Source organism: Myotis yumanensis, unplaced genomic scaffold (genome assembly GCF_028538775.1).
Source record: "Myotis yumanensis isolate MYYU_CA2020_CCGP unplaced genomic scaffold, mMyoYum1.0.hap1 SCAF_4, whole genome shotgun sequence".
NCBI lineage: Eukaryota > Metazoa > Chordata > Mammalia > Chiroptera > Vespertilionidae > Myotis > Myotis yumanensis.
In genome coordinates, this window is record NW_027223755.1 from 74,004,084 (window position 1) to 74,076,172 (window position 72,089).

At 38.8% G+C, this 72,089-nt stretch overlaps 1 protein-coding gene and 1 pseudogene across 1 annotated transcript; both read left to right on the forward strand.

The window, feature by feature from the left end:
- The first annotated feature begins 25,205 nt into the window (after window positions 1–25,205).
- Window positions 25,206–25,520, forward strand: LOC139008163 (thymosin beta-4-like). Its single transcript, XM_070411493.1, has one exon. It carries the CDS (start codon window positions 25,206–25,208, stop codon window positions 25,338–25,340), a length of 135 nt encoding a protein of 44 aa, XP_070267594.1. The 3' UTR covers window positions 25,341–25,520.
- A 12,575-nt stretch (window positions 25,521–38,095) lies between these two features.
- On the forward strand, window positions 38,096–52,028 carry LOC139009451 (spermine synthase pseudogene; annotated as a pseudogene).
- The last annotated feature ends 20,061 nt before the right edge of the window (window positions 52,029–72,089 follow it).

A 72,089-nucleotide genomic window follows, 5' to 3' on the forward strand; every position in this document is an offset into this window, starting at 1 on the left:
AAAATAGGGAAGTATTTATTGGGAAATTTCAGGAAATAAGTAAAATACAAGTGATTTTCAAAGTGCAAAGAAAATATCACAATAATAATTTAGGAGGCAGTGTGCACAATGGTTAGGGTGTAGTTGCTGGATCCAGTGCCCAGGTTTACAATGCAGCTCGGCTACTACAGGCTGGGTAACCTCAAGCAAGTTACTTAACATCTCTGGGCCTTGCCTTCTTATTTGTAAAATGGGCAAATAATAGCGCCCACATCATTGATGGAGGATTAACTAAATTTAGGAAAAGCTCCAAACAATGCATGTTACTATTTATAATTTTTATTACTTAAACCCTCATAAATGTAATTCCAACCACAAAAGTGTTTTAAGAAAACTTAATGTTTTTCAGATGAAAACTTCAATTGTGATTCATAATTCCGTGAGTGGTTGTGTTATTACCTCTTTGCTATAGGTCCTATTTCTTTAGATATGCGTAAGTGCCGTACATAGCAATAAGCAGGCTTACTCTGAGCTGACTTAACTTTAAACCATTTTGAGAACACAAGTCTTACTTTTCCCAGTAAGATCCCTGGAGACTATCAGAGCAGCTCCCTGAAACAGACAAGAGTCTCCGTCTCCCACTCTGGGAGCCCCAATTCCAGCTCCATTTTCAATTCCCTCCTTCAACACAAGCTGGGAGGACTCGGAGAAGACCGGCCTGGCAATCAGGTTAGGACTCAAGGACTCCAAAGAAAAGTTTCATGGAGATATAATATCTCAGTGCGGGATGTATAAATCTTCTTTTTTAAAAAAACCTGGCCTCTTTTTATGACTTGGATAGCCAATGTTTGGGTAAGATGTTTGAAACCAATGAAGTATAAAACCTTGGGCAGAGCTCCTAATCTTTTTAAGGTTCCCAGACAATGATGTCAAGCCCTCTTCTGCTCTTGACAATGATCACTTGGTAGCCTTTGAATCAACAATAAAATGGAAATGGAAGGAGATAGTCTGAACTGGGCCTTAAGAGGAGGCTGCTGAGGGCTTACAATTACCTGAGGAAGATGCAGGCTGACGGGCACTAGAGCAAGGGATTAATAGATTCAACAACTGCTTGATGAATGCCTCTGAAAAAGAGAGGTTTGAAGGACACTGGCAGAAAGAAATGGGAGCAAACATCAATGGCTCGTGAGAAAGAGCCAAACGGCCTTTTCTGTTTCCTAAGAGACCGAATGCCCTGTGTTGTGGAATACCGTTTCTTATAAAAAGCTTCTGGAAATGCACTTTCTTACCAAAATTCAAAGCAGGGCCACAAATCATTTATAGGAGACAAAAAACAATAAGTAGTGTCAGCACAGAGGAATATATTTTACTTTGTTCTGCCATGAGGAATTATGGTGGGTTGTGATGAGTGGAATATAAAGTAACGTAAGTTGCCTGTTGACAACAGAGTTTGAAATTATAAAATGTAAAACCAATATATTTCTTGCACACTATGAAACAGCTGGGGTATTTTTATGGCTTCTGGGGATACCATGCCATCTCTCAAAACCCTATAATTCTGTAAGCATGTTAAGTGCATCCTGTTATTTATTTTGTTTGTTTACTTGGCTTGGAGGATTTCACAGGCAGTATTGCATCAAGTCAAACATAAAGAAAGTGATCGGCACTGACCTGTGCTGTCTTCAAGAATGTCCAGTCCTGGCTCTATGGACGGGTGGCTGGGACATTATGTTCAACGTGCCAGGGTACCTGGGCAGAATGCCATCTTTTTCCTGTAGGAAGGGGGAAAAAAATGACTCAATCCAAAATGCTACAGGAATGTTTCTCTCCATAGTCTACCCAGAATCTGAGCATAAAAGTTAAGTCTGTTATGAGGTTAACAGCCAAGGCGTTGGACTAAGATCATTTCAAATGACAGATGGTGATAAGCAAGCCAACCCTTCTGACTTAATAGACATTAGAGGTGTTGAAACTATTGACCCACATTAACGAAGGGCCCTGACAAAAGGCAGGAAGCAAAACTTTGTGCCCAGACTCCCACCCTAAACAAGGATTAACTTTATCACCTTCATTTTGGTTGCTTAGTCTAAATCCATGTAGGTCAATCAATCAGTACAAAATACTTTGATTGATTGCCTGCTTGGGCGGTTACATTTATTGGGGGTTTTACGTTTGAATCAAATATTACATTTCCAGTGATTATCGATAGGCTGAATGCCTGTGATGTAGAATTGACTGGAAATTTGTTGGGGCTTTGGCAGCGCAAGTGGTTAGTGATTGGAAGTGCAAAGGCGGCTGCAGATGGGCAGACTGGGAGGGGCCTGGGGCGAGTGTCCCATGATGCTGTGCTGGGGGATGGAGAGGCCTCCTTAGCCTGACCCAGACTCCTGCTGCGGGAGAAGAGCAGAGACTCGGGGCAAACGTACCCTCCCTGTTTCAGGCAGAGAGGCCTTTCCTTCCCCTCGCAGGCGGAGGAATTTTGTGAGGGTAAGCACTGCCCTTCACACAGCAGTTTGTCAGCTGTCAGCAGCTCTTGACATTACAAAATCCCAAAGCAGAGGTAGCCCGGATGCGGACGGACTACAGAAGTGCCCAGTTGTTTGAGTTGAAAAGAGAGGAGACATTAGATGTTGCTTTTCAAACAAAAACCCAGTTTTTATGCTTAACACCACAAAGATAACTTGGTTTTCTGTTCTTAGGATTAAAAAAAAAACACCAAAAAAAAAAAAAAAATCCCACCACCCTTTGTTCCTTTGAAGTAAGAGCAAGCTATGTGAAATGAATTTTAACCAGGTTCTGCCGATATCTATCAGCACACAGCATTTCATAGCGCAGATAATAAGAGTCTGGAGGAAATGACAGGCAGGAGAAAGGGAAATCTGGAGGCAGATGCCAGAGTTCGCGGTTTCCAGGTCAGACAAGGGTTTAGGAGGCCTTTTGGGATGGCAGTGTGATTGGAGCGGAGGAGAGGGAGCGCCTATTTTCAGCAGTGTAATTTTTTTTTTTTAAAGAAAAAAATACATCCAACCAAGAATGCAGGGGGTTAATTTTACTTATTAAGATGTCCACCCATAAGGAAAATATATGCTGTGGATGTAGAGAAGCTGTAATCATAAATGAATGGTGTATAGCTCATTGTTGAAGGCAGTATTAAATATCACTTATTAATAAAGTTTATGAAGACCTGTTCCTCTAGAAAAGGCAAAGAAGTTATGATTCCTTTTCACTTAGGTATAGAGGAAGTCGAGACTGTACCAATAGAAAAGATGATATGTCTTCCCAAAGACAGGATGTTAGAAGTGTTAACGTTAAAAAAAAAAAAAAAAATTCCAATCTGTAAAGAATTTTTGTTGAGGGCATGAGTGGGGGGAGGGGGGGGGAGGAAATGGTGGTATAAGGACACATATGTAATACCTTAATCAATAAAGAAAAAAAAGAATTTTTGTTAGTTTATTTAAGCCAAACTGTAAACAATTGCTGGGAAGCAGAATCCCAATGTATTGAGATAGTGCTCTGAAAAAATGGCGGCTTTTCACTTAGTTTTATAAATTTCTATCAAAGGAGGAGACATAAGTGAATTACATGAAATCCATTGGCGATAGATTAGGGAGGTGGGAGAAAGCAAAGTGGGGGAATTTTTGGGATTGGATAAAAAATAAAATGATGGACACATGCTTCTTTTACATAGGTGGGTACAGGATAGTTAACCGTCAACCATTAACATGGTAACAATAAAAATGAGGAAATTCGTGGTTTCCAGCCCTAGTGCCATTAGTTGTGTCCCGAGGGTTCCAGAAAAAGGGAAGTTACAAGTTACCCTGACATTTCACAGATATGTCATCTTAGATTCAAAAAGACAATAGGCTCAGTAAAGATCATTGATTTCTGTGAGGGAAGATACTGGCCTAGAACATGACTACCCACTATGAACTGCTTTTTTTAATTAAAGGTTTTGATTTCAGCCGAAACCGGTTTGGCTCGGTGGATAGAGCGTCGGCCTGTGGACTGAAAGATCCCAGGTTCGATTCCGGTCAAGGGCATGTACCTTGGTTGCGGGCACATCCCCAGTGGGAGATGTGCAGGAGGCAGCTGGTCGATGTTTCTAACTCTCTATCTCTCTCCCTTCCTCTCTGTAAAAAATCAATAAAATATATATATATATAAAAAAAGGTTTTGATTTCAGACCATCCTTTGTGGTCACTTTAGGTCTCTTGAGTTTGCAAGGCTGCCAAGCAGGCCTTCTCTGAGTTATTCAGATCAGCATGTGGCCCCTTTTCGGCCACAGAAGACAGTGTGTATGATATCTGCAGGCAGAAGGATTGACAATGTTTGAAAAGTAAAGAGTACAGGAACCATGAGGGCTTGGGGAAAGGTTTAGGTTTGGGTATCCTTCTTAAGATACTGTTTTTGGCCCCACTGGTGTGGCTCAGTTGGTTGAGCCTCGTCCCATGCAACAGGAGGTCATCAGTTTGATTCCTAGTTAGGGCCTGGGTTTGCGGGTTCAGCAAATAGTTGTTTCTCTCTCATCAATGTTTCTATCACCCTCTCCCTCCCCCAGACCTCTAACATTTATAAAAAAAAAACACCATACTTTTTAAACAAGATACTATTTTTGCATTGCTCTATAACACTAGAGGATTTGAAAAGAACATGCCTTAACCACAGGTGTTGGAAATATAGAAATAAAAGCATGAGATCCAGTTATTAATACTGGTAGCTGTTCTTGGATCCTGAAAAGACAAGTAAAAAAGTCAGGAGCAAGTTCAACAAACATTTCTACTGAGAGGCTTTTCCTGGTAAATTATCCACTAGGTGAAACAAGAGTTATAAAGCATTGCATTGAACTTTATAACTGGTACAGCACCCATTTCTGTATTTGCCTGCGGTTTATTGTTTCTTTTTTATTATTCTGTATCTCCCCCCTCCCCCCCACCCCTTAGAGTTAGTTGTGCAGATTTAAAAACAAGTACATTTGGTTCAAGGTAAAAAAGGTGATGTGGGTAAGAAAGGGCATGAGGGTAAATCAGAAAATCAAAGGACAAACCTGACGAACCTCCCTGGGCCTCACTTTCCTCATCTAGAGAGGAAGGCTTTCCTGAGACCCTTCCTAGGCCCGGCATTCTACAATGGAAATGTGCTCCTCATTATCCCAAGGGCAAAAATCATCAGCGGTGCAAGAACAACGGAGGGTGGCCTTTTATTAGCTCATGCAGAGAGTGATAATAATTTTAATTGCATTTTGTTGTATTTCCTATTAATCTCGGAATAGAACTGCTATGTGTTAAGGCAACTGTGGAGGATGCAGCACCTCAGAAAATGATTGTTATACAAGGAAAACTCAATTTATTCTAAAATTTGGCATTCATCTCCTGCTAGGTAAAAACATACTAAACTGAGGTTTACTAATTCTGGGTCCAGATTTTGCCCTCAGACTCTGGGCAAAGCTTCCATTTTCCATTACTTTAAAGTGAAGGGAGGATTTGAGTTAAATGATAAAGTAGATGACTTCACAATCCCCTTTTCACAATGTTCTGAGAGAAAGTGGAGTGTGATGGAAAATGCTGATCTTTTCAGTCAGCGAGACCTGGACTTGAGTCACAGCCCTACCAGCCATTGCTGTGTGACAACAGATAGGTTGGCTCTCTCTCTTAGCGTTCAGGATGACTCCCAGCATAAGGATGCATATAAAGTATGTGGGGCATGCATGCAACTGGAATTTAGGGAATGTCTGTGATTATTATAGAGCCTGCTCTGATTTCCTTTTGACTCTGGGCTTGTGGATCCAAAGTAATTTTCATGGGTTATGTACAATATCTGTCTGGAAAGAATCATCTTCATGTTCATCTTAAGGCAAAAGCCCTCTGATTTGTATGTTGGCATCTGAGTTTAAGTTGAAACCCCTATTAAATCCTTCCAGGTCTTCGGAGTCCTTGGAGACCACCCCTGCAATCTTGTGCACAGCAAAGAGCAAAGCCTGAAATACTGTCATTCTTACAGAGTGAACCTAAGGGGCATAGCTCCACCTGAGCAGAGAATCCGTTTAAGCCAAGACAGACTCCTGAATAAACCAAGAAAATGAAATAGCTCCCTAGAAAGTGTTCCTAACCTGCCCTCCTAGAGGTAAGTCAGATGGGCACACATCCTCCCATCTGTATGTAACATCCATTTCATCTGAATTATGCAACAGATATACCCTAGAGCCAGAGCCTCTCCCACATAAATTTTGCACTATTAGCTAGAAAAAGAAAATGAGCTTCTAGAGGAAAACAATAATATGGCAAAAAATTGCATTTTTTAATAGCTGAGTGTATTTTCATGCAGGCATTGGATTGGTAGTTTATTTTGAGGGAGAAAACATAAAAAAAACAACAACAACAACCAATATATAAAATGGTTTGATTTTAGTTCCATGTGTTTAAAATGTATCCTGGGGTGGGGGATGAGGGTCAAAATGTCAGTGTAGGTAAATGTGGCACTCACACCCTCCCACAACCACATCAATATTACAACCAAACCACAGAACAACCATCATTCAAAACTGCCTGATATCTGGCTGAATGGAAGGCCTACAATTAAAGAATTAAAGAAGAAGCCACATTGAGACTGGTTGGACTGGTTGGAGGGGTGGAGGCATGAACCGGCTGTTCTGGACACCCACATGTGGCATTTTTTTTTAATCAGGAGGGATATCTTTGGCTGTGGTGGTCCTTTGTGAAGAGCAAGGGGTCCCAGCCACACACCAGACTTTTCAGCCCAGGGTTCTGGTGCCAGGAAGAGAAGTCCCTAACTTCAGGCTATAAAAGCCAGCAGGAATTGTGGCTGAGGGACACAGAAGCTGCTGGAGTCCCAAGCAGTTCCTCTTAAAGGGCCAGTGCACAGACTTAATCGGACTCACAGTGTCTGAGCTCCAGTGCTGGTACAGTAGCTTGAAAGGATCCAGGGAAATATGGAGAGGAACTAAATTGTCTGGCATCAGAGTAAGAACTAGGGAGCATTTGTCTCCCAGACAAAAATGCTGGCCAAGGTCATTGTTCCTTTGCTGAGACCTCTACCACCAGAGTGACAATAGGCAGTTACCATATGAGATTCCCTCAACCTGGCCCACACTGTTCACCCCACCCTGTTGATTCCTGAGACCCCACCCCTCCCAAGTTGTTTGCAGTGGCTTTTCCATATGAATGGCCTGTCCTAGCTCAGCCTTCTGACTTTCCTAAAATCTCTCAAACAAGCAGTAGCTGGCCACAGCATGCCCCATACCTTTTTATAAGGAGCCCCAGGCCCAGCTCTATTAGCAACCTGACTTGATTCACAGTGTGGTCTCTCCTGGGCAATTCCAACCCCAACACAAGTAGCAACCATCTTCAGGTTGCTCTGTAGCTTGTGCCAGGTGGCCCCAGGCAGGGCACAGGCAGTAGGTGTCTTTGCACCTCCTGGGAGGCCCCAGAGTAGTGCACCTTGTGGTCAGATTCAGACCACGCCAGATTACAACCCTACCACATCCATGAGCAACACATGAAAGGAGCAGAGTCAGTGAGCACCAATGCCCCACTGAAGCAAGTCCTGCTCCATAGGAGTGACTCCTGAGCAGCAGTTCCTCTTCCACTGTAGATGCAGCTGGTCTGAACAGCCAGTTGGCCTGGAGGTCAATCCCTCCCAGTAATGCCAATAGCAATCAAGGCTCAACTACAACAGCATAGGGCACACAGCCCACACAGGGGCACACCTAGAGTGCCCAGCTCAAGTGTCTGGAGAGGCTGAGCCACTGGGCCCTAAAGGACACCTACTACACAAGGCCACTCTACCAATTCCAGGAGACATAGCAGCTCTACCTAATACATAGAAATAAACACAGGGAAGCAGACAAAATGTGGAGACAAAGAAACATGTCACAAATGAAAGAATAGAAGAAATCTTCAGAAAAAGAAATGAATGGAATGGAAGCAAGAAAACTATTAGATACAGAGTTCAAAACAATAGTTATAAGGTTGCTCAAGGATCTTAATGACAGCTTCAAGGGACTTAGTGAGACTTTCAAGGATCTTAATGAGAATTTCAAGAATCTTAGTGAGAATATCAAAGACATGAAAAAGGACCAGTCATAAATTAAGCATACACTAACTGAAATGAGGGAATTAATAGTAGAGGGTGCTGAGAACCAAATCAGTGATTTAGAATATGAGGAAGCAAAAGCACCCAATTAGAACAGCAAAAAGAAAAAAGAATTAGCCGGGTCAGCATGGCTCAGTGGTTGGGCATCACCCTATGAAACCAGGAGGTCACAGTTTGATTCCCAGTCAGAGAACATGCCCAGGTTGTGGGCTTGATCCCTAGTGGGGGGTGTGCAGGAGGCAGCTGATCAATGATTCTCTCTCATCATTAATGTTTCTATCTCTCTTTCTCCTTCTCCCTTCCTCTCTGAAATGAATAAAAGTATTTTTTAAAAGAATTTAAAATATCAAGATAGTGTAAGGAGCCTCTGGGACAACTTCAAGCATACCAACATTCACATCATGGGGCTGCTGGGAGGAGAAGAGAGGGAACAAGAAATTGAAACCTTATTTGAAAAAATAATGACAGAAAACTTCCCGTACCTGGTGAAAGAAATAGACATACAAGCCCAGAAAGCTCAGAGATTCCAAACACAATGAACCCAAAGAGCCCCACATCAAGACACATCATTATTAAAATGCCAAAGGTTAAAGACAAAGAGAGAATCAAAAGCAGCAAGAGAAAAGCAGTTAGTTACCTACAAGGGAGCGCCCATACAACTGTCAGCTGACTTCTCAATAGAAACTTTGCAGGCCAGAAGGGAATGGCAAGAAATATTCAAAGTGGTGAAAAGCAAGGACCTACAACCAAGATTACACTACCCATCAAAGCCAGCATTTAAAATTGAAGGTCAGATAAAGAGTTTCACAAACAAACAAACAAAAAAGCTAAAGGAGTTTATCACCACCAAATTAGTGTTACATGAAATGTTATAGGGTCTTCTTTAAGAAGAGGAAAAAAAATAATAGGAACAATAAAATGGCAATAAATACATATTTATCAACAATTATTTTGAACCTAAAAATCAAAATAAACGAACAAGGAATCTAATGAACAAAATAAACTTATGAATAAAGTAGAACCAGTGGCCTGGACACATTGAACAGTCTGATGAATCTCAGAGGGAAGGGAGAAGTGGGGGTGGGATGAGATTAACCAACTAATTTATATGCATACCTGCATTACCCATGGATACAGACAATAAGGTGGTGAAGGCCTGGGGTGGGGTGGGATCTGGGTGGAGGGGGGGTAAATGGGGGGAATAAAGAGGGGCATCTGTAATATTCTCAACAATAAGCATTAAAAAATAAAATAAAATAAAATGTATGCTAACTTATGTATTAATGATTTAGAAAATCAGACATGGAAGACAACAGTGAAATCCTTTAGTCTATCATCAATTTTGAGAGGAGAAAACTGCTTTAAATATAGTTGCCTTCACTTCACCTCCTTAAAGTTTCCCTTGTCCCCTGATTTACTTCAGACTTAATATTTTACATATAACTTGAGACTGAGTCAACATTCCACAAGTATTAAATGACTTATGTGTTCAACATTCAGCTAATGCCATTTCCAAGTCACTGCATGTTGACCACACATTTTAGGTGGCTAGAAACCTTAAAGAAATATCAAAGGATGAAATTTGAAGGATTCTAGATGTAAATTGGGCTTCTATATATGGAATATGCTTGACTATCAAGCGCTTAATTCTCTACCACTTTGAAAGTAATTTCATTAACCAATGTCACCCCAATAAATTCAATTTTAAAAATAGTATAATTAATTTAAATATGTGAATAAATTAGCTCTTCATGAATGAGTATCTTACTAGTCATTTTATATCCTTACAGAATGTACTACATTGGTTTACTGTAGTCAATGTCCAGGGCTACAGATGAAGGCATACCATATATATTAAACATACTCAGTTTACCTTAATTTAAATGTTAGATGTGGCATGTGATTGCTAAAGAAAATAGAAGTTCCTAACGATATAAGATTGATTTATACTAGTGAAGATGCATTCTTTTATTTGGAACAAATGATTAATCTTTCTTTACCAAAGTTTCTGCTGTGCTTTCTCAACTAGGCATTTTAATTTTCACGTTGACAACCAAGTCAGAAAGAATCTATTATAAATGATCAAAGCATATGCTTGATAGGCTAGTTTCTTAAAATGACAAGTAGGACAGTTGTGTGATAGAGAAAAGTTGATGCGTGCTTTAATCTGCACATTTTGGTGCACTGCACACCCACATTGCTTTCATTGAAATGCATTTTGTTCGGGACACTTTCACTAAGTGTTTCCTCTTTAAACGCTTTGTCAGGTAGAGAGATGCTCTAGACGGGATTAGTTACTAATGGTGTAGTAACTGTTTTATTACTTAACATGTAAAGAAGAAAAATTTTTTTTCTAATATCTGACCTTTAACTTTAGTTTAAATATTGAAAGAGAAATGAAAACAGGGAAAAAAAAAAGAAAAATAACATTTTCCTTTTGACTCTATTAATATTCAGGGATTAATTATAACAAATGAAGTTAAAAACAACAACTATTTAACATTAGTATTCAGAGTGTCCAGAATTGGAAGGACCTGGTCTGGTGGCATCAAAGCATAAAACACCAGATGATTTTAGACAACGAGGCAAACCATCCACCTTAAGAGTCTGAAACAGGTAGGATGACACATTTCTTCATATTTCTAAAATGAATCAATGTTCACGAAAAGGTTAACCTTTAATGACCTCCTTGTCCTTCCTAGTGGAACACCAGGACTTCCAGGGCTTATGTGGTTCAGAAAAATGGTGGTGAGGCCTCTGATTGGCAGTTCATGTTGGCTGCTGTTGAGTTGCTCACTTAGACTTAGGTGATTCTCATAAAGGCAGTGACTTTGTTGGTATCATGACAGGCTCAGCTCAAGGACTTTGTCCCATTTTCCAAGGGCATGGCATTTGCGGGTCCGGGAGACCTGAATTCCCACCAGTCACACAGCAGCAAATCCGCACAACTCCTGGGACCAGTCATTTGTCCCTCCTATTCAAGCCACAGGAACACAATTCACTGTCTCTTTGTAGTCAGATCACTCTTTCTTCTGACAATGTAATGTCAAGCCTTTTTATCCTCAGAAAATCCTAGTACCTTCCTGTAAAAAGCCTGCCTGCAGTTATTTTCAAAATATCTAGCAACATGACTTTTTCTAGTCTTGAAACACAAAAGCTTTAATTCATTCCTGGTACAAGGTTGCAGAGAACCCACCAGCCACAGCCCTGTCTCCATCTCTGGGTCAGAACATTATTTTGTAATTCTTTGAAAACATGAAGCAAAAGAGAAAAGGCAGTAAGTGAGTTCTTTGTCATTAACTCCATTCCATGTCCATCTCAAGGCATTTAACAGAATAAAAACTCTAGGGAGAGGAAAACCTAGTGAAAACCAAAGGATACCAAAACAGAGGGAAAAGGTTAAGAATTCAAATGTGAGTTCAGAGCGTGTATCAGAGAGCCCCACTACAACTGGGAAGAGAGATACCAAGAGATTAGCTCGGGCTCAAACACTATTTTTCTCCTTAGATCCCTTCCCCAATCAAAGTGGAGCTGGCTACCGCCCCCGCCTCCCCCACCCCGACCGCACTCTCTACCTCCCCGCCCCCCACTCCCCTTTCAGGTTTCTTTGCTGGGACAACAACAAAAACAACAACAGCTACATTTAATTGAGAACTGGCTACGAACCTAGGCACTATATAAAGCTAGGTGCTTTACATGCACTACGTCCTTTAATCTTTACAAAAGCTCTATGAGGTAGGTCTATTATTTTTACATTATTACAGAGCTTTTGGCTTGAAGTAAAAAAACAAACAACAACAAAAAACTGCTATTCAAACTGACTATGTAATAAAAGAAGTATAGAGGTAGACCAGGCTTCAGGTTTATCAGGTTCCTCAGGAGCATCATCAAGGAAGTTCAGTCTCTCCATCCTCCTTTGACATATTGGCTTCATCAGAAAGCCCATCACCCTCATGGTCACGAGATACCTCCCACCAGTGACGAAGCATAATTCCTTCTCCACATGCAACAGAACTAGCCACTCTTCTGTATCTTATTGACCCTAAGTAGTTCTGGCCTGTTCATCCATGAAACAAACACTGGCAAAGAGCCTGCATGACAACAAATATCTTAGATGAATCATTGAAAGTGGAATGATGTTTGCCATCCAACCACAATGATCACTATGAGCCCCATTTTACACATGAGGGGACCGTAGAGCAAGACAGTTAAGTGATTTGCCCAAGACCACATAGTTATTATAAGAGGGAGATGCAGGTCTAGTAACAAAGTACATGTTAGTAACCTTTGTTCTATAGCGCTTGGATGCATTCTGAAGGTGGGAGAAGGGTTCTCAGAACCTAAATTTAGGTGCTTATTCATGAGACAAATAAGAGAGATCTACCCAAAATCACCTTGTTCTTTCAAATATGAGGAGCTAAATGGATAAGATTACGATGTAAGGGGACTCTAGGATACTGTAATTGTGGCACTTGGAACAATTTTGAATTTTTGTGTGCACTTATTGCAATCAAATGAAAGTGAGACATGAAAGGTAGAGTGAAAATTACAACCTAGGGAAAGTATAACAGTTGGTTACTCAGCTTTCTTTGAAGCAAAGATTGCTTGTTAACAACTCATTTGTTTCTTTTCTGTGACTGTGTTTACTACTCAACTCATTCATTTTTTTTAAAATATATTTTATTGATTTTTTTTACAGAGACGAAGGGAGAGAGATAGAGAGTTAGAAACATCGATGAGAGAGAAACATCGATCAGCTGCCTCCTGCACATCTCCTACTGGGGATGTGCCCACAACCCAGGTACATGCCCTTGACCGGAATCGAACCTGGGACCTTTCAGTCCGCAGGCCGACGCTCTATCCACTGAGCCAAACCGGTTTCGGCAACTCAACTCATTCTTGTCATGTGAATTGCACTGCTTAAAAAATAAATGAACAAAATATTTTAGCAAAATGTTTTCTTTCTTTTCCTTCCCTACTTCAAAAGACTCAAAGTACCCAAATACAATTCATCATTCAAATTCAAATCATTTTTAACAGGTCATATAAATGACTGATTCTATTAACTACTGAATCAATAAAGTAGAATCTCCTTCAGTACACTGGGAATTACATGATGGATCTTTCCTTTTCATCAATAACTCTGAATAGCTCTGTGTTAATAAATCCTTCATATTTCTCATCACCGTGAGTAGGAAGACTAGAGGAACCTCCTAGATCCATGATGTGATTTACTGTCTGTATGAACATAGGGATAAAGATTCAAAGAAGCTTCCCCCTAAATGATGAGAATGGGACTCATTAGAAGAAATATAATTATTCTGAATAAACAAAAATCAGTCTTCCATTTTTTCCTTATCTTTTTTCATTCCTTCTTTATGTGATTCATAAAAACCCTATGTTCTTAATGATTTTCAATTTTTCCTAATTTCCTTCTTTAAAACCCTAAAGGAATTGCATTTTTCTTCTTTTTCTCTGTTTTATTCATCCATCCATCTTCTTTGTATGCTGTGAACAGATTATGAATTAAGGTTCACAGATTTTTTTCCCTATATATAAATGCCATGTCAACAAAATAATTTTAAATAACTCCTAGTGAATTTATTATTCTGTGATATTTTAAAACAATTACCCTATTTGATAAAGTATGTATTTGAAGATTCAGATAGAATGATAGGATTTTAATGTTGGTATGGTTTCTTTTATATGTGTGTGCATAATCTGAACAGTTAAAACTCCTGACAAAATTAGTATCTTCCAGTGATTTTAACTTGGCTTGTTTATTGGTGACAAGAATCACTGAGGTTAATGGAAAAGAAGGAAAGCTTAAAAATCTGGTTGAGCACACAGTTAAATTTATTTGCTAATGAAACTAAAAACAAAAAAGATTGTCTTACTAACATTTAGAAATGTCTTTTTTATTTTGACCATTCTCATGACTATGAATGGTATCCCACTGTGGTTTAATTTACTTTTCCTTGATGACTGATGATGTTAAGCACCCTTTTCATGAACTTTGTGACCATTCACTTATTCTTTTGTGAAATCAGTAAATTCTCGCTTATTTTTGGATTATTTGTCTTTTTATAATTGATTATTAGAGGCTTGTTAGGTATCCTATTTTTTTATATTCAGATTATTTTGCCGCAATTATTATTTTTCCAGTTGATTGCTTGCATATTTATTTTTAATGGTATCTTTTGATAAATAGATATTTTTCATTGTATCTATCGATTGCATCTTTATGATTAATACTTTTTACAATCTGACTAAGACAGTTTTGCTTATCCCAAGGAAATAAAGATATTCTTTAATATTTTCTTTAAGGAGCTTTTTGGTTCTGAGCTTCACATTCACCACTATGACCACCTTAAAATAATGTTTACGTGAGGAATGAGGAATGGATTGCAGTTCATTTCTAATTGTCCAGCAACATCTGCTTTAAAAGACTTTGCTATGCCTTTTAGTTGATTGAGACCTTCAATTTGCCACATGTGTGTCTATTTCTGGAATTCAAGGTTTCCTCCACTAATCTTTTGTCTAACGTTATTTCAAAGTATACAATTTAGATTGTCATAGCTTTATAGGTCATACATTTTATGTTTTTCAAATTATTTTTAGGTTGTTTTGGCTATTCTAGTTTCTTTGCATTTTGTATAAATTTTAGAACCAGTTTGTTTATTTCTCCCCCCCAAATCAGCTGAAATATTGAGAAATATTGCTTTGAAATTGTATATTGATTTATGAAAAATGAACAGTATCAATTCTACCCATCTAATTACATTTTCTTTCTTTCCATTTTAAGTAAATATTCTTTAATGTCATTCACTAATAGTGTCTTATAATTTCAATAAAGAATTTTTTCATATTTTGTTAGATTTATTTCTGTATTTTGATGTTATAAATGCAATTGTTATTTCAATTTCATTCTTCAATTGATCACTGCTATAATATAGGAATATGAATTATTATTGTGTACTGATTTTTATCCTGAAAATTTATGTTTTGACAAATTGATTTGTTTACCAATGTAGAATGTCCTTTTTCTCCCATAATTCTTGTCTTGATATTATATATATATATTTAGCCATTAGCTTTTTAGTTTTTTTTTAAATCCTCACCCAAGGACATGTTCATTGACCTTAGAGAGAGAGGAACAGTGAGAGAGAGAGAGAGAGAGAGAGAGAGAGAGAGAGAGAGAGAAAGAAAAACATCAATCAGTTGCCCCAACAGAGGACTGAACCCATAATCTGGCTATGTGCCCTAACCAGGAATTGAACCCAAAACCTTTTGGTGTACGGGATTACACTCCAATGAAGTGAACCATCTGACCAGGGCACCATTAGCTTTTTATATTTAGTATTTATATGGCATATATTTTTATACTGTTTTACTTCTACCCTATCTGTGTCTCCTGTAGACAGCTCACAACTGAGCAGTTGGGTATTACTTTTTAATGTAGTCTTCTAATTTCTGCCATTTAAGAGAAGCATTTAATCCATTTTTATTTATATAATAATTATTATTGTTTTAATTTCCCAAATTTGTATTTATTTTATGTTTATTCCATTGTTCTTTGTGTCCTTCTGGCCTTTTTAAAAACATTGTTGAAAATTTTATTTTATTTATTGTATTAATTTTTAAGCTAGAGATTTTATGTGTCATTTTGGATCTGAATATAATATGCATCTTTAAATTATCACATTTTTCTTTCAAGTAATAGTATACTAATTAACAAATAATATAAAACTGTGTAGTAATATTCCATGTACACCTCCACTCTTTGTGTTCTTTTTGTTTATTTTACTTCTGTATATGTTAACAACTTTATGATGCATCATTTTTGCTTTAAACACTTAGTTTATTTTAAGAAATAAATACATATAACTAAAATATAAAATAATTAAATGAAAAGCTCTTGAGTTCCATTTGGTATCAATCTTTCAGCCTAACAGATTTTTATCTTCATTTCATATTGTGAAGTCGCCTGGAGATAAATTATTTCAGCTTTTTTCCTATCTTAGAATATCATTATGTTGCCTTCCTTTTGAAGAATATTTTTGCTGGATATAAAATTATAGGTTGGCAGATCTATTTTGTTCTTTCAGCACTTTCAAGATATCTTTCTTTTATCTTCTGGCTTCCATAATTTCTACTGAGAACTAATCCATCCTCTCTATTGCTGTTCGCTTTTACACATCTTTTTTTCTCTGGCTATTTTATCTTGGGTTTTCAGAATTGACTACAATGTGGTTTTCTCTGTATTTATCCTGCTTGAATTTCCTAAGTGGCTTGGATCATTCATTTCCTAACTGGCTGCCCCATTCTCCCTTTCCTCTCCTTAAATTATTTCATATTTTCCCAAATGTTTTCAATGTTCTTTGCTTTACAAAAACATTTTTGTTTCTAATATTTTCTATTGACTATTTCAAGTTTACTTAAAGCTTCCTCTGCAATATGAAATCTGCTTTTAAGTCCATACAATAAAATCTTCCTGATGTTATATTTTAATTCTAGCATTTCTACTTAGTTTGATTTTTAAAAATAGTTTTTGTATTTCTGCTAACATTTCTCATTTTTTGCAAATGTTGTACACCACTTCTACTATCTTTTGTTTTATATATATATATATATATATATATATATATATATGTATGTATATATATTTATTTATAGATTTTAGAGAGGAAGGGAGAGGGAGAGAGAGAGATAGAAACATCAATGATGAGAGAGAATCATGGATTGGTTGCCTCCTGCACATCCACACTGAGAATTGAGCCCGCAATCTGGGCATAAGTTTTGACTGGGAATCAAACCATGACCTCCTGCTATGACGCTCAACCATTGAGCCATGCAGGCTAAACATTTTTATCATTTTTGGTCCATATATTTTAAAGCCACAATCTGATGATTCCAATATGTAGACCATCTGTGGATCTGTTTCTATTGACTATTTCTTCTCTTGACCATTTTCTTGTCTTGTAATCTGTAAGTATATGCCAGGCATTTTAATAAGAGTAGAATCTGAAGCAAATAATATTTACTTCCAAGAAAGGTACAGATTCCTTTTCTGTCAGTCTACTAGAGGTGAGTGAAATGACTGGGTTAGAGAGAAACCAAGATGGCGGCATAGGTAAACACCTGAAATTGCTGCCTCGCACAACCACTTCAAAAATACAACTAAAAGACAAAACAGACATCATCCAGAACCACAGGAAGGCTGGCTGAGTGGAAATTCTACAACTAGAAGGAAAGAGAAAAGCACACTGAGACTCAGAGGAGGTGCGGAAGTAAAGTGCAGAGGTATGGAGGCTCGAGTGCGTGGAAAGGGGCTGGGAACGGAGGACACCGGTGTCTTTTGCAATCGGGAGGGAGGCACAAGCTCCCTATGGCCCTGACTCCAGTTCTGGGCGAGTCTCTGGGGACCCAGACTCATACGGGAAGAAACTGGACTGTCTGGCAGTGGGCGGAACTCGAGGGCAGCTTTCTCTCAGAGGTGCTTGCAGTGATTACCAGGACACTGAGACCCGGGACCTCTTAGAGCAGGACTGAGGATCAGCCATAGCTGTTTGCTCCACCCTGTTGATTCCCTGAGACCCCACCCCACCCAAACTATGCGCAGAGGCTTTTGCATATGAATGGGCTGGCCCTTTGAGATCTAAAATTACCTAACAAACTGCAGCTGGGTCAGAAAGACCCAGAACATCCAAAAGAAGGCCCAAGGCCCCACAGCAGCTTGCATTGCTTCATAGCTGGGCCTCATCTGGACACCTCCAAAACCCAAACAAGGAAGAGGAACCTGCAGATCTCTCCATAGCTCCTGCTGGGTAGCCTCAGGCAGAGGCTAAATTAGCACCTCCTTAGTGATCCAAGAGCCTGTGTATCCAGTGGTCAGAGTGGGACCATCCAGATTACAACTCCTCAGATCCATAAGGGACACACTCAGGGGCAGACTCAGTGAGCACCAAAGCCCCACCGAAGCAAGTCTTGCCCCATAAGGGTGTCTTCAGCACAGAAGTTCTCCCACTGTAGACACAGCTGATTCTCACAGACAATTGGCCTGGAGGTCAATTCCTCCCAGTGATACCTACAACAATCAAGGCTTAACTACAACAAGACTGTGCACACAGCCCACAAAGGGGTGCACCAAGAGTGTCCACCCCAGGTAATTGGGGAGGCTGAGCCACTGGGCCCTATAGGACATCTAGCACAGAAAGCCACTCTATCAACACAGGGAAGCATAAAAAATGCGGAGAAAAAGAAACAAGTCACAAATGACTGAAATGGAGGAAAGCAAACTGTTGGATATAGAGGTCAAAACCACGGTTATAAGGTTTTTCAAGAATTTTCTAGAAATCGCCGATAAATTTAGTGAGACCCTTAAGGATATGAAAAAGGACCAACTAGAAATTAAGCATACACTGCCTGAAATAAAGAATAATATACAGAGATCCAACAGCAGACAAGAGGATCCCAAGAATCAAGTCAAAGATTTGAAATACGAAGAAGTAAAAAACACCCAACCAGAAAAGCAAAAAGAAAAAAGAATCCAAAAATATCAAGATAGTGTAAGGAGCCTCTGGGACAACTTCAAGCATCCCAACATTCAAATTATAGGGGTTCCAGAAGAAGAGAGAGAGCAAGATATTAAAAACCTATTTGAAGAAATAATGACAGAAAACTTCCCCTATCTGGTGAAAGAAATAGACTTACAAGTCCAGGAAGCGCAGAAAACCCCAACAAAAGGATTCCAAAGAGGACCACACCAAGACACATCATAATTAAAATGTCAAGGGCAAAAGACAAAGAGAAAATCTTAAAAGCAGCAAGAGAAAAAAAAGTCAGTTATCTACAAGGGAGTACCCATACAATTGTCAGCTGATTTCTCAACAGAAACTATGCAGGACAGAAGGGAGTGGCAAGAAATATTCAAAGTGATGAATAGTAAGAACCTACAACCAAGATTACTTTATCCAGCAAAGCTATCATTCAGAATTGAAGGTCAGATAAAGAGCTTCACTGATAAGAAAAAGCTAAAGGAGTTCATCACCACCAAACCAGTATTATATGAAATGCTGAAAGGTATTCTTTAAGAAGAGGAAGAAGAAAAAGGTAAAGATACAAATTATGAACAACAAATACATATCTATCAACAAGTGAATCTAAAAATCAAGTGAATAAAAAATCTGATGAACAGAGTAAACTGGTGAATATAATAGAATCAGGGGCATAGAAAGGGAGTGGACTGACAATTCTCGGGGGGTAGGGAAAGGGGTGTGGGGGGTGTGGGAAGAGACTGGACAAAAATCGTACACCTATGGATGAGGACAGTGGGGGGGGCAGTAAGAGCAGAGGGTGGGGTGGGAACTGGGTGGAGGGGAGCTATGGGGGGGAAGAGGAACAACTGTAACAATCTGAACAATAAAGATTTATTTTTTAAAAAAAGAAAAGAAATGACTGGGTTAGTTGGGTTTGGACTTTGCTGCTGCTTTAGTTTGACTGAGTTCACCAGCAGCTTGAAATATTTTGAAGGGGGGATTAAAACTTTCTTATCAACAAGAACTGAGCACTGAGCACTGACAACATTCTAGAAATCTGTTTATGCTTCATAGCCAATCCACTAGCTTTCAGAGTTGTTGAGATTGTCACCATATTTCACTGCTCAGTTATAAGATGTTGGGATTTCTCTCTTGAGTCTCTTTGCTCTCTATTCTTACCACCAAATACTTTCTGTACCTTAGGAGATAGTTACAGCCTATCTCCAACTCCTCTATTCTTTAGATAGCTAATGGCTATACACTAATGAAGAGCCTTAGTGCCATAAAGTGGTGCCTCTTAGCTCTCCTACCCACTCTCAGGATTCAATAATAAAAGCCTGGAGTTCCCGGGCAGAGAGAGTGTTCTCTGAGCTCTCCTTCTGGGCCCACGATCTTTTGTATATCAAAGTCTAGATTTCACAAAGAGGTTTATACTCGCTGCTTAATTAATATTTATCCTAGTAGGATGCATTTCAAGATCTTTATTTCAAAATAGCATAACATTACTATTTTAGAAGAAATCTGTTTTCAAAAATCATGTAATCCATAAAAAGACAGTTTGATAGTACATAGTCCAGTTGATATTAGTTTTCTTAGGTGGAGTAGAATGCATTAAATATCTATACTCTAATTTTATATCTTAGAATCAGGGGTCCTCAAACTTTTTAAACAGGGGGCCAGTTCACTGTCCCTCAGACCGTTGGAGGGCCGGACTATAGTTTAAAAAAAAAAACTATGAACAAATTCCTATGCACACTGCACATATCTTATTTTGAAGTAAAAAAACAAAACGGGAACAAATACAATATTTGTATTTGCATGTGGCCCGCGGGCCATAGTTTGAGGACCCCTGGCTTAGATAGTGTCTTCGTGGAACTCTGTCACAAAGTGATTCTGGGTTATATTCTTTGCTTCTTCATTGCTTACTAAAGAACCTTGGGAGTATCATGTGACTTTGTTGCTTCAATTTTCTCAGTCTGTTCATTGGCCATTCCAGGGAGAAAAGTGAGAATTGATAAGTCTCGAAAGTACTTAGAAAACTTTTCAACAGTACTATATAACTCTAAGCAGTCATTACTATAGACATTTTTTATTTCTAAAATTATTTTTATAATAAAAAATTCATAATAGCCTTTTCAGTTGTATAGTATTCATGACCATACCGATGAGGGCTAACTAATGATTCATGGATCTATCTTCTTAATTTCTAAACAAAACACTAATAAAATGCAAAGCTCATTTCAATTTTGGAATGTAAGGATACCTACACCTGGGGGCCTGCATACAGCTTTTAAAATCTTGGAAAGAAAATGCAGTTTATAGAATTCTTGCTGGATGTAATAGTCCACTTGAATTAATAGCAGTCCATGGAATTGCACTTGCAATTGTGCCCCATTCTGACTGAAGGGAAAGAAGAAATATCTCTGTCATCATGGAAAATGTAGTGTGGCAGGTGGTCATAATGCATGATAAGGGCTCTGTTCCCTTTGATGACAAAATTATTAGAGTGCTTGAATCCCAACACAATAGGACCATTGAGTAGGCTCCTTTCCATAAGCCTTTGTAAGTATTCCAAGGAGAAAAATTAAGCTCCAAATGGACATATCCATTAATGAATCACCTAAAAAAAAAAAAAAGCTACTTTAGAAGTAGGACATTTAAAACTATGGTAGCAGTGAAATTAAACTTGCAAAGAGTATTTATGGTCCCTTCCACCAAGGCCAAGAGTCTATAGTGGCTACTTGAACACACTATGATATATATAGAGAATAGTAACTTTACCTACAAATCAGGGCCTGTGCTGTGTGTCCATTCACCACATTGTTCATCTTCACGCTAGGGGCATTTTACTAATCTTTGTCAGTAGTGAGGCTTCTTTTGAATTCTGCTGTGTAGTGGCTTAATGATAAATAAGCATATTTTTAAAAGTCATGTGAATCTTCTATTTTCAAAGTGACATTTTATAGTTGCAGGAACCTTAACCTTTTGTTAAATCATTAAAAACTATTCATATTCTCCAATAAAAAATGCACTAGATCAGAGGTCTCCAAACTGTTAGGATACACTTCCATTAGTAAAAGGATGTTGAGCAAAATTCCCCAATATCTACATATTTACAAATTATATGCATGTACTATCATTAACTAGTAACTAGCCGAATATACATTTAGGGTTATAGCCATCCTTAATGATGATATGCCTTCACCTGTATTTGAAAAAATCCTCTTAATAACTTCAATTTTGTTGTCTAAATACTTGTCAGGTATTTTTACACTTGACTTACTTGTTTTTTCATGAACACTGGCTTCTGTTGAGCTTATGTGAAAAATAATGGTGACAGCTCTGCCGATGTCTAGTTGTTTGCTTGTGCTTGCATTATGAGTTAGACCTTGACTCTGTGGGTTTTCTGCCAGGATCTTGTAAAGTCACTTGTACTTTTCAATTAAGAATGGTCTTGTATTGAAGTGGATAGCATCATGCACAGACTTCCTAACCCAGGCACACATGCACTATGATATGCTGAATATTTGCATAACATATGTGATATAGGACACTGTGAATACAAACTGAATAAGAGGTCCTAGTTCATTTTACATGCTATATATTAGGGGAAAAAGTCTTGTTTTTAGATAAAAAGAAGGAAATCCTAATACTTTCTGTATTTCTTCTTCCTTACCCAGTGGGTTGTGTACCTCCCCACCACCACCTTTGGAGCCCACTAGCTTAAGTGACTCATATTTGGAAATAGAAAAATAGAACATGATTAATGGAAAAGGGAAGTACTATTATTAATCTGCAAATGCATCATGCTCTGAGTAAAAATCAAATTGAAAATCAAGAAAGGATGATAGCACAGTCAAGAATCAAATGATATTAATTTGTGGTGATCTTAAAGAGATTTTTTTTTCCACAAAAGAAGGAACCAGAGTAACAGGATAGGGAGCGGTGACCCCAGGAGTACCTAAGCAGCATGCAGGACAGTGATGTGGGCTGGCAGGGCGAGTACATAAAGATGAAGAGGAAAAAACAAGTCTGCTGAAGAGAAGACATTTTGGTAAAAATCAGAGTTAGAAACTCAGTGGAAATTAAACTGGGGAAGGAGAGATATATTCTAATTATAGGGGGGCCTAAGAATATGCTTTCGTTGTCATGATAGAGTTAAAATAAGAGAGAACTTATTACGCTCCTCAAATATTGCCTTTAGCATTTATATCACAGGTAAGATCAAGTCATCATCTGTTGGCGCATTTAGTTATAGTGACTCAGTGACACCACTTTCTCACTTCTTATCCTTGTCTCTGTCTCAAGAAACAGGTCCCTCTCCCCATCTAAAGCTCAGAGCTCCTTTTGTATCACCCTGCTCCTCTCCTCCCAGTACCATCAAGACCTTAATTCTCAATGAAGTCTCTCGGCATCTTCAGTGCCTCCTCACAGCCTTCACCCCATGCCTTCAAACAAGAATGCTCTCTGCTCTCATAGAAAATGACCCAGCTGCCCTCTCTAGCTACTGCTATAATTTTTCCCCTTTTACTGTCAAACTTTTCAAATAAGGAGCCTATATCTGCTGCCTCCATTTTCTCTGCCATACCCTCAAATCAGGCTTCTGTTCTTATTACTTTGCAAAAAAAGAATTTCCCATGGTTCTTATCCAGTCATTACCGTGTCCTATTTATGTTTCATAGCTGTCTCCTATCACCTCTCTCCCTCCCCCCCCCCCCCCTTTTTTTTTTTTTTTTTTTGCTGCTATATCCCTAGTCTGGCCTTTTCTGTTTCCTACCTCTAATCCTGATTCCCTCCCTCCTGTCCAGGATCTTCACTAACCCATTATGACACTTCTCTATTCGTAGTAGCAATGTTCTCTACTTTAAGACACCGAACATTTAATTTCTCATCCTGACTTTTAAGTTTCTGCTATTTTCCCATCCCCACTTATCAAATCATTATTTATTACAACAGAAAGGGCTAAATAAATATTTGTCGAGTGACTGAATAAATGAATGAACATGGATTCTATGCTGCCCTGGGCAAGAGGTATCCTCAGTGTTCTATCAAGGCCACAGTTCCCTTCTATCTTTATTATGTTGATAAACTATAGACAACTGGGTTTGGGGTATCTGCAAACAAGAACAATGTTCATGAACATACACACTAGAGGAGAGTTTCAAGAAATAGGTTGTAATACTTAAAGTTAAAAGTTATAAAACCTAGGCATTTGGGGATGATCTTAACTTTCTTCTGTTTCCACCTATGATAAATTTCAGCCTTTGTTCTTGGGTTGCCTGAAGCCTGGTATGTGTTGAAGCCTTTCAATTAACTAGGGAATATATTTCAGCTTTTCTCTAAGAGTGTCATTCACTACCTTCTCTTTCCAAGTGCTTGCCAATCGATAGCAGCAGAGATGAACTCAAAGTCATGAATAAGGTGATTATGTGGCTTTTGTGCTTGCCTGCCTATGCGGCTTCCCTCCAGGGAAAACTTGACATGCCTGAGGTTCCTGCTTTCTTTGCCACATCATATCCCTGAGTTTTGATTTGACTGATTTACTAGAGAATAAAATCATATAGACCTCCCTACTTTCTCCTAACAGCTTATTCTTGATGTAAGTCTAGCAGAAAGTGAAATCTGTTGACAAGCCTTCCTTTCTGGTTAGAAGCTGTAGTTAGCCAGTTTGAGAGCTACTAGTAGTGATTCTTTTTATGAAAAACCAAACACTTTAACAACAAAGGATAAAATACGCGATATATCCTAGTAAAAATAATTATATAATATAATTATATGATTCTCCAATTTTACAATCCTTTTCTGTTCCAGGAAGCCTTCTATAATTATTATAACTTTGCTGATGTCCTTTCCCTCTGGACTTTTACGGAAATTAAATTTTGCACTGAATTATACGTGTATCATTTTTTGTTTGTTGTTTTCAACCACCTGTGCCTCTTTGAGGGTGAGGATCAAATATCTTAGTTTAGATCACCACCATATTGCACATTGTAAAATATTTAGTAGCTAATTAGCACTCATGTGTCTACTGAGCAATTAAAGATGGCCAGGGGGTGGGAAGGAGTGTGGAAGGTAATTGCCAAAGTACTGACTGAATGTATTAGTCAGGGATTTAAAAAATGCAAGTAACACAGATCTAAACCAAACTTCTTTTATTCCTTCTGTCCTTCCACAAATACTTATAGAACACCTACTATGTGGAGTCTATCAGTGCATAAAATGGAGTAAGATTCCTTTGAGGAGTTTGCATTGAAGTACAGTGAAATAAGTATTACACAATAGCCCTGGCCAGTTTGACTCAGTTGAAGTATCGCCCATGAACTGAAGGGTCTGGAGTTTGATTCTGGTTAAGGGCAGCAGTCTAGATCCCTAGCCCTGGTTGGGGCTTGTGAGGGAGGTAACCAGTCCATGTGTCCCTCTCACATCGATGTTTCTCTCTCTGTCTCTCCCGGCTCCCTTCCACTCTCGCTGGAGATCAGTGGAAAGGTATCCTCTGGTGACAATTTAAAAAATTACACAGTAGACTCGGCTGCGGTCACTTCCCTCGTTCGCGCACCTCGCTCAGCTTCCTCTGCACCCATGTCTGACAAACCCCATATGGCTGAGATTGAGAAATTCGGTAAGTCGAAATTGAAGAAGACAGAAATGCAAGAGAAAAATCTACTACCTTCAAAAGAAACGATTGAACAGGAGAAGCAAGCAGGCAAATCGTAATGAGGCACGCGCCGCCAATGTGCACTGTATATTCCACAAGCATTGCCTTCTTATTTTACTTCTTTTAGCTGTTTAACTTTGTAAGATGCAAAGAGGTTGGATCAGTTTAAGTGACTGTGCTGCCCCTTTGCACATCAGAACTACTGACAACGAAGGCCACCTGCCGCTCCCATCTGCCTGGCTGGCTGGTGGGGAGCGGGGAGAACTTGCATGTTGGTGAAGGACCGAGCTGGGTGGGACAAGGGTGAAATCTAGAGTAAAAACCAAGCTGGTCCAAGGTGTCCTGCGGGCTGTAAAATGCAGTTTAATCAGAGTGTCATTTTTTTTTTTTTTGTTCAAATGATTTTAATTATTGGAATGCACATTTTTTAAATATGCAAATAAAAAGTTTTAAGACCTGAAAAAAATTACACAATAGACAAAATAATTAGAAAATACAATGAAAGGGTGAGGGGGGGGGGATAAAAAAGAACAGGGTAAATGGTTTAGAGAGCTAGTGGGAGAAGCTTATATGCCCATATATGTATAGCACAAACGTATTCTGGAAAACAATGCCTTAAATGCTAGTTTATTACAATTGGATCAGTTTGCCAAAAGTAAAGCATCATTGTCATTCACAATTATGGGAATAAAAGTTAGGGATGCATTTTTCCAACAGTGATTTTCTAAGAAGCACAAGTTCACTTTACGAGCTCAAAGATGGTGCTGTTATTAAATTTAAGCCAATGTACAGTTTTGACCATTTTTAAATACCTTTAGTCCCACAGAACTGCACCAACCAACAGACACCTATATACAATTCTCATTGCCAAAAATTCCAGTTATATCTCTACAGCACAGGAGTTTTGGAATCAAATACGTTTTTAAATAATTAAAAGTTATAGAAAATGCTCCTAAATAGCATACAACAGAACAACAACCTGTACTGTCCTGGATGACAAAATAAAAAACAGGAAACTACTGTTGCTCATTCATAAACCTCACACAAGGGATCACAGGCTGGATCTGGGGATTTGCAAAGGCCGTAAGCCCTGAACCAATTTAATGTTTAAGAGGAGCGCCCTGAAAAAGCTTCTCATACACATGCTCAATCTAAGAGCCATGAAATTCCTCTACATTTTAGTTCCCCCTCTGGAAATAAGAATAAAATTTCCCTGAAAGATAGTAGTAAAAACCGAAATTACATTAAAGTACTAGGTAGAAAGTATTTATCTAAAATGCGGTGCAACTCTAATGTCAGACTTATTTTATTAATTATAATAAAAATCCGAATTCCAAATATGAATTCCAACATTCAGAAGAAATACTATTCAACTGAACTCCTCTACCAAGAAATCCTTATAAATGGGCCATCAATAATTCTATTAAGTGTACATGACACTGCGGAACTTGATACACATATGTACATCTCAGTCATTCCTTCAGCGATGTGAGAGCTGTTTTATGGCCAACTTATTGGCCTTCAACCACCTGATTTTGCAGAGCATATATTTTTTAGAGGACGAGGTACAAGAATTTCAAAATATATAACTTTCCTGAGCTAACTTGGGTGCTGAAAGGAAAACCTTAGACTATAATTATTCCAACAATAGCATCGGGTTACAAACTCCCTCACCACGTGGGGTCAAAAGCTTCCCCTAGAAAGGCAAAGACTTGTCAGTGAACACTAGGCAGCACAGCTCATAAAAATTTCATTAGCTTGCCCTTCTCTTCCTGCGGTAAGACAGATGTAAAATCAGGAATTCTCCCAGTAGATCCTACTCATAGCATTTAGAAAATGAACTTGGAAAAACACACACACACACACACACACACACACACACTCCACACACACACACAGACACATGCTACATTGAGTTTGCTGAGTTGTAGGTAGAGCATGTCACACGCCTCCGATCAAAGGTGCCACACATTCAACAGCAGCCCCTTTTCATGCAAAGCACCAACATACACGTGTGCTAGGAACTGCCAGAGCTGACAGAGTTATGGGAAATGCCAGTGGAATGTAGAGTATGTAGAGAACAGGCCTATAATTATTCACAAGACTTCAGGAAATAAACATTCGCCTTCAAAAAATTGTTTTCAGCTGCTTTAAAGCCAAGTGACAGGCAAATTACAGTGCAGGGAGGGAAAAGTTTCCATTTTCTAATTTGATGCCTTTTGTTGCACCTACTACATTACCCCGCGTCCAGGCTGCCACATCCCGCCGTGCTTCCAGCCGCAGGCTGAGAGCTGCGCCCAGCGGGAAGGGCTGTTTGTCCAGCCCCACAGCGTGCTAAGTGTGCTGTGAGAACAGCGCCCCGGGACCTGGGGCGATTCTTCTGGTTCACATTCCTAGAATTTCCACAAGTGCTTTTGGCTGTACAAGCTGCGGCTGCTCCTTCCACATCTTCTTTGTGCCAAGCTGGGCTAGGTTTATGGAAACTCTGCCGGCCTTGCCTAGAAGCAGCCCCAAACTCACATTTTCCCATGGCTTGGCGCGGGGTGGGGGTGGGGGTGGGGGGGGCTGGAGGAGGAGGATGGGGAGATAGAAGAAACGGTGGGAATAAGAACAGCAAGTCTTGGGTGCTCACACGATGACAGGTAGCTGTCAGGAAAATAAATAAGGGGCTGGTATCTGCCGGTATAAGAGGGAAGAAAGGAAATTAAGTTTTTATTAAAAGAGATAACAGCAATGCTATCAGCCAGGCAGTTCCCTATTGCCTGCAGAGTCCTGTGAGGAGGATTCCCAGTTCTGTACATGACAGACTGTCAGAGTGGCCCATAGATGCACAGTAAGACGCCCACAGAAGCTTCGTTCTACTGGAGCTCGTACCTTCCTAAAACATTGAAGATGCCCTAACCAATTAGATATGAAAAAATTAAAAATCCTACATACGTGGCTTAATTTGGGGCCTTGAGCTAGATTTTTGTGCATTAAAATGTAGACTGAGATCAAGTAGAAATGTGTATTCAAAGAGAAACATATTTAGTAACAACTATTTTACACACAAAAGAATGAAGCCAAAAGTTCTGGCTGAGGTTAATGTTTCTTACAAGAAATTCAAAGCAATAGTCCCTGACTCCTTCTCATTAAAATCTTATGTTACCATTTATTACGACTATGAGCAACTAAAAAAAAAAAAAATTAAACGCTAACTTCAAGTGTTAAAAGAAAAAAGAATTGATCCCCTTAGATTAATCCACTTGCCTGTATATGCTATGGCTGCTCCTTCAACTACACAATAAACAGCTCAATTTTTCTCCGCAAATGATACCTATGCCTTGAAAACCTTTTAACTTTTTAAAAATTGTGATTGGCTCAAATGATTTAGGATAGAACAAAAAGGAGGTAAAGGAGAGGTCTTGATCCAAATGAGTTAGACATCTGTATTAGTGTAAATTAAAGTTGTTCATAGGTACCTGTTACCTTCAAGACACTGAATTTGGGAACAACCAAGAGCTCTCAAATAATGTCTCTTCACACTTGCCAGGTTTAGTATGAAGAGTTCTGGGTTGCATTGAAAATGGATTTTTTTCCCCAAATAGGTTCTCAAATTCAGGTATTATGAGCAGTGTTTGGCTGATTACATGATTTGCAGTGGTGAATCCTTCGGTACTGGTGAAGTGCGAAGATTGACAGACTTCAGTGCAGTCAGGTTACAAGCACAGACACTCCAATTTTCAATTTAATGGGTTATTTGGGTGTGCAAAGGGCTGAAGCTTGAGTGAGGAATAAGAAAATAATTGCCTGAGGCATGAAAGCTGTGTAGAATTTCTTTGGACTTTAAATAAAGTTGTTTTTGCAGGACCATAAAACTATGCTAATAAATCTGTCAAAAATAATTTCTGATTTCTGAATTTATTTTAAAAATTTTAAGAAAGAAATAAAACTCAAATCACATTTATAATGCATTAAAAATCTTTGTGGGAACAAAGCATGATAAAAACAAACTAAATAAATTAAAACAGGTATATTCTTTATTGAAATAAAGTACTTAAATATATATATTTGGGATATATCTATCTATCTATCTATCTATCTATATATATATATATATCGCAAATACATATAGTTCATTTAATATATTCAACAAGAAGCCTATGGCCATAAATTATTAAAATCTCTAAATAAAGAAATGAATTAAGGAAACATAAAACATTTAAATAAGTCTCTGGTTAAGAAGGCTCTGTAAGTTCACACTTAAATACATGGCCTCTTTTCTAGAAACAGAACAAGGACAGGCAAAAATCAGTTAGAAATAACTTAGCTTGAAAAACAATATAAATATCTCCACATACTAGACATGGAACAGAAATGCAATGAGGTGTAGAGCTAAAACTCAGTGCTTTCTGGGTTCTGCAATAGGTTGCCATTAAAATGCTTCTACAAAGGTTAACAGGGTCTGAAAATCAGGACTTGAACCTAGAAATTTCTTCAATACCATCATGAAAAGAGGCCAAAGTAAACTATTGACAACCACAAAAATTAACAATAAAAACACTGATGTATTCTAAATAAAATTAATTTTAGGAAACATTTTGACAGCCTTTAAATGAGGATACTTATAATGCTCAGTTTATCTTTTTAACATAGTGGACTAATGAAAAACTGTGGCTATGCGAAAAGCTTAATAGAAACCTTGGGAATACAAAAAATGAACTTAAAACTTTCAGTAATTGTATAAATGCTGAAATAGTCACAAGGATAGAACTAGTGAATTTTAAGAATTGATTCATGTACTCAGATGGCATCACGGAGAGATAAATAAGATGAAAAGCAGTTAAGAGGCTCTAACGTAAGTCCAAATTGATTTCTAAATTAAAGGAAGAGAGGAAATTACACATGGACAATATTTGAAGATAAGTAGCTGACACATTCAAATAATGAAGAAATTAATGAATCTTCATACCACCTATGCATTCTGAATGCCAAAAAAGATATAAAAAGGAATTCCACATCTAGATGGGTACTGCAAAATTCAGAATAGTAAAGAAAAAGAGAAAAATTTTAAGCTGCCAAAGAGAAAAGTCTGTTTATCTATTAAGAATCATTCTTAAACTGGGAAAATTTTCATGTAGCAATAACCAAGGACAGAAAAGAACTTAACAATAATCAATAATATCTTCAAAGTGCTGAGAGAAAATAATGGGTAACTTAAAATTTTATATCCAGATAAGCTATCTCTTAGGAGTAACAACAACAACAGTACAATAGAAAACAGACACACAAAAGCAACAGAGTTTCATTAAAAGACTAAAACATGTATTTTAGAAAGAAGAAAATTCTTGGATGAATAAATGTCAAGCAGAAAATGATAAAAAAAATGTGTCAGTAAATGTAATTAATTATTAACAGTTAAAAGAACTATTTAAACATGTGAAACTAAATTCTACTCAATAACAAAAGGTAAATTAGGAAAATGTGTACTTATTTGTGCATTATCCATAGAAAGTATGATTGTCCTTGTAAAATTCATAAGTACTTATATTTATGGATGCTATGTTTTAAGCACTCCATGTTTATATCACCTCAGCACCTTTGCACTTACTCTTCTCCTTGTTTGGAAATGTATCTCCTTAAATCTTCTTGTGGCTTTTTTCTCTCACTTTCATTGAAGTCTCGGCTTAAATATTGCCTTTTCAGAAGTTAGAAATCAGAGAGGAGGTGACAACTCTCTTTGAAATAGCCCCTCTTCTACTTGTTACCACATGATAGTATATATTGGTTGTTTGATTGATAATTTCTCTTCTTTGATTTAAGCTTCATAACAGACATTCAGCTAATGCCTATCAAGTGAATGAATGGATGAATAAATGAAGGAAGGAAACTAAAATAATGGTAGTTTGACTTTTACCACCAAATGTGTTCTGAAGTATTTATTACAACAGTAACATAGGCTAACATATTGGAACAGCCTTTGTAAATGTTATTTTAAGTACTGTGATATCACCAAATATCTGGAAGAGCAAAGGGCCATATTTACACAGTAAAGTCAAGCTGCATCTCATGCATTTTCTTATCTAGTTTTTGTAAGAGTATAACCAATGAAGAACTTGGAACTTAGGAAGATAATACTAGTAGTTCAAAGCCATCGAACTAGTGAGTCATGAAATCAACATAGTACAAAGGCCTTTTTCTAAATTCAGTGCTTTTTCTAACACACTGATCTTTCTACTCAAATGCCTCCAAAGTACCTATTTTGTGGTAAGTTTAACTATTGCCTGTGCTTAATTCAATGTTATCACCACCTCCTTGCAAGTAATCTGCATCACAGAGGAGATATTGGGAACTACATTTCCCAGGATTCCTTTCCCTCCATGTTTCCAAGTTAAAATTTTCCAGTGAATCACATGAAAATGAGGGGTAGGAGGGGAGAATGGGCTTTATTCTCCTGGGACACTAGGAGCCACACCTGTGGTTAGAAGGGAGGTTTATAGCAGCTCTCCAGGGAGCTCCTCATAACATCAAGGCAAGAACATCTTCTAATGTAAACTTCAGTTCTTTTAATGTAAACTTCCCATTGATATGCTAAAACCCATTGTACATGGGGTACACAGAGAGGGCTCTGTTTTTGTGACCAAAAACTGAACACATGCATTTTTCCATATGATATTTTACTTTATCAAAACCTCTCTTAGCCTTCTACAAATGAGAAAACTGAGGCATAAAGAATAAGTTGCTCTAGATCACAACAAATGACCAGCAATCAATCCCTCAAGCCTATGCTGATTCTCATTAAGTTGGAGGAATGTTTAGGAAGGAATGTTGAGGCTGTTTGGCTCAGTGAGAAACAAGGTCATAATCTCCTAGCAATAACCTTGACAATGCCCAGGTACAGAAGCATCAAGTGGTGGTAAAGGTATATCACTAGTCATGTTAAAATATCAAAAGAATAATAAAATGACAACTCTGGTTCGGCCCTCAGTGACCCAGATTGGTATTCTAGAAAGTCACTCTTTCATTGGGCAATTGTTTAGCTCTCTGCACAAATCAGAATTAAAGATGTAGTTGCATGTGTTTTATGTTATACATTAGCTATATCATTATGTTTTATTTTCAAAATTTTAAAGGTCCCCAATCATTTTTTTACTGCCCATTCAATTACTATAAACCCTTAGTGGGTAAATAATCTGTCTTCTAAAAAGTTTTTATATGAAAACATTCTTTTCTGTGCTTACTCAGACAAAACACAGGCTTTTTCACTAAAAACCCTTGGTCACTCAGGCAAGCGTAGCATTCATCCAATGGTACTGCATAACCTCACAGAGAAGCAGCTTTATATGTAAGATCAATAATAACTGTAATGTACTCAGACAACATTTGGTACTTCTTTTAGGAAAGACTAAAATATAGTCCAAAGAATAGTGTTACTATTACCCAGCACCTTTCTTCTTGTTTTATGAGCAATATGCAGTTTAATTTCATGTTACTTTCTATTCTGTACTGTGTAGTTCTTTCAGAATGCCAATATGAAGGAAATGGCAAATCAGAAGGGTCTAGTAACTGCACATTTTAAACATAAGGCAGGCATTAGTACATCTACCATGTGTCTGATCTTTGTTCTCAGTTCATCAGGCCACAATTTATGTCAAGTCATTTATCTTTTTTTAATTTCAAGACTACAGTGGATACACTGTGTAGTTCAGCAGTTAGAGAAAATGATTATTGTCTCCTTAGTTTCTGATAAATGGTTGGCAATATAAAAAATAAAATACTCTGGCTGGTGTGGCTCAGTGGTTGAGCATTGACCTATGAATCAGGAAGTCACATTTCTATTCCCAGTCAGGGCCCATGCTCAGGTTGCAGGCTCAATCCCCATTGTGGGGTGTGTAGGAGGCAGCTGATCAATGATTTTCTCTCAACATTAATGTTTCTATCTCTCTCTCTTCCTTCCTCTCTGAACTCAATAAAAAAATATTTAAAAAAAAAATGAAACAGAACAACCATAGATTGTTTTGTAACTAGTGATTCAGAAGCAGAACAGTGGTCATTTACCTATTTCTGGGAAAGAAAGCAACAATTTGATGAGGATATTTCTTTATTTTACCACTCAGGGATTCTTATTTACAAGTCAATTTATATTCTTAATGTATTACCTGATTATGTAGTAGATCAGTAATGTATTTTAAATAGATTATGTCTTAGAGGTTTTTAAAATTACCTTTCCTCTGTCTAATTTGAGGTTAATGGGTGCTTTGGTTCAGCTAGGGTGTGAGCTCTAATATCGGCTGTTCCCATTGTACAAACAGAATGTTTGGACCACATTTGTCAGGTGATTATGTCCATTCAGGTGGCCACTGAATTGCCTGCAATCTGCACAATTAATCAAGTTGCCTACTTAGTTGTTAAGGGAACTGGAAACATCAGCTCAGCTATTTTTTCCAATCTGGTGTTTTTCATGTTAGCCACTTTATTATGATGGTTACTTAATTTATCTCTTTTGCATTCACTTTTCCACTTCTCAATAGAAAAATACATCAATGTATCAGTGTTATCATAGTTTTGGGTTTGCATAAAAACCTGGCAATGCCTTTTAACCTGACCTTGATAAGCAGATTACTAAAATTTTCACAGTGAGAGATGTAGCTGCTCTCCAAAAAAATTGGTTTAGTTCAGTCGCATGAGACATAATAAAAACAGAATCATTTTTCTATTTACAAACCAAAATTATGTCCATGTACTTCCATTATCATTATCTACCTCTTAGTTAGCGTACTCTTAATCAAATACTAATAACCAATTTAATGTTCCTGAGGCCTTTGGCCTGTGTCTTCAGAGTTAAAATTAAGGAGAAAGCTGAGCAATTACCAAATGGGTTTCATCTACCAAGGCAAACACCTAGAAAAATATGGCTAATGCAAAACCTTGTCCTCAATTTTTTAAAAAATATTTTTTATTGATTTCAGAGAGGAATGGAGAGGAAGAGGGAGATAGAAACATCAATGATGAGAGAGAATCATTGATTGCCTCCTGTGTGCTCCCCCCTATTCCCCCCCACCCTCCCCGTATTCAAGCCACAACCCAGGCATGTGCCCTCACCAGAAATTGAACCGTGATCTCCTGGTTCATAAGTTGATGCTCAACCAGTGAGTCACACTGGCAGGGCAATTAAAAATTTTGTTTCTTCAATTTTGTTAACCTCTTTTTAAAAATAGTAATTAATTCAATAAATATTTAATGGGTACTTAATAATTTGTGAAAGGCCTTTAGATACTCAAAGGATAAAAACACTCTCATCAAGAATTTCTAAAATGGGGACTCACAGAGAATTCAATCCCATAGCCCCTCTCCAACCACTATCCAGTCATCAAATCTCAATTTGATGCTCCAAAATATCAGAAGATAAACAAATTTTAATTTTGAAAGAGTGGTACCTCTATGAAAATACATAAAGCAAACTATATACATTATGAAACACACTCATGATGTCTTCAGTTAAGCGTAAAAAAATGTGTACAGTTTCAAAATAGAAAAATAGATCCAAAGTTTATAACTACAACCTCAAGGAAGATGTAACTAAGTTATAAGTACTGTACCCCATCCCAAGCTATTCTCCCTGTATATCCTAAAAAAATAGCCTTGATAAAGATACGAACAGGGTTTCATGGGTGCATACAGAAGGATCAACTGAACAGCAACCAGGCCATCTGGACTCATCGCTTCAGCAAAATGTCCTCTATAACAATATCTACGTTCCTCTTTTCCCTGGTAAGGAGACCAGAACTCTAAAAGGAGACAATGGCAAGAGCTAAACTTTAGGCTTTCACTTACTAAATGTTTGCTCACCGTATATTCATTCATTGGATATAAGTTCAATAATTATTTATTGATTGTCTATTGTGCTAGGCATAGGGCATTTACCAAGAATCCCTTATGTGCCAGGTATCACAGCAGCATCAGTGATGTTTCCATGTCCTTAACAAAATAAAAATCCTAGGAAAAATCTCAATCCACTCATTTCCCCCACCCACTGACGATTCAAAGTCTTATCACTTCTGCTTGAGGTGAATTTCCCAAAACTTCCGTGGGGTAAAACCTTCCCGTTGGGAAAATAATAAATTACATAAATTAAACGAGTGCTTTCTGGTTTACAAACAATTGTTAAAGAAATAAGAGTACCAAGCTCAGAGCAAAGCCTAGATAACACCTAAAATAGAGCTATTTCTGGCAAAGTTTATTTAGAAGAAATCACAGAGAAGATAGTTGTGTTGTTGTTGTCTTTTATCACCTTTCTCTTTTTACATGTTGAAAATGTAAAAGAGCAAAGACTTGGAAAAAAAAAGAAAAACTGTGAGTTATTTTATTTAAATAAAAATGCAATTTTATCTGAAAGGACCCTTTTTTCTTTCAGTGTGAGGCAACAGGTATTTAATATAGGAGGCTGTTAACCCCTAAAATAACATATATAAACCATGTTTAAACCACCCTGGAAGTTGTAGTGAGCAGTGAAATAGATTCCCAAGCCCTATAAAAGAGCTCAGCTAAGTGGCCTACCTAAAATATACACCAGGTAGCAAAGAAGAGGAGCCAGGCTTAATTAAAAGCAAATATGCACTTTTCTTTTCCTACTTTTATATATTTGTCTCTCTTCACTCAACTATAGTTTCTAAATAATTTTCTGATTATTTTCATTGAAATTTATTTTATTTTTCAGACAGAGTTTGCCATGAGTTTAAAAGCAAGAGAGAGAGAGAGAGAGAGAGAGAGAGCTGAGTTCCATTCAAAAATCAAACCAATACCTGCTTATCAAACATTTAATAAAAATGTTTGCCTCTGTTAATTCTATAAAATACTATTAAAATTTAAAAAGTTTAATGCTTTGAGGCAACTATTTTCACATTTCATGTAAAAGAAAATAGGTTTAAGATTCAAGAATTAGCAGGTACTTGGAACAATACGTGTAAGAAAGAACCATTCCTTATAATTCAAGGTCAATTACTATTGTGTGTTTTTAAAATTTAATTCATTTGAAGACATCTAAGTAGCCTGCGTTTTATGTTATACAGAGCAATGAGCTATGATATAATCCTTGGATCATCTATTTATATTGGATGTTTGCTATATATCACTCGTAATGATGTCTTTATCAATGGAGAAAAACAATATCTAGAACTGGGCACTAAATTGACACAGCCACTGGATGTCTGCTTTTCATAATTTTGATGCCCTACATTACTATCAATCTCTAAATTACATTTTAGCCAGTACTGTTGTCTGTTGTGAACAAGAAAAATATGGTGCCAGGACAGGGAGCACTAACTGTCCCAGCCATGGACATTGTGATAGCCAAAAGGGTACTTCCTGAATTAGCTTATTCCACAGCTGACCATACTTCAGAAAATTGGAATGCAACAAAAATGGGGAAAGAAAGAATTTGTCAATTCCTCGAACAGCCCGTAGTTAGAAAGAAGATTCAGGATCTATTGGTTAGGTGCTTTAGTTCCTCTATAATTTTTTAAAAATGTAGGCCATGGACTTTGGACAGCAGCTTCAACCTAAGTTCATAGCTCAGTGATATTTCTTAATTGCCAAGAAGAACCACACTTGGCAGGAAGCCCTGACACCTAAATGTTAATTCTTATGCAGTACCAACTGTGTCTTCTAAGAACTGTGATCATTCTAATGGGGTCCCTATGGGGAAAAATAATAATTATTGAATTGAGATCTGATAAACCAAAACCAAAACCAAAATAAAGAAGCAACTTTAGTTAATTTAAAAAAATTAAATTTATAGAATTTTTCTTTATTTTTTTTCTTGTTCTTAATATCCTTTCTCTACAAAATGCTGATTTGGGAAACAAAATATACTTTCCAAACAACTACACAGACAGAATACTCTAATGCAGCGGTTCTCAACCTGTGGGTCGCAACCCCTTTGGGGGTCGAATGACCCTTTCACGGGGGTCGCCTAAATACATCCTGCATATCAGATATTTACATTACGATTCATAACAGTAGCAAAATTACAGTTATGAAGTAGCAACGAAAATAATTTTATGGCTGGGGGTCACCACAACATGAGGAACTGTATTAAAGGGTCGAGGCATTAGGAAGGTTGAGAACCACTGCTCTAATGGTTTAAGTTCAAGTAATAATTTTGAAATTTAAGGACAAGATTTAACTTGAAAGCTGAAGAGGTAATTTAGTTTGGCTTTGCAAGATTTTATAAAGATTCTTTGAGGGATATCAAATAAGACACATGTTATTTTGTCTTCACAACAAGAGAGACTAGGAAAAGAATGCAATGACAACATTGAAGGTTTTCACTAAATAAATATTTGGTAATATTTGAATAAAAATTTCATATTATATTTTTATGGTTTAAGTCTATCACTTTGCTAATCCCAAGTACTAGTAAATGATAAGAATCCATTGTAGACAGGATGGAGGTTGAAATACCTCTTTCCCTAGGAAAGTCTGCTTTCCGGTTTTACTGAGATTTTTAGCTGATCAGAAAAGTGCTCATCTTTTTCTGAGAGGAGCTAAAGGTGGCTTTGGGTCCTGGTCTGCCTGACACCATCTTCTCCAAAGCAAAAAATGTCCTACATCAAAGACCTGACGAACAGGTGATCCTGTCCATGTTAGGCTGCATTGCTGTTATAAGAATGAAACTACTGAAAGAATAAAAGCTGACCACAAATAATCATGTATTTAAAAAGTTATTTCTTGGCTATCCTATATAATAAAGAGCTAATATGCTAATGGTCACGACACCCTCACACTGTAATGACCGTTCAGCAGGAGGCTGCATGTGCAGCGGGTTGGAGCCGCCATGTTGCTCTGGAGAGGGGCGGAAGCAGGGAGGTGCCAAGAGGAGGTGGGACCAGCCCGAGGCGAGTTGTGGGACCGAGGGCGGGGCTTGAAGCAGCTAGAGAAGGCCAGAGGGGTTGGAGGAGGGGCCAGGCACGCTCGAGTTCTGGGTGGAAAGGTTAGGGTGTCAAGGCAGGGTGGCAGGCGGGTGGGGGGGCAAGGAGTGTGCGGGTGGGTTGGGCCGTGCGATTTCACGTGTCGGGTCACTAGTTGTAAATAACACTGTGATGAACACAGAGTGAGTATATTATTTTGAGTGAGTATTTTGAGTTTTTTTTCAGATATATTAGTATTCCTAAAAGAGAAATTGGTTGAATTTTTAGACAATAATACTGAACTATCAGAGAGAGAGAAACTAAGAAAATAATCCCATTTAAAATTGCATCAAAAATATAAGGTGCCAAGGAGGTAAAAGTCCTATACTTGGAAATTTATTAGACACTGAAGAAAGAAACTGAAGAAGATACAAATAGGTGGACACATATACCGTGTTCATGGATGGGAAGAATTAATATCATTAAAATATTCATATTATCCAAGCAATTTTTATATTCAATACACTTCACATCAAAATACCAATGGCATATTTCACAGAATTAGGACAAATAATCCAAAAATTTATATGGAACCACAGAGACCCCAAATATCCCCATCCTTGCGTAAGAACAAAGTTGGAGATATTGTGATACTCAATATCATACTATAGTACATGGCCATAATGAGCAAAACATTATGGTACTGAAATAAAAAACAAATATACATCAATGGAACAGAATAGAAAGCCTGGAAATAAACCTACAATATGGTCAATCAATATTTGACAAAGGAGGCAAGAACATGAAATGGGATGAAGATAGTTTATTCAATAAATTGTGTTAGGAAAATTAGATAGATATGTGCAAAAAATGAAACTAGACTACCTTCTTACACCAACACAAGAATAAATTCAAAATAGATTTAATACTTAAATGTTAGACTCAACACCATAAAAATCCTAGAAACAAACACAGGCAGTAAAATCTTGGACATTTCCCATAACAATATATCTTCTGATATTTTTCCCTGGTCAAGGAAAACAAGCAAAAAAATAAACAAATGGGACTACATAAAACTAAAGTTTTGCACAGCAAAAGAAACCATCAATAAAATGTAAAGACAACCCACTGAATGAGAGAAGATATTTGCCAGTGATATAGCTTAGGGTTTAACATCCAAAATTTATAAAGAACTTCTACAACTCAATAACAAGAAACTATCCAATTAAAAAATAGGGAAAGAACCTGAATAGACATGTCTCCAAAGAGGACCTACAGGTGGCCAACAGACATATGAAAAGATGCTTATCATCACTAATTGTCAGAGAAATGCAAATGAAAACCACAATGAGATATCATCTCACACCTGTCAGAATGGCTACCATCAACACATCAACGAAGAATAAATGTTGATGAGGATGTGGAGAAAAGGCAACCCTCATGCACTGTTGGTGGGAATGCAGCCACTGTGGAAAACAGTATGGAATTTCCTCAAATTCCATGCTGCCTTAGGACCCAGCAATTCCACTTCTGTGAATCTACCCAAAGAAATCTGAAACACTAATTGAAAAGAATATATGCACCCCTATGTTCATTGCAGTATTCTTTACAATAGCCAACATTTGGAAATAGCTCAAGTGCCTATCAGTAGATGGGGGTTTAAAAAACTGTGGTACATTTACACAAAGGAATACTATGTGGCTATAAAAATAGAAGGAAATCTTACCCTTTGCAATAGCACAGATGGGCCTGGAGAGTATTATGCTAAGTGAAATAAGCCAGAGAAAGACAAGTGCCATATGATTTCACTTACATGTGAACTCTAATGAACAAACAAATAGAAACAGACTCATAGATACAGAGAATAGATTAACAGCTGTTGGGGGTGGGAGTGGGGAGCTCTGTGAAAAAGGTGAAGGGATTAAGCAAAAAACAAACAATAGATCTCAGACACAGATAACAGTATGGTAAGTGCCAGAGGAAAAGGGGGTTGGGGGAGGTAGAAGGCGGCAAAGGGGGGATAAATAACAATGGAAGGAGACTTGACTTTGGGTTATGAACACACAACACAATATACAGATGATGTATTATAGAATTGCACATTTAAACCTATATAATTTTATTAAGTAATTTCACCCCAATAAATTTATTAATTATTTTTATAAGAGAGTTTAGATCCCGTAAGGAGCTTGGTTCAAATGTTGAAAAGTTATGGCTTAAGAACAAGCAATTGAAAAGAGAATCAGAGGTTGGGAAAAGAGAAAATAGGAAAGTTGTATATAAAGAGGTCTTATGAGAAAAAGAATCAGAACATTAAAATTGAAGACTTAGAGCATAATGGTTAAAGCAGCGGTTCTCAACCTGTGGGTCACGACCTCTTTGGGGGTCGAACGACCCTTTCATGGGGGTTGCCTAAGACCATATATAATTACATATTGTTTTTGTGATTAATCACTATGCTTTAATTATGTTCAATTTGTAACAATGAAATTGGGGGTCACCACAACATGAGGAAGGGTCGCGGCATTAGGAAGGTTGAGAACCACTGGGTTAAAGGCTGCATATTGAGATAGAGACATGCAACACATTCCACAATACTGGTCAATTTCAACCTGTACTATGAAGGACTGAATGGAAATGACTCTCCCTGAGACAAGGGTGGAGAAGTTGAGCCACGTGAATGCTTGACCTTCAAAAGCATTAATTCCAAAGGCTTTTAGAGCCAGTTGGCAGCATGTACAGGGATGGAAGTGTCAGGATATTATTCTTATAAACATGGTATAGGATCTTACATAAGGGAGCAAAAAGGAAGCCTTGATTGGAAACCTTACAAAAATGGCTATATATTCTTTATGATCGTAGAAACATTTTTATATACAAACACATGGACTATGGTAGCTTTGATGGGGAGGATTAAGCAGTAAGATGGGGGGAAAAAAGAAGAAAAAAAATGAGGAAGAAAAGGAAAATGTTGTGTTTTTTAAATTGTTTGGAAAGAAACTGGAGTCTATGATGGAATTTGGTTATCATGACTGAAATGGTTCCTTGGTGTTGGAAAAAGAATTGCTGTTATATCTGTCTTTAGAAATTATCTTTTTCCTGATGAAAATCTTGTAACAAAAAATAATTTCTTTAAAAAATGATTTAATTATTAAAATTCTTTTTAAAAAATTAATCACAAATCAAGGTTTCCAGATCTGATGATGAACCAGCTCCAGCTCATGGAAGACCCATGTGGCAGCAATCAACCAAGCATTCCACTGACAAGAAGTACTTGGATTTTACTATAAACTACAAAAAGAAAACTTCTAAAAACAATTAAAAATATTAGCCTATTTTGATAATGAAAATAAGGGATTTTTATAATTATACGAATTTAGTTTTGAATTCTCAAATTTGTAAGAGATTAAAATAATATATTGACTTCTAATTATAAGAGAAATATGTTAGCTATAGACAGGTTGGAATACATTGAAACTCACATTGCATTTTTATCTTGCTTTAACGTAATGTTATATTTTGAGCAATTTCCCATATCTAAAACAAATTTTCAAAAGCATAATTTTGCTATTGCAGAGTGTATTGGACAGACTCTAAGGGTAGTCAGTACTAGTATTATCACCACCACCAGGTGTTAACACTCTGTATCTTTGAGTTTGTGTGGGACCTGTGACTTGCTCCTAGTCAATAGACTGAGACAAAGTTGACAGGGTGTACGATGTTGTTATGTTATAGAAGAGAGCAGCACCCATGTCCCAGGAGTCGCTCTCCCCTGCCGGTTTTAAGGAAGTACACAGCCATGTTGAGAGCACCATGTGGTAAGGGACCACAGGTGGCCAATAGTTGCTGAGGGTGGAATGCTAGGTGAGAGCCAGCAAGAAACTAAGGCTCTCACAATCCCTGTGTTTGGAAGCAGATTCTTGCCCAGGGAAGCCTCCGATGACACTGTGACCCTGTTGACTGCAGCCTTGTAATATCCTTAGCAAAAGACCCAGGATTTTCAAACTGATGAAAATATAACAGTCAGCACAATGTTCTAAATGAGGCCATGGGATTGCCTAGGGATTATCAACTTAGATAATGCCTAGGCATGCCCGATGAAAGTTTGCTGAATAAATTGGGGATATCTGAGTACAAAATTATTTATGCTCAGTAAGCTGCCTAGCAGCTTATCACCCAAAGCAAATAAATGTATTTTTAAAAGCATTCCACATGAGATTCAGTTTAACAGGGAACAGGGTTTGGTTTTGTTTTCCTATAGGCTCATAGACTTAATTGACCCAATTAATCATCGTATTTCCTTTCTAGGTTTATACTGTTTCTTTAAATGTCTTGAAAACTTATAAAACTTATTTGGGAACCCCATCCTATAAAATTAATTTCTAATTCAATATAACAGGTATATAAAACATGGCTCTGAATGCCATACATTTATGAATATTTATAATACAATCACTAATAGTAATGTTTTTAAAAATTTCTGGTCATATAATTATAGGTATTAACTTATTGGAAAAGTGTGGCTTCCTTCAAAGACCCTGATTTACTTGTGAGACTTCCAGCCAAACCTCTTCAACTATTCAAGGGAAAGCTTATTCGCCGCCCACAGGGGACAGATGGGCAACTAATGACTGGGGTGGCCGAGGTGAGGGGAAGTGAGAGTCCCTGAAGAATCCTGGTTTTATCTCATGCAGGCAGTTAGTGGGCTGAGTATCAGCAGATCCTGGATTTTTCAAGACAAAGCTGTGAGATTCAGATTTTCAGTGAGTTCTTCTTGCTTTTAAGTGTATTTCAAGTCAAATAAAACAAGTCTACAGCTTGATTTAATTAACAGGTTTGTGACTTTCAGTCTTGGTTTTTACTCCTTAAATATGACAACAATTGTTCACCTATTTAACCACTTAGGGGGAAAGTAAGTGGAACTGGGAATTAATAGGAACAAACTTACAGAAAGGGATTGTTAGTCAGTCATAAAACCAATAAGTCAACATATGTACTTTCCCTACGAGATCAGAACATCACCAAAGGCTTTTGCCCTAAAATTCACAAGCAATTGAAATTTGAGAACATGTGCTTCTGAAGACTTTTTTGAACACATTTTTTGGTGGAATAAATGCTATAATAAATATGCACAAAATTAATTATTCAAAAAGAAATGAAAGCAACAAATAATATCAAAAAAGGTCTGTTAGTGGCATATCTGGTTGTCATGAATGTAGGCAAACAATTAGCAGACTCTCAGTTCTGCTTTCCAAATACACTGCGTTTGATCACTGAACTGGATAGTGCTCTATTTGGCCAAACTTGCTCTGCATCTTGAATTTCAAAAGCATTGAAGTAACCTTATGAGCCAGCTTTCTTGAAAGAGTTTCCCCTTGGTAGACATAAAAAATGCAAAGTATTCTATGAAAATATGCTCTCAGAACTACATGATACCATATCCAGCCAAACTAAAGCTCTTCTGACACATGCAGGTCAGGTTGCACTGTTCTTCTCATTTTAGCAGAGGCCTCGGTTTTTATAACTTGCTATGTCAACACCCTAGTAAATTCACATCCTCATTTGAACTTCTGGGAAATTAGACAATTGCTTATGTAGTTACAAACATAGGACAGACCATTCACAGGAGGCTTTTCCCCCCAAGTCAAGTTTCACCTAGATAGACCAAACTCTCCATCTTATTGATGAGTTCCTCCACTTAGAGAAAAGCATAGGGAGTCTTTGCAAAGGTCTTGAGATCCACACAGAATAATAAAAAGAAAATACGCAAGGACTTGAAGTGCGAAACCACGCTGTTTTCCAAGAATAGGAGACGAGGGGACTCTGGAGGAATGTGTAAGTGGGCATGACACATGGGTCAGAGGCTAAGCAGGTGGGAGACGCAGAGAGCAGAGCATGAAACCGAAGTGGCTAAAAGGAGCCCTGGTAAGAGACAACAGCCAAGGAGGCAGGAGCCTTCTGCAGTACAGACTGAGCAGTTATATAACGGATTTGATGGATGTGGTCAAATGGGCCAGATAACTGAGCCCAACATGTTCCATTTATCTCTTAATAGCAAAACTTTTCTTTCGTTTTGAAATATCTGATTAATCACCTCAACTCTAATATCACTCATTCTAATTACTCCTGTATTGCCAATCAGCTAGTCAACAGTTGCCAATCTTAGGGAGATAGAATTGATAGCATTTTGTAGCTCTGAGGGGAGAATTTTGTAGTTAGAACCTTGTGGGTTTTGAGGCAGTTACCCATCAGCATCCTAGAGTGCCCTGCCCTCTTGTCAAATTTTTATGAGTCAAAGAACAGAAGTTAAGTGAAAGATGCACTGTCCACAAAGTCATCTCCGAATTTAGATTTTAGGACAAACTAAGGTCCAAAACATATTCGGGGGGTGGGGGTGGGGGTGGGGGCGGGGAGACACCATATATGGTTTTTCTAAGTTTCTAAGTCAGGACACTAGTAACAAGTGAATAGGAATATTTTAAAATCATCTATATCCCATAATATGGTTAAATAATTATCTTTTTAAATATGCCTTTTAAAGATACAATTTTTAACTTAATTAATTGAATTCCATATGTTTTTGAATTTCTAATTGCAAATCAAAAGGGTCTAGTAACTGTACATTTTAAACATAAAGCAGGCATTAGTAGATCGGTCATGTGTCTGATGTTTGTTCTTGATTCATCAGACACAATTCATGTCAAGTCATTTATCTTTTTTTTTTATTTTCAAGACTACAGTGGATACACTGTGTAGTTCAGCAGTTAGACAAAAATGATTATTATGTCTCCTTAGTTTCTGATAAATGGTTGGGAATATAAAAATGAAACAGCCTGGCTGGCATGGCTCAGTGGTTGAGTGTTGACCTATAAATCAGGATGTCACATTTTGATTCCTAGTCAGGGCCCATGCCCAGGTTGTGGGCTCCATCCTCAGTGTGGGGCATGCAAGAGGCAGCCAATCAATGATTCTCTCTCATCATTGATGTTTCTATCTGTCTCTCCCTCTACCTTCCACTCTGAAATCAATAAAAACATATTTTAAAACAACAGAAATAATTAGTGTACAAAAATTTTAGTAAAGCATGCTCATGAATAGTGGCTTTAAAAATATAAGAGTGAAAATTATCTGATTTCCTCAAAACAATGGGAGTAGATAAGTCAATTAAATTTTACTGAATATTTAAAGAACATGCAAATATTTGCAAAAGAAGGCAGAACTTTTAGAAGGATTATTTTTATATGTCTGATAGAAAACTGTATTTTGCTGTATTGCTAGGTTTTCTATAATAGACAAAGTATAAACATACTGTTTTTTCCTAACAAAGAAAATTAAGATTAAGATAAAAAGATACTTTCTAGGGATTAAAAAAGTTGCCTGCCAAAAATAAGCACTTTCCTCCTCCCCCCACTTCGCCACCACCACCACCACTACCATCTTTACCTCCTTCTCCTTCTCCTTCTTTTGTTCAAAGGTTAATACACTTGGTATGTTTCCAGTTGAAATTTTGGCTCACTGCTGTCCATCATCTGACAATAATCCCTTTGTGTTCTTAGGTTACAGATTTATTTTCTTCAAATGTATTATATTATCATTCTTGGAATTAAAATTAGAATCATTACACAAGAATAGCTCTGGAATCCCAGAGACAAGGGTCTGATACATTTGTAGACATCAGTAGATTTCTTTGAACTCCTTTCCATATCTCTCTAAACAGTTTGAGTTGTTGCCTTCTGTTTCTTTAGTTTTCAATACCATTTTTTTTGTTCCAAGCCAATATTTGAGTAAATATCTGATTTTCTGTAAGTTAAAAAATATTGTTACTTGGCAATATTTTTCTGACTACTTGTTTACTTTGTAGTCACAAATTTATAAATTTTCAAATATTTTTAAAAATTTATTTCAGAGAGGAAGGGAGAGGGAGAGAGAGATAGAAACATCAGTGATGAGAGAGAATCATTGATTGGCTACCTCCTACATGCCCCATACTGGCGATGGAGCCCACAACCTGGGCATGTGCCTTGATGAGAAATCAAACCATGACCTCCTGGTTCATAGGTTGATGCTCAACCAATGAGCCACACAGGCTGGGCTTTGGCTGCATTTTTTATAGCATTTGATTAAGTCCAATAACCTCCTCTTCCTTGTTTTCTCTTATTTTTTTCCTATCAAAATCAACTTCATCTAGTTTCTATCTTTTTTATAGTCTATGTGAAACTTTACTCCAATTTAAATAAAAATTAATAGTTCTTTTTTTTCTTTGGAATTTCTTTCATTTTATGTTTTCTTATTCATTTTAGTCCCCTTTCCTGTCTTTTGACTAAAGTTTATTTTCTTGTCTTTTTCCCACAAAACTTTAAAAACTCTGATTAGTTGTTTTGTACCGCATCATTCTTTTCTTTATAAATCAATGTTTAAAAAAACAATCATCAACAGTAGAACAAAGAGGCCATGCAGGTATGCACATGACCATCCATCTTTATAAAGAATCGCAGTGACTCCGATGGATCAAAGATTTTTTTCCAACAAACATTCTATACTTTCTTTTCCATTTGAACTTCACTAACCTTTTCAGAGAGGTGGATTCTATTAACCATGCAGAGACAGTGGTAACATTTGACCTGTATCTTAATGGAAAGCAAAAGTTTGAATGAGCAGAGAAGAAAGGAAAAACACACTCATGGACTATAATGAAAGAAGACTAAAACTGTGGATTTGATTAGTGGGAGGTAATGTTTGAAAAGTGTCCTGGAACCCACCCTTGAAGATTCTATATTGATAATACAGAAAATCTAATGAGAAAGCCATTGGGAGTAGAGGGCTGTAGTCGTTCATGTATTTTCTTGGGTCATTAGTAATGTAAGTTGGAGTTGAACCAACAAAAGAACAAGTATCAACTTTAGGTGCACTTTTAATTGTGCCTAAACATATGTTTGTATATCTTCTGAAAATGGCACTCGCGAATAGGACTAAATCTATTAGACTCAGGATGTGCTTTAAAGTCTTGCTGGGTGAAGAAGAAGAATATAAAGGTATATCTCCCTGGAACCCTTCTGTTACTGTCACTCTTATTAGATTGCTGACTATTACAAAGTAAACTAAAACGCAATTACATTTAGCCTCATTGGTCAAATACCTCCCTAAAACATTATCTCTGTAATGAGTGACAGGCCCCTAAAATATGTATCATATTAAGCAAATACTAGCAGGTATTTCCTGACTGGCACCATCAGGCTATGGTTTAGAGAGCAATTTATGGGGAAATCTTCTAAACTCTCAGGGTCTGAAGTACACAATGAAAAGGGCATCCACACTGTAACAAGATGCTCAACTGGATTTTTTTCTATTATCTTTTAATTGGGAATAAGACCCAAATGTGAGAGAAAAGATGCTAGTTATCCCACAATCTAAGTTGGAGAGATACCAGTAAGCCCCCAGCAGTTAGGATGAGCTATCTACCTGCCAGGCGTATTGAGAGAGGCGTGTTCCCACTACCAACATCCCTAACACAACTTATGTGAAAAAAAGAGAACTGTGATCGGATTTGATTTTAATGTTTGTGAAGAAAGTGCTTTCTCTGCGAAACAAGTGTGTGTGAAAGGTGTGGCAAAGAGTGATGTAGCGCTGAAAGAAGGGAAGGCCGCACCTCACCCCTTGGATGAGTGCTCACTAAGCGGCAGAACCCACAGGCCTATCCTGGGGCAGCGCCAGAGGGAAGTGTGTTGACAGCATCCTTGGAGAGGTGTTTGGAAGTCTTTGTTTCTAGCATGTTGTCAATTTAAGTAACTACCATGCCCTTTGCCCCACGGTTGAAAGGAAAGAGAGGTATGAAATGTGTGACAAACATTGTGGAGAATTATTGAATGCAGGACATGGTCCAGGCATTTCTATGTGTGAGGTCCGCTGGAGTAGCTCCCTGTATCAGAGTTTGAAAAAACCATATGGTCAGATGCCTGGAAAAAAAATGAGTTTTCACTGGCCTCAGAAGAACACAGAAAGGAGCCCAAGCATTTTCTATGGCTCCATATGTTGGAAAATTTAGGATAACAAATGATAGGGACCAATGTAGACTCCATGTGGCTCCTGGGCCAAGCAAAGGGACACCCAACTCAAGAAATACATTGTAGCCTACACTGACTGGCTTGGACAGAGACAAAGGAGGCAGCTCACTGCCTCTCTGAGGGGAGAATGGTTTTCTAGTAACAGAGGACATGAGGGACAAGAATATTGTTCCATGAAACCAGGGTGACTACAAATCAGCCATGGCCTCTAATATAAAAAACAAACAAAAACACAAAACACAAAACAAAACAGATAGAACTAGAGCAAGCCAGAGACACTTTCTAGAATCGAACACTACAACCTCATAAGCAGAGTCTTCTCTTCCTCACTAAAGGTATACAAGAAGGTGGCCCAGAGAGGTAGACTCAGGGAGGAGAGAAGGGAGATCTGCTAGAGAAAGCAGAGGAACTGTGTAAGGAGATCATGCCTCTCCTTCCCCACTCACAATTCACGCCACCGTGTCCACGACCAAGGCGGGCCTGGTAAGGTATGAGTCGGGGTGGGAAAGTGGGGGAAGAAGTCAAGCTTGAAGTTGAGTTTGAGGCTGATCTTATATGAACAAAACTAAGTTTCAACTAGCAACTGAGAATGTCTTTAAACCATAAATGGCTGGAAAGTTAAGAAATCTGACCAAGATTTCATTACAGGAAAGTGGGATTGTCACTATAGCACATGGGGGGAAGTTGTAATTAAGACACTCAATAAACTGACTAATACTGCAGTAAAGTGAATTGGAAAAGGCACTTCCATTCCTCACTCCACAGCTTAAGAAGGGTGTGATGGCCTTGAAGTGACTACTTATTTGTCTCATCTCCAAATCAGGCCATAACTATGTCAATTTGTTTAAAAAGCGTAGTATTAGCCAAGGTCTACTCTAGAGTATAGCATGAGTGGTTAAAAATATGAGCTTTGGAGTTTGAAGTTCTTGGGATGGAATTCTAATAGGCAAGTCATTTTCACCTCCTGCAGCCAGCCTCAGTTTTTGTTTTTTTTTTTTTCATCTGAAGAAGTAGAGATAATTACTAGTATACTTACTCTGGATGGTTGATAAAAATATTGATTGGAATGATTTATGAAAAACACTTAGTCCTCAGTAAGCACTCCCCACATATTATCATTGTTGATATAAATAATTCTCTGCCTTTCTGTCTAGCTGGCAGTTAGATCATGATAAAACTCAATTATTATCAACACACTAACTTCTGTACTTTGTTCCAATTAAAAGTGCCGAGGCCACATTGGCCCAGGTTCATAATGGTGCCCTGTGAAAGTGCTGATGGGGGAAAAAACCTTGCTGAGATACTTAGAAAAAATAAAATATTGGAAGTGCTTGCTAGCCACCTAACACTTTCAGGGGACATCATTTTTTAAACTGATCACTATTTGCTTATGATTCAAGGTGTAGTTAAGAAAGCAAAAACTACTCTAGTACCAACACAGGTCTTTCCTTTAAGAGTTTTTCTTCCTTTTCCCCTCATTTGATTTGTTCCCCACTTTAATTTAGTTCCATGTATATGGAACTCTGCCAAGGTGGGAAGGACTGAAATTTGATCAACTTATAAATATTTGTTCATAAAACTCTAGTGTTTTTCCAAGTCAGTATTTCAGTGTACTTGGCTCCCCAGCCCACTGGAGGCTGACACCAGCAGCCCAGGAAGTAGGAGTTACCCTCAACAGTCTAACCAGGCTATTGGCACAGCAGAGAAAAACATTTGACATGCAAGTACCCTCAACTCTTAAAAACCGAGGAAAAACTATGAATTAGAATAATTTGAAAAAAGCATTCAGAAATACTTTGGCAAAAAAAGAATTTCAGTGGCCATCATAAAAATCCTTCCCAGGAATTAACTGTCGTTTGCCCCCTCACCTTCTTCCCTATTTTTCCAAAGGATGTAAGTAATGCATGGGAAAAACATGTGGTGATGTCTTTTTATTTTTATTCCTCCAGACAACTGGCCAGCAAACTGCGGCTCACGAGCCACATGCGGTTCTTTGACCCCTTGAATGTGGCCATGAAGTTTCAATCGCACTGTATGTGAGCGCCTGCACATGGTATTTTGTGGAAGAGCCACACTCAAGGGGCCGCAGTTTGCCGACCACTGTTCTAGACGAAGTTATAAACATTCTACTCTATTTGACATTAACAGGAGCACTTAACTTTCATAGTCTCAATCACAGTCAGGGTCTGAGATTTTGCTGAATGGCTGAACTGCCACAGTTGATTTTTTAAGAAATATTCTTTCTTACCATCTTTTTCCACTCCAGGATGTTCAAAAAATAATTTCTATTTTCAGAATATCTATTTCTAACATCTCTAATATCATCATATCACCATCACCAAGACATACACTTAAGGCATTTTTTTTCCTGATGCAAATTGATAAGCCCAAAAGTGTTATTGAAAATAGACTATAAAGAAAATGTGAAAAAAAAGTTGGAGAGGAGAAGAAGGGAGAAAAATTGGGACACATACCTAAAAAAAGAAATAAAAAGCTGAGAGTGGAGAGTGTTGTGTTTAAGTTTACCTCAATCTGTTCCATTAATTGCTTGAATTCTTTTGCTCAAGATAAGCTGATTACAGAACCCTTAAGAATTTACATTATGGTTCATTTTTTTTTTCCCTGCTTTGAACTCTTTCAATTCAATTTCAACTAAAAAAAATTATCCCCTGCTATCACTTTAAATTGCCAAAATTTTACTTCCAATCAGTTCTATTCATTCTCTTTAGGGCAGGTTGATCACATACAAATGATATACCAAGATGAGGGCCATCTTCAAATAAGACTATTTAAGACAGCCCCGAACAGCTCATCATTTTAAAAAAATGAACCTAAAGCTTTCCCCCCCCTAAAATTCATATATCCATTTCTGTCATAGCACAGTGTGCTCCAATGCCTGAGAATATTAGGTTAGAATATCGGTCTCATATTATCTAGATACACCAATCTGAGCTGAGCTGATGGAAGAGAGACTCACCTTCATGAGTTACTCTTAGGCCAGGGCCCTAAACAGACAATGAGTAGGGAAGGGAAAGGCCTGGGAGAGTCAGAGCTGAGATGGAAGCAATGATATAAAGAATGTACTAGTACAGTGTCCCACCTGCCGCTGGCTGAGCTGTCGCACCGAGTTGGTGCACACCTGGCAGGACCAGGGCTACTGAGCTACATAAACAAAAATGGCAGCTTTGCCAATTTGAGAATTTACCCACATGGATTGGTGTTGCTGGACCTTCCGAGTTACGACGACGATGCAGAAGGCAAAGAAGTTGACAGTCTTTTGAACAAAGTAGAAGAAAGAATGAAAGAATTGAGTCAGGACACTACTGGGCGATTGTCACCCACAGTTCAAGGAGGGACTGTTGACAGGGACTGGCCGACTGCTGATGGCTACCTGGTTGAGTGTGACATATAAGAAGTGGTGTGTGATGAAGACTCACCTTATCAGAACACTGAAATTCTGCACTGGAAGCAGTTTGGAAATATTCTCATCCTTAGGGGGGATGTTAATCTGGTGGAGAGTGATTTGGCGTATACCCAGGCCATCATGGGCAGTGGCAAAGAAGATTACATTGGCAAAGACATGCTGATTCTGGGAAGTGGAGATGGGGGCATTTTATGTGAACTAGTCAAACTGAAACCAAAGATGGTCACTATGGTAGAGATTGACCAAATGGGGATTGATGGATGTAAGTAATACATACGAAAAACATGTGGTGATGTCTTAGGCAATCTTAAAGGAGACTGCTACCAGGTTCAGGATTATCTAAGGAGATTGGAAGGTATCTCCAGATATGCTTGAATTGGATCACCTCGCAGTTTCAGGAGATGTAACATTTGGCAATAATGTTTCATTAAAGTTATCATCATTGCAAATCATGGTGACCGAATTGACATCCCAACCTGGAGCAGTATTAGAGAAAAAGATTGTATCTGGCGACCTTCGTATCTTGGACCACTGAAAAGAAAAAATATATTATATACACTTTATACTAATCATGAGCTAGCTTCTTACAACAAAATGTTCTCTAGCATTCTATAATAGGCAGGTACTTTTATTGTGTTTACTGTACCTGCAGTGTTAGTTTTTAAAGTAGGGTTTTCTGCAGTATGCTTTTATTTTAGTGTGAGAAAAGCACAGATGGAAGCAATACTTTTCTTTTTGGGAGAGGATCCTGGAAGTTCATCTTACAGTGCAATATTGTTTAATCTTAGAACTGGGGCAGCTCTGCTGGAAAATCTTTTAACAGAGGCCTCAATGATGGTCACTTTGAATTGCTTGTAATTTCAAAAATAAAGCTGTGAAGCAAAAAAAAAAAAAAAAAAAAAAAAAAAAGAACGTACAGTTCAGTGTTCTCCCAAGCTTGTACCAATTGAAGCATTCTGAAAACAGCAACAGCCACTCATTGAATTCCTTCTCTGCTTCATGGGCCTTATAATCGCACATTGAGTCCTAATAACCACCCTGTGAGTAAAGTACTAAAACCATCATGTCATGGACATTTGTTTTTGCCTACTTAGCATCTATTTCCCCTTTTCAAATGAGCAGGCTCCAGATTTTGATTGCAGATCTATCTACTCCCTATGCTTAGTCCATCTGTTTGGATACAGTTCTATCTTCAGCTCCAGGAAACAGAGCAGGTGACCGAGTCCAGCTATGCTGAACAGGCCATGCCCTGAACACAGGAAGTGGTTGGGTTGGGCATATTTTTGGAGAACAGAAAGCTGCTTTTTAATGATCTTTAACCTGAAAGGTTATAGATTGTAGCTGCTAGAAATGACCTTCCACTACATAGACAGGGGATGGGGGTGGGTGGTGGGTGGGAGGAGAACATTATGAGAATGGGACCAACATAAAGCAAAGGGGGCTGAGATATTAGTGAGAGAAACAAGATCCTAACTGAGTCTCCATGACATCACTTGGGCCCTGGATGAAACTGAATCCTAAATTCACACCAACCCATCAAATTTCTAGTCACTTGAACTAATCCATTCCCCCTTCATGTTCTTGAATCTGACTGGATTGGGTTTTCTGTATCTTGCAACAGAAAGAATCTAAATTGATAGGCATGATTTTAGAAATAAGAAAACTAAGACTCAGAAAATTTTATACTTACTCAAGGACATTCAGCAAAGGGCAAATCTGGATTTTGAATCCAAATCTCTTTCACTCAAAATACCATATTCTTCAAAACAACATGAAGCATGAAGGCAATGTTTTCCTTTTTAGGGGCATGGCTAGTTTTATGTGTCAACATGGCTAGGCTATAGTGCCCAGCTGTCTGATCAAACACTAATCTAGATGCTGATGTGAAAGTATTTGGTAGATGTGATTAACATTTACCATAGTTGACTTTAAGTAAAGCAGGTTATTTTCCATAATTCGTATGGATGGGCCTCATCCAATCAGTTGAAGGACTTTAGAGCAAAAACTGGAGAAAAAGGAATTTTGTCTCAAGAGTATAACATAGAAATCCTGCCTGTGCTTTCAACCTGCCCTATAGATTTTGAACTTGCCAGCCCCTATAATCATATAAGCTAATTGCTTTAAATCCACTCCCCTCCCCTGACTGATACAAAGAGTAACTGAACACCACTTAGATAATGTGGAAAAGAACCAAAGAAAATATATTTCTCTCCCTCAACATGTGACCTTCCCGAACGAGGCAAGAAGGACAAAGCTCCATGATTAAGGCCATAAAGATAACATCAAATGCCTCATGAAAACTTTTGTTTGTTTGTTTGTTTTAAGTGAAAAAAGTTTATGAATCTTTATAAATAACGAATGTCCAATCCCCTGGGCAATACTTTTTAAAATGCAGACTAATGCTGAAAATAAAAGGCATCCAATCGGCACTGGTTTGAATAGGTGTGAGAAGGTTTTCACATTCTTTCAGAGTTCAAGTGCAGTTAGGGGCAGGGACAGAGTTTGGAAAGAGAGCTGACCGATTTTACCTTGATTCCTGCTTGATTTCTCACATTAGTCTCTCCCGTATTCATAGGATCCACTGAAAGGCTGCAGCAGTGTTCAATATAACGCAGAGGGTAACTGAACCATTGGCTTGGCTTCATGCTGCAACTGTGCTGATGTTTGCTGAAATGCCCAAACCCAATGAGATAAATAATTCACAGTTTCCCTGAAAAATATGAGGGAAGGGCTCTGACGGGTTGATAAAGAAGAATGCCGCTGTCCATATCTGCTTTTAATCGTTGCAAGACTTCTCAACTCTATCCTACTCCTCAAATAAACTATGAAATCCACAAAAGCCCAAATTGGGATTCTTGTTTTTAGCTACAGCCATTTTTAATTTCTGTTAAGAAAGGTAAGTCAGATGATTTGCAGCTTGAACTATAAAAGGAGTTTTCAAAGAGACTATACATAGGGGAAAAAAAAGTTTGGTAGGTTTTCCTTTTACTACAACATAAAATGTGAAACAGAAGCACAATAGCTTAATGAGTTTCTGTCTCTGTACTGTGACAAATCTACAATTTGGCCATTGTAAAAGTAATGATATGTTTCATTAATTTCATATGTTCTTTTAATAGAGTATTTGGAGGGAAGGCATTTTTTGCTTTAGAAATTAGAGCAAAGAAAGCTGATAAAAGCTTCAAGTTGGTGTTCAGTACTTCCTGGAATACATTAATAACATTCAACTGCCTTTTCAAACACACAGACAAATCTCAAAGCAATGCTTTGTCTTCCCAGTCACAATCCTAATAATGGAAGACTAGCAATCCTTACTGAGTCTCTCCCTACAATCCCCCTCCCTCTTCACCCCTTGCACACTCATGGACAATGCACACACACTACGTGTTTTACTAGTACATTTGGATCTGGAAGTTAACATCCTATAACCCCATGTATCTACTCTGCTACTTCTGGACAACATCCTCGGTGCCATTTCCAAATCTCTTCTAGGGAACCCATTCCTGAAACAAGCCACATAATTCCCATAGTCTCGCCTTGCCTTTTCACGAATATCCTCATGTTGCACATCCTTAGGTTGGACCCTCCAGAAGCTGACCCCAGACAAGGGTTTGAACACAATAACTTATTTGTGAGGGGATACAGGAAGCACCTGTAAAGGGGAACATTGACAGGAAGGCCAAGAAGCCATTCGAAGAGGCACTACTGAGTAAGTTACCTTCCTGGGCAATGGGGGTGTGATCTCGCTGGGGACTGCTGGGAGCCAGGGTAAAGCACATCTCGGTTATTCCCGGTGCAGTATTTACCCTCCATCTCCCATGCATCATTGGCCGAGCACCACTCCCTGGGGAACAGAATCCCAGCACCCTGGCCTGCACTAGTTGTGGCCAAGGGGAGCTGGTAGGAGGACAGACAAGTGGGTTTGCAGTAAGACTCATCAGCATGTGCAGGACAGGTGAGAGCTGAGAGGATGGGGTGGAGCCAGCACACTGCTCATGGTGCCATAGGATGTCCTGTTTTCTAAGTCACTCACACAACTCCTTTCTACCTCAATTGTCCAGGTGCCAGATGGCATATTTGTCAACCCCGTTGGTGAAACATTCGTCTGGCGCCCTTCCTCTGCATTCAGAGCCTGACAGCGGTGGGTTTACTTAGCTTGGTCTGCAGGAAAAATCTCTGGCTTGTTCTCTAAGTCTCACAGAGGCAGCTGGAATCTGCAAACCCACTGTGAAATCTGGACGAGATCAATGTCTTTATTCTCAAGAAACATCTTACTTCCCTTAGTGAGATTTCTATCTCAACCCCGTGAACGGAAAAATGAAGAAGGGGTGAGGAGCAGGGTAGAATAGGAGAAGGGGAATTTACATCCTAGAGCAAGTTTATATTTAGAAAAAAAGCAATAGTAGTGGGGTAAATTGCAATGTTGGTTATAGTTTTCTACAGCAGGGAAATGGACTTCTGTTGTTGTCTATTGTCTTTCTTGGCAACACCCTTTACCCAGCCTGGGCAATTAAGGGCGGTCCCAGCAGCCCCTCAGGGGTGGGCATCTTGGCACAGACTCTCTTGGCATCCTGAGGTTCTGAAGAGGCATTTTTAATTGAGAGACTCACTCGTTGCCGGGCCTCCATTTATTCATTTATAGATTCATTAGCCCTGCCCGGAGAAAGCATTAATTAATATAATAGTATTAATTACATCATATTTCTCATTTATCTTATCACCCGAATGCTTCCTGAGAGTGGGATTGGTGAGAAGGAAGGCGATAGAGGGAGACTAAAGAGAGATACAGGTGAGTAAGAATGCTAGGCTGGAAATACAAATGTATTTATAAACAAAACCAAACAAGCATGTTTACAAACTAAGTATTCGTGGGGGATATGAGTGGCCTCTGCACATCCTTGTCCTGGAGTCCTAAGCCTCAGCACCAAGTATCCTTTAGGTTAACTGCTCGGCCGTCACCTTCATGGAAATAATATATGAGCAGTTATCTCTCCAAGTACCTGCGTTTCTAGGTCTGATTTCCTTGTGCTCAGAGTGATGACATTTCTGACTTGAAGTCCTAGTGTCCCTGGGCCTGGCAGTACATTGGGTAGCACTACTGGGCCACCACAGCACTCTGCCAGATACATGCTTTCCTCACTAGGTCACTAGGCCTTGAAGACAGGACAAGTACTAAATGGGCACTGTGCTGATGTATGTGTGTGTGTGTGTGTGTGTGTGTACATGTGTGTGCCTTATGTATAAGCAATGCATGTGTATGAGCTGAAGGGGAGCATAATAATTCCCCAGTATGCCAGAAATAAGAGAACAGCTGCTTGTTTCAGATATTAAAAGAATGCAAATTGGGTTGAGTTTTCTTTTGGCACAAGAACAAGGAATGCTTAAGTTTCCCACTTGCACTTAATTTATTTTTAGGTTTGTTCACCACCATTTGTCAGGTTTCTTGAGCTTGACCTGAAACTAACCTTTGGATAAACGTGAAGGCAAACAGAGCCCTGAAACTCTATCTGTATGTTCTTTTGTCTTGGGAACTGTAAATCGGGGCATTAGGTGAATAACACAGCTTGGCTTTGTGTCATGAAAAGTAATTCGGGGCTGCGGTAAGGGCAGGATTTATGAAGCTGTCTGGCCAGGCTTGGGCAGAATGCCAGCTTACACCTGCTTTGCAGACATGGCTGTGTGCAGTTGGTCACACTGCTGAAGCAGCCAAATTCCTTTCACTGCATAGAGGCACCGCAGTGCTGGCCAAAGCACAGAGCAGGTAGGGGAGGAACCTGGGGCAGGGATAAGGCTGGGGGAGGCAGGGGGAGCCAACCAGTTTTTAGGAAACAAATCAATTGCAAACTTCCCTTTGCTCATTCCCAAGCAAAATTCCCTTTAAAAATCAGTCGGTTTCCAAAACATTGTAACTAAGTAATCTTGTGGGGTTGTCAAGAAAAAGAAAGTAAATCAAATTGCAAAGTTTTGGAGCTTTTTGTATAAAAAGAAAAATGAGGGATTGTGTCATAACTAAGGTTGCTCTAGAACTTATCATCCAAACAGGAGCACTTTTCAAAGTGGGAAGGGGAAGGACTATAATTAATGAGGTTGCGACAACACCCATACATTGAGACTGTCTGAGGCCAAGTGGGATGGATGGTGACCCTAGTCATGAACATTTACACTGCCACACAATGAACCCGCTAAATGAATGTTGTGTTACAAGGAAGCTTTTCTAAGAAGTGACAGAAATTATATTGTCTCTTTGATGGAGCTGGACTACCTCCATGAAACAGATGGCCAAATTGTCACAATGCCAGCGCATACTGCGGAATATCCATCGTAAAATCATTGTGCTCTATATTTCTCTTTCCCGTCCCTTTCTGAGAAAAGCACAAAAAGCTCAGCAAGTCTCTGCTTCTGCTGACAGGGAGTGGCCAGCAGGTAACATACCAGGCTTGTCAGAATCTGATTAGCTGGGATTAAAGGTAGGAGGTAGAATTCACGTGGTAAATACCATTGTTCTTTGTGATCTCAATGTTAACGAAGTTTGACATGAACTCCTCCTTCTCCAGCAAAGTCATCTCATACAGTCTTCAACATTCATCCCACTTTCCCATTCTTACAGATTCTCACCAATGAACTCATTTCATATGATACCATAACACATTACCAAAAAGTGTGTGTCTTCAAAAAATAGAAAGTTATTTTCTCACATTTCTGGAGGCCAGGGTCCAAAATCAAGGTGTGGGCAGCACCGTGGTCCCTCCCAAGGCTGCAGGAAAGAATCCTTCCTTGCCTCTTCCAACCCCTGATGCCTCCTGGTGTTCTTTGGGTAGTGACCAAGCACAGCCCCAATCTCTGCCTCTCTCTTCACCTGGCCCTCTTCCCTGGGTTTCTGTGTCCTCTTCTCTCTCATAAGCACACAAGTCATTGGATGTATAGCCCACCCAAATCCAGGATGATTTCATCTTGAGTTCCTTAACTAATTACAACTACAAAGGCCCTATTTATAGTTGTCACTACAAATTAGGTCATGGTCTGCGATGTCCGGTGGACATACATTTTGGTAGAGGTTGTTGGGGAACATGACTCAACCCACTGAAATTAGTAAATCCTAAAAAGTAGCCCTTTAACTCCTGCTGTTCCCTACCCAATATCCGGGTAATTGACCACCTGTGTTTCACCTTTATTTTCTACAGTTTGCAGTATCTGCCTATACTGCCTTTGCTTCCATTGCTGTCTAGCTCAAGTAGGACCTGAGAATGCTCCACTTGGTCCAGTGACAGCCTTCACTTCCCATCTCCTCAGTGGATAACTCACTCAACAGTCTCATTGGTAATTTTCCAGACTATCTATCTTCCAAGATTGTAGGTCGTGGGTTTCAGAACTTACACACACACACACACACACACACACGGCAAGGCAGCATGTGCTGGACACCTCAAGAATTGTACCAGGAGGCAAGAGACCACAGCAGGAGGGCACTGAGAGAGAATGTGGAACCTGGGCACAGGCTTAATAGAAGCTTAGTAGAAGTCTGGGTAAGTAGTAAGAAGGGCAAGAGCATTTGAGACGGAGTTTAAATGTTTCTTTTAATCTTCAGCCACAATGATAACCAAAATGTCTCCTTGGCTATGAAAGCCAGGGCCCTGGGGTGAGGTAAGCCATAGCCAAACCACATGGACTAAGGTAAGGAGGGGTCATTCCTCACAGGCCAGCCATGGTGATATTAGAGAGGAAGGGGGAGAAAAGGTGGGCAAGCCAAAATAATAGATGTCCACTCCACTTACTATGACCACTGTTATGGCCACTTCAGACACTATCAGAAGAATTTCTAGCCAGCTGCTAGAGCTGTGTCTGCCCCCAGAAAATCCACAAGAATAACAAGATGACTTTTTTGACACCACAGATATTACAATATATTTTATTTAGCCATAGTGCCTTAGACCAGGGGTCCTCAAACTTTTTAAACAGGGGGCCAGTTCACTGTCCCTCAGACTGTTGGAGGGCCGGACTATAGTTTAAAAAAAACTATGAACAAATTCCTATGCACACTGCACATACCTTATTTTGAAGTAAAAAAACAAAACGGGAACAAATACAATATTTCTATTTGCATATGGCCCTCGGGCCGTAGTTTGAGGATCCCTGCCTTAGACCCTATTTTCAGGCAACTAGACAAAGGGTATATTAGTCTGCTAGGCCTCTCATAACAAAATAGAAGAGACTGAGTGGCTTAAATGACAGGAACTTATTTTCTCATATTACTAGAGGCTAGAAGTCCAAGATCGAGGTTTTGGCAGGGTGAGATTCTCCTGAACCTCTCTCCTCGACTTCTCCATGGCTGCCTTCTCCTTGTGTACTCACATGACCTTTTCTCTATGTGTGCATCCTTAGCATCTCTTCCTTTTCTTATGAGGACACGAGTCCTATGGTCCCACCCTTATGACCTCATTTAACCTTAATTACCTCTTTAAAAGCCCTACTTCCAAATATAGTCACGTTGAGGGTTAGAGCTTCAATATATGAATTTGGGGAAGACACACAAGCAAAGGGCAAACTTATTTTCATGCCTCTACTTCTTGCTTACAAGGGTAAGATGTGGAGTAATACATTTTGACACTGATTAACTCCAGCATGTGGTGCCGCTTCAAATATTTTTTCAAGTGAGAGATCTAAAATGTCTTCCAGTTTCCAATTCACGGTATCTCAGAGGTCACATTCTGATCCCAAGCACAGCCAGAATCCTATTAGTCTTCCCACATCAATTAACCCTACAATTTTCCCCATTTAATTGCCAGATGTTTTTTCCTCAGGTCAACAGGCCACAACTAGACTACTGGCCAAAAAGAGTATTTTCAGACATGAATGACACATACCCACATACAAATATTTTATGGCATGCTACATAATTATATCCAAACATATACCGACGTTATAGCTAAGCATGATTTACGGGTATACTCTCTAAGTATCCCAGGGCTTGATTGTTTGAATTCCTTTCCCCCCTAAGCCAATGTCAATATACTGAACAGACCAACTAAAAACATGTGATACCTGTTAAGGGGAACATGAAATATGATACTTACAAGCAAATTGGTTACTAATTCCTGGAATTGAGTTTTTTCAGTCCCATTTAAACCAAGTTACCTACTCTAAGGAAACATTTGGAAACCAAAATCTAGAAAACAAATGCAGATTTGAACTCTGACTATAAGTTGCCCAATAAAATCATTCAGACTCATTTCTTCAGCCTCTGATGCTGTGCTGAGCTCTCCCAGAGCTAGTAATGCAATCCTCACTGGAGTTTCTCAAGAGCGCACAGCCCAGATCAGTAGTACATCAAGTCAGCGCACCCCTGTTTTTGCCATTTTGACTTCCAAGGCATATGTTAGAATTCATTTGCCAAATATTGAATATCCCCTGGTTCCTAGTGTGAAAATTAAAAAGAATTTACAAAATAGTATAGAGGTCACCTCCAAAATACAGGGTATCCCCCCAAAATGTATACACACTTTGAATAATTATTAATTCCAATGTTTTTTTTTTCTTTTCAGATTTTGCGATTAATTAGTAATTATTCAAAGGGTGTATACATTTTGCGGGGACACCCTGTATTTCTATTTGGAAAAAAATAGTATCTACTTAGCACATTAGTCCCTTTTGAGAAGCCCTCATTTTGGATGACTTGGGTAGAATTCGGTCCATCATTCTTAGCATAACTATTTCATCGAAACCTTGACAACATCAACACATCCAATTTTGTGAAGATTAAAATGAGTTATCACAAATCTTGGATTAAATGAATCTTATAATTTACGCTCAGAAGTTGTCCTTGTCTCTCAGTCTCCTTTTGAAAAAAGGCAGGGAAAGGGTGCATGTAAATTCAATCTCTGAAGGCTGCATGCACATTTACATGAAACAGAGATATGCAATGGTGGTCCATTTTAATGTGGTGCAATTAAAAGCTGTTTTTCATTAATGCGGCCAGTTTTTAATAAGCCTGGGTGCATGTTTATATTTAGCTCTGTAGAATTCAACATAAATGTAGAATGATCATGAGCTCTGGGGTTTGACTTACATGTTACAGACATTAGTTGCATTAACAAAAAGAAAATAGCACTGAGGGGTAATTATTACATACAGCTTCTTGATAACTTTTTAATTTTTTTTCTAAACTAAAAATGAAGAGGATAACATCTTGAATGTAATACCTGACAGATTCTATTATGGTTTCTGTCACCTTTTAGTATATTTCCTAACTGTGCATACTATAGAAAAGGGCAAGGAATTAATCCGGTTGCCAAGAGTTGGATTGCACAGCATGCAGAAAGCACTCCAGCTATATTATTTGCACAATTTCTGTAGGGAGTTGTGCAATAGAGGCCTTAAATTTAATATGTCTGGCCCCATTCCACCTGGACTCAGTTCAAACCCATTGCCTGCAGCTTGCTGAATCCAGAGTGGGAAATCAGTCATTATATTAAGAACGGATGGCAAATGATCCCAATTCACATTTTTCAGCTGGTATGTTTTTTAACCCGGAGCAAGACCAAATTGGAAAATTCTGCAATTCTGCAAGCTGGGCAGTAGATCTATATTGCAGTCTAAATACATTTCTAGTTTGAGGAAGATGACAAGACGATTTTTCTTTAGAATTTCTTTAGTGGCTGTGCCACTGACAGGAATGTCGAGTCCACCACATCATCATCTTCCTGCAGTTCCTTCGTGTCTCACGGGGGTGGGAGGATGGTGTCAGTTCAGTTAAACTGCAATGATCTATATCAACACTGACCTGACTCCTGTATGCCTATGGACGCATTATGTAGATTGAAAGGCCATATTCAGTAAAGATGAAAGTCTCTTAGAGACTGTTTAAAAAGAAAAAGTAACGCTATAAAAATGGGCAAAGGAAATGAAGACAAAAAGGGATAGAAAAAGAAATGGCAACCAGTTGTAACCAGTTGTAGTAGCAAGGAACTTACAAATATAATATAAATGGGATCTAATTGTTTATTCAGAACACTGAAAACTAATACCCAGTGCTGGTGAGAATATGGGGCTACATACATTAACAATATGTTTATTTGCCTGTTGATTCAAAGGCATGAGGAGCCCAAAGAAGCCAGTGACCGTCTTAAATTCCAGTTCAATGGAATCGCTGTTGTGTCTCCTTACGAGAGCTTCCCTTCCTTTGAAACTATGGTTTCTTAACCAAAAGAGCACAAGGTCATGAGGACAGGAAGCAAAAAATTGGCTAGTGAGTCACTAGGAATAGTCAGTGGTGCCCCTCTTATTTCTACCCCTTTAATCCTGGGACTTGTGAATCCTGGCTGTGGAAGAAATAGCACCATATATTGGATGCTGATTTTGAACATATACAGCCTTCCAGAGAACACTGGCCCAGTCTTACAAAGTATTACCAAGTAGCTAGCATTATAATTGAATCTTCAAAAGGTCATTCCACCATTTGATCAAGTCAGTTGCCTCAAGATAATGGGGAACATGGTAAGACCAGTGAATTTCACGAGCATGGACCCATTGCTGCATTGTGTTTGCTGTAAAGTGATACTCCTGATCAGGAGACATTCTCTAAATCCATAGAAGGTATTTTGGGCAGAAGCATTGCATGCAGGGAAGGCAAATCTATATCAGAATATTTGTTTATTCCAGTAAGAACAAAGTGTTTCTCTTCCATGATGGAAGCAGGCATTATAATCAACCTGCGGCCAGGTAGCTGGCGGAGCACCCTGTGGAATGGTGCTCTATTCATGACTCAGTGCTGGTCTCTGCTGCTGGCAGATTGGGCACTCAATGGTGGCAACAGCCAGGTCAGCCTTGATGAGTGGAAGTCATCTTGCTGAGTCTATGCAAAACCTCCACCTCTACCATTCTGGTAACTCTGTTCATCAGCCCATTGGGTGATGACAAGGAGCGGCTGGGAAAAGAGGCTGACTGCTATCCACAGAGCAGGTCATCCTACCCACTGGATTATTAAAATCCTCCTATGCTGAGGTCACCCTTTGGTGAGTATCTACATGAGATAAAATATCTGCACATTTTTCACCTAATCCAAGAGGTTTACACACATATCTTTTTCCCAGACCTCCCTTGTCATCCATTTTCCATTATATTCCTTCCAAGTCCATGAACATGCAGCCAAACAATTAGCCACAGTCCATGAATCAAGATATACTCATACCTTTACCATTTCTTCCTCTAAGCAAATTGAACAACAAGGTGTAGTTGAAATTCTGTCCACTGGGAGGATTTCCCTTCCCCATTGTCTTTCAGGGATGTCCCCAAAGTGGTTTGTAGTGCTATTGCTGTGCATTTTGGGGTGGTGCTTGCAAATGGTGCAGAAACATCTGTAAGCTAGACCTGAGTTTTCTCTTTCTCCATCACTGATAACAGGAAACTCTCCATAAGGCCACAGGTGTAGGCTGGGAAAGCGAAGATTGTTCAGGAATGGAGACAATAGACATTTGGGCCACTTCCTCAATAACACGTGTGTCTTCAGGGCCTGCTGGGGTCCAATCTCACACGAACCACTCCCATTTGATGATGGAGTGCTGCTGTGCACATCTAACTTTATGGCTTAGTGGGCCAGATAACACCCAGTTCATGATAGTCAGCTCAGGTCCTATGGTAACTTGGTGGCTCATGGGTAAGTGTTAGGTCTCTTCTAAGGCCTAGCGGCAGGCTAGGAGCTGTTTCTCTGAGGAGAGTAGCCATCCACAGAGGATGGCAGGGCTTTGCTCTGGAATCCTAAGGACCTGCCATCTATAGATTTTGCCAAAGGCTCCAAACGGCACCCTGTCTGCACTGCCTCTACAAGCACCATCGATTGTCTGCTGGTCCCCGTGGCAGAGCAGCTTGTGCAGCAGCCTGGACCTGTTGCAGAGCTTTCTCTCGTTAGGAGCCCAATTCAAAACTAGCATCTTTCTGGGTCACTTGCAAAATGAGCCAGAGTAGCACACCCAAATGAGGAATATGTTGTCCCCCAAATCCAAAATGGCCTACCAGGCATTGTACCACTTTTGGGGTTGTAGGAGGGATCAGATGCAATAACTATCCTTCACCCTAGAATGGACGTCTCAGTGTGCCCCACAACACTGGACCACTAGAAATTTCACTGAGGTAAAAGTCCCTGAATTTTTATCAAATTTATTTCTCACTCTCTGACATGCAAATATCAGTAAAACTAGGATAGTTGCTATTCCTTGCTCATTAGGTCCAATCAGCATAAAGCAATAGAGCAATGTGATGTTTTGTGGAAGGGGAAGATGATGGAAATCCCTGCAAACTAAATTACAACATAGGGCTAGAGAGCTGATATACCCCTGAGACAGGACAGTGAAGGTGTATTGTTGACCTTGCCAGTTGAAAGCAAACTGCTTCTGGAAGTCTTTACTAATAGGTATGGGCAAGAGAGCATTTGCCAGATTAATAGCTGCATACCATGCATACCAGGTACCAGGAAGTGTGCTGAAATTGCTCAAGCAATGACACCATAGCTGTACAGTAGCTACAATTGGAGTTACCACCTGGTTAAGCTTATGATAAACCACCATCATTCTCCAAGATCCATCTGTCTTCTATATATACCAAGTAGGCAAATTGAATGGGGATGTGGTGGGATCACCACTCCTGCATCCTTCAAGTCCTTGATGATGGCATGAATCTCTGCAGTTCCTCCAGGAATGCAATATTGCTTTGGGTTTATTATTTTCCTAGGAAGCAGTTCTAATGGTTTACACTGGCCTTTCCACCATAGCAGCCCTCATCTCATAGGTCAGGGAGCCAATATGGAAATTCTGCCAGTTGCTGAGTACGTCTTTTCCAGTTATGTTTTACAGAACTACAGGATGCGTTCAGGACCCACTAGAGCCACTGTGAGATGGACCTGAGCTAAAACTCCACTGAGCATCTGACTTCCATAAGCCCCTACTCTGACTGTTGGACCACATTTTGGGTCTCCTAGAGTTAGTGTCAGTTCAGAACTAGTGTCTAGTAATACCTGAGAGATCTGACTATTTCCTTTTCTTCAGTGCACATTCACTCTGGGAAGAGGAGACAGCTCCCTTAGGGTAAGGCTGGGAGCAAGATTAATAGTGTAAATTTTGGGCAGCATACTGTGGTCCTTCCTCAAGTAGTCCTTCATTCAAGGGGTTGTGGGTCTGTATACTGGCTCAAGTCTGGGAATTGATTGAGGGGCCCCGCCTCTCTGTGTTTATGATTCCAATTAGACTTTTGTTCCCTTGACCTACAATACTTCCACTCATACAAATCACGTAAGAATTTAGTAGATTTGACAATTACTTCACTTCTAGGAGAACTATGATCAACTAGCCAGTGCCACAGGTTTCTTTGAGTCTGGCTGAATCTACTTATCCCCATTGCATTTAGGTTTCTAAATTTAGATGTATCCATTCCCACTGCACTTTCTGATCTATAGAAAAGGATAATCACATAGTATTTCAAGGACGCTTGGGGCTCCCATCACAAATTTACTTCTCACAGTCATGGTGAAAGGTGTCCCCTCTGGTCACTCCCATGGTGAGTGGGCAGTTCTTAAATTATAAGTCCATTCTGACATTCCAATCTCCCGGAGCCTTTGAGCAACGTCCTCAGTATACTAAGGCAGGTGGCATTTCAACTTCACTTATTGTGGGTCACCTTTTGGTGCATGTTTCAGCCAACCAAACTGTTAGAGCCCTTCCTACCCTCCCAAGCTGCAGCATTAAATCCAGACTCTCTGCCTAGTGGGCCCATATTAACAAATTCAGCCTGATTAAACTTTATGTTCCTTCCACCATTATCCCACACCCTTAATACCCATTTCCACACACCATTCCCCAGATTTCTGTCTGTATAAATTGGAAACTCATGCAGTTCTTTGGGAGTGTAGCACACGTCCTTGTGGGCCATACTTTGTACATTACCCCTTGGAGCCTGCTGGAACTGGAATCGAAGTATAGATCTAAAACAGTGGTTCTCAACCTTGGCTGCACATTAGTATCACCTGGGAATCTTTTTAAAATCCTGATTGAAATTCCCAGGTGATTCTAATGTGCAGCCAAGGTTGAGAACCACTGATCTAAAAGGAGAGAGGAATGGTGGGAGTGGATCCTGAGGAGATTCAGCAGTTACTCAGAGCCTTGCCTTTTATGAGGTTTTAATCAGGAGTATCTATTGATGATACTCTGGGTATCTTTACAGCACTAGAAATAGAGTCAATTACTTTCTTTAAATCTAATCAAAATAGAGAACCAATTTCAGAGACTGCAGAACTATTTCAGGAAACTCATCATTAACAGTCTGTTCCTCTGGACCCACTCTTAATACCAAAAACCTTTATCAGTCAGTGACTCTAGAGAAATATAATTCATAACAAAGATAGATAGATAGACAGACAGATAGATGTTAACCAAGTCTACAAAATACTTTCATAGAAATACCTAGATTAGTATTTGATTACATAATGGTTACTATAGCCTAGCTAAGCTGACATAAAAATAACATTCGCAACAGGTGTCAACAAATTGTCCTCAGGTTATTACACTTGACTCTGGTTCAGGATGAACTTTCTTAAAATAGTCTTGATTGATGGGAAAACGTGACATCTCAATCTAATCTGGATATTTCAGGAGGGAATCCAAACTGGATTATAGATACAATTTTAAAAAGTAAGAAATGAGGTTAAGAGATCACCCAGGTTTGTCCACTCACTTGAGGAGCTAACACATGTTTTGCATCCATTATATACATTCATCATTGCTGTGTCCTCAAACCCTGCCTGGCCTCGAACGTGGAGCTCAGAATGCCTGCATTCAACTTCCAGCTCAGCCATCTTCCTTGGCAGATTACTTCATCTCTGAGCCTCATCTGCAACTTATCAGAGTCAGACTCCCATCTATGCATTTCTGTGTTGCTCAAATTGTAATATTAAAATAATTTTGAAGCAAACACTGAAATAATAATACAAAGGTATGAAGCTGCTACAAAATGTTGCTTTATTTCCAAAGAGTTTACTTGTTTTCATGCAACCTGCTTTTGAAAACATAAAAGGCGAAATAAAATAAATACATTGATACTCCCCTGGGAGAAGGATTTCCCTGAAGCAATGTTCTGAATTCTAAATGGGTTCTGGGATCCCTTGAGTTGGGGTGGCTGGCCATGATATTTGGTATAGAAATTGTTACCTTGGCTAAATTAAACTGAAACTGTTTGACCTATTAGCTGCAGAGCTAATACTCTGAATTTTGTTTCCATGAGCTCACAACCTCTACTCCTTTCCTACTTCTTGTAATTTAAGAAACCAGTTTATAAGTTGGCTGAGGAGTCCAGGCTGCTGCTCCTGGAACAGAGTTTTTTGTTTTTGTTTTTTAAATATATATTTTATTGATTTTTTACAGAGAGGAAGGGAGAGGGATAGAGAGTTAGAAATATCAATGAGAGAGAAACATCGGTCAGCTGCCTCCTGCACACCCCCTACCAGGGATGTGCCTGCAACCAAGGTACATGCCTTTGGCCGGAATTGAACCTGGGACCATTCAGTCCGCAGGCCGAAGCTCTATCAACTGAGCCAAACTGGTTAGGGCAACAGAGTTTTTCTTGATGCAAAGAAACCCTTCTAGGCACTCAGTGCTTGTCTCTAATGCTCTGGATGACCGGCTCTGGGACCATTAGAACACTTGCCTTGATAGAAAACAAGTTTATATCAGAACAGAATGTAGCAGCATATCTTGAAATATAACCTTTTCACCTCTCATAGTAAATAAGTTGCTGTAACAAAACAAAAAATAAAAATAAAAACATGTGCTATAGCCATGAATTTAAGACCTGCAGCATCGTTTCCTAGCTGGGCAACGCTGGACAATTCACTTAGTACCTGAGTCTCAATTGTCTCCTATAACAATGATAATAATGTCCACCTCAAAGTATCATTGAGATCATCAATGGCATGACAGGGTACACAAGAGAGATTTGTAAATGTCACAATATTGGAAATATTAATTCTGAAAATTTTCTCTGAAAATCTTATGCTCCTATAAAGTCAGCACAGATGATAAAAGCAGCAGATGCTATTTGAGAGCACTGAATCACAATAACATCTCCTTAAAATGAAATTAGAATTTCTCAGACGCAGCAATATAAATCCACAAGTGTTTATCTCTAAAACCAGGGAAATGGGAAAAGATTATCAGTCCTTTGTGCAAAGAATGTATGATTACAAGTTCAGAAGAGTGCTGAAACATGGGTTTCACAAATCTGTTCCTAATAGCCCAGAGACCCAGAGATAACAGACAGAACTAACCTTTCTGGAGAAAGCCGAGGACAGGTTTTGCTGGAGGAGTCTGTAGGCGGGAGCGCTAGGCCATTCTAACACGCAGACTGTCAGTAAATACCAACACTGCAGCAGGAACCTCTCCTTATAAATAGCAGCTGCTTCTCGAGCAGGTTCTCAGCCTGAAATTAGAAAAGAAACGGCATGGAGGCAGGAGAGATCAATTTGGGGAAGATTGGATTCTACTCCAGAAGCCGGACAATCAACAGAAAGTTCTTACATGTAATCTTTGCTCAAAACTAGATGAGGAATCCAGTAGAAAACATTTGTTCTGAAACGTTTCTTCAGCTTGGATCAGACTATCCACCCTACTCTATACACCTACTACATAATGATTTTTATTACATGGTACCTTGAACTTTCTGCTAACTGAAGATAATACCTGGATGTCATTCTGGATACTACATCTCACGTAGTTCACAAATGTATCCTCCTCTCTTTATTTCCAACTCTAACACCTTAGCATCGCCCCCTCATTAGACAGCTCCCTCCTGATTGGTAGCTTGCCATCTGGATATGTATCCACACTTCAAACTACCAATGGTTTCCTACTGTACTTAAAATCCAGGCTTCTTCCCATAGTCACAAGACCCTATATGTCCAACTCTTCCTCCCTCTTTAGCCTCATCTCCAGCCACTCACCTGATATGGACCCTGCTCTGCAGATCCTGGCCTTCTTTGTATGCCCCAAGTTCTTTCCTACATCAGCACCTTCTCCATATACCTTTGTCCCTTTGTGTGGAATGCCATTTCCCTCAGACTTCCACCGGCTCCATTCTACTATTCTTCAAGTCACAGACTGAAAAGTGATTCCTAAAGAATGGATGACTCCCCCATATCTATGGTCCCTCTGATATTCTCTTTCACTGCCCTGGGTTCTACTCCTTCATCGCAATTCTCATGACATGTTAAATTATAAAGTCAGCTGAGTTTTCATTTCTTCTCCTACAAGTAAGTGCCATGAAGGCAATGAACTTGTCTGCTTTGTTCACCATTTTATACCCAGCACATAGCACAGTGTCTGAGATAGTTATCCAATGACAAAATGAGGTAAACATAGTAATCAAATAAAAATTATTATAATAATTATCCAATAGTAAAAACATCTTAAATCTTTTTTTAAAAAATATATATTTTATTGATTTTCTACAGAGAGGAAGGGAGAGGGATAGAGAGTTAGAAACATCGATGAGAGAGAAACATCTATCAGCTGCCTCCTGCACACTCCTCACTGGGTATGTGCCCGCAACCAAGGTACATGCCCTTGACCAGAATCAAACCTGGGACCCTTGAGTCCACAGGCCGACACTCTATCCACTGAGCCAAACCAGTCAGGGAAACATCTTAAATCTTGATTGCTGTTGCTGGAAACTTCCATGCAAAAATAAATAAATAAATAAATAAATAAATAATATTTTTTAAATTAAAAAAAAACACCTAAAACCAACTATCTTCTTCAAATTGTAAGAATGACACAGAATTGTATTGAGTTTGTTTACAGTTATTTCTTTTTAATTAGACAACAAGAAACCTGAAACTGCAGACTATGTTGGGTTTTTTTGTGTGTGTGTCTTTTATTGTTGTTGTTTTAGGTATCTAACCTTTGGCAGAGAATAAGCATTCAACACATGTTTATACAATGTTTTTTACCTTCAAACTCAAATTATGGAGATGATAAAATTTTAAAATATTAACCATGTCAATTTTTCAAAACCCCTGTGTAGCACTCACTAGTCTGCTTGGTGGTCACATTTTACAAATTGGAGACATACCAGGGACAAAAGGCTGTATCAATGGGAAATACCCACATCCTTGTAAAGAAAATCAGGGTAAACAAAATCCAAAATAGAACACATTTCCCTCTACTGTACGTGTTTTCATGTGCCAGAATGCTGGTGGAGAATCTGATCTCAGGCACTACTGACAGTGGAATATATACCAAGTTCCTTACTCTTCACTGTCCATTGTCCTCATCTATAAAATGAATATAATAATAACCCTAACTTCCACTGGTTTGTTGTGAGGTAACATTTGAGCTAGCCTCTGGATAATACAGAAGATATCGACAAGATATCTTTCTGCAGGAGACAGAAAGTCAAACATCATGAGATATGGAGAAAGATATTATGAAAATAAGCTGGAGCCTAGAATGCAAGAGTTAACATTACATGTTCTTACATGTGATCTTTGCTCAAAACTAGATGAGGAATCCAGTAGAAAACATTTGTTCTGAAATTTCTTTAGCTTGGATCAGAGTACCCACCCTATTACCCCTGCTACACATGAGTTTTGGTACCTGATATTATCTGAACTTCCTGCTAACTGAAGATAAGAACCTGGATGTCATTCTAGATACTACCTCTCATGTAGTTCTCACATGTGTCCTCCTGTCTTTATTTCCATGTCTAATGCCTCTGCATCTCCCTCCACTGGAAGGCGATTCCTTCCTTGCAATAGAAAGAACCCTGATTAGTACTGCAGTGACAAAGATATGCAGAAGGCCAAAGATATAAGAATAGAGATAATGAAAGGACAGCAGTAGATATATGGGGGAAGGGCACTTAAATGAGGACAATTTTTATGATTCTTATTTGTTGCCCTCACATGACTCTTCTGGGAAACTGTTTAAGAACATTAAAAATTAGGGCAAGTTTTTGTTTGGCTATAAAATTCCATCTTTCTTTCTCTCTCCCTCCCAAATTACCATCCTATATAATAAAAGTCTAATATGCAAATTGTCCCCTCCGGTGGTCGTTCAACCAGGAGACTGTGAGCTCAACTGCTCACTATGATGTGTGCTGACCACCAGGGGGCGGCACGGAACATGGTGGGCATTGATGACACAGTACTGGCAGCAGGCAGCAGTGGAGGCGCTGCCAGCCCCGATGGGCCCTGACAAGAGCAGGACCACAGCGGAATGGTGGAGCAGGTGAGCGGATGATGCCAGGCCAAGGTGGGGGGGCTAGGTTGGGCTGCGGGCCTGTGAGGCTTGGGGCCCAATTTCCATAGGCCACCCCGAGGAACCCCACCCATGCATGAATTTGAGTACTGGGCTTCTAGTCAGATATAATATTAATAGATGGATAAGCTAACTCATTCTTTAT

Excerpts from the sequence above, each read along its gene's own strand:
- LOC139008163 (XM_070411493.1), top strand. The coding sequence starts at position 25,206 with ATGTCTGACAAACCCCATATGGCTGAGATTGAGAAATTCGGTAAGTCG.